The following is a 72,089-nucleotide window of genomic DNA, read 5'->3' as shown; positions in this document are numbered from 1 at the left end:
TTGAAATCTTTTCTCTCTCTGACTCAAGTACAGGAATGGATCCTAACAGTTCAAAAGAACCAAAACAAAACAGAAAGAACAGTATCCCAAAATATATCTCTTTTTCAGTGCTCAGATTCTTCTCCCAATGACATAAGGAATCTGCCCAGCTCTGTTAATCCCACTTTGAGTTAGTGATCTGACCTGCCTAGCCTGCAGGATCACACAAGAGAGATATCTGGACAACACCTGCTTTATTGCCAGCACAGGTGAAAACTTAAGTAAACATTTAACATACAAATGTTGGAAAACCAAAAAGAGCTTTTCCCTCACTTTTTCTTTTCTTCTTATGAACTCTCATATTTACATCTTATTGATAATGCCTCTTTCTAATTATAGTGCGTTCTTTGTTTTCAGTTACAGAAACCTATTTCTTTTGTAATGTTTCCTATCTGTGTAATTTGACCTGTTAGCTCCTGATAGCATGAAATAAAAAGTTATGATTTTCTTGCTATTTCCCTGTTGAACTTTGCTCTTCTAGAAGTCTTACACTCCTGATCTTTTAGAGAAGCTATTACTCTACTACTATTGCACTGAGCACACTATTACTTCTTGTATATAGTAGTCTTATTGGGAGGAATACAAAGGTGCTAGAATCCGAAACCGATAATGATCCTGTAAGAAAGCAAAAAATCCCTGCTAACCTCACTAAAGAGAAGGGAAATGCAAAACTTGTGGGTTTGCTTATGCTGGTTTGGATTTTTTTACTTAATGCATCTGTGTCTTCTCATGATCAGTTCTATTTTGATTTTTTTTGAGGGTGAAATGTCAGTCGTATCTTGCTGATTTGAGCATGTTTCTCAATGTAATTGCAATCATAGTTTACTTCCACCACAATTATGTATTGTATTGAAGCAGACCTCAAAAACTTTGGGAATGATTTTTGGATAATAGTAGTGAAATTACGCAAATGGCTGGCATATTCACAAGACCTCATTCAAATATTTTTGCTTTAAAACAGCCAGTCCCCTTCTTAACCAGAGAGTATGCAATGACTGCTTCTATAGCATCTTTGCTATACCATGCTAGGGACTGAGCCTTTTCCATGAGTTACTTGGTTCAGACTTGCTGGTATTCAGGCTGGCTCTAGCAAATGGGCACTGGAACAAACTATCATCTCAATCTCAATGGTACCCAGGTTTTCTTGCCAAGATGAGTTCCACACTGGAGCCTGGATGCAACCGTGCATCTATGTGGAGCACATGATCAAGGACTGAGCCCTAGAAAAACCAGAGCAACCTGATGCATCTAGTGAGCTGTTTCAGAATTCTGTTCTTCATATTAGGTCACCTGCTCGTCTTTCCAAAACAACTGTTGCAGAGATAATGGTCAGAGGATGCATAAAAAAAGGGAAGGAACAGTTTTGTTGAGTGTAATTATTGACCTGGACTTTGTGGCAGTATTTCCACTGGCTTTGGTGCATCTGGACTTGTGCTTACTGTATTTAATAGAGCTCCAAAACGTGCCACAAGGCACCAACAATTCTCACAATATATTAGGGATCAGCTGAAATTTTATAATTATTCAAATTGTCTGAGTGAAAGCAAAACATGCCAAGTGGGACAAATATGAACTGTACAGGCAAACTAGGCTAATTTAAGCTCATTTAATTCACCGCATTAGCAGTAATGCCACATAGAAACCAGGATCCAATACAGGCAACCTCTCTCTCCACATAGAGAAATAGAACACGTAAGAACACATACATGCAAGTTACAAACATATTCTGTCTGACTCTCCTGAGAGAGGAGGTGTTCTGGAGGCATGAGCAATTTAGAGAAAACTGTATTCAGACATGACCAGTATGGGACAAGAATGAACCATTAACATTAATACCATTGCAAGGCTCTAAATGTTTTAGGTATCAGTACCTAGCAAAACAATTTCCTGCAGAATTTGGAGCCACTAGGGGGTAATCAAATCACTCTTGCAGGTGGTAAATCTGTGGAAGTATCACCTTGACTGAGGTCCAGGGGATAATACACCATAGTCACTTCTGGTTAACAAGCCTCGAAAAGCAGAGAGGCTACAAAGTATGCTGAGAGACAGCCCTAGTCAGGAGACACGGACACACTTTGGAAAAAAAGATGTGCAAAGCTGGTGGACTGGATCTATTGAGCAGATATAGTTATAAACTATAGCTTATAATTTACATGCTGACCTCTGTTTTTTCTTCATATATTTTAATACTAACATTTTTTTACTTCAGAAAAGCTGGCGGATCATGTGCTAACTATGGCACCGTCCCTAAGCAAATGAAAAGCTGTTCTAGTCAGTGAATTTAAACTCAGATACACCATGCAGTACATTTCAAAGGGTCTTTGGAGGCTGAATGCAGGTTGTTCCACAGACACTCCAGGACAGAGTATTTGTTAAAAGTGAATTTTACTGAGATTTTTCCCATAGGTTGATGCTCATCTCTCAAACAAGATAGTTGGTTGCAGAAGAAAGGTGGAAGGAAGGAGATTTGAACTATTTTCTACTAGAAAAGTTTTGCTAGAAAATTTTCAACTGATTCTGGTAAAACCCAGGTATACTGATCAGGGTGAGGCAGTCCGTGTATGATTCAGTATATTTTTCCAAGAACTTGGTGACAGTCCCCTGCTGGACACAGCCAAGTGAGTGAACAGCAAAGTCATTAAAAAGGGGAAGAACTGTAAATAATTAAAAAAAAAAAAAAAGGGGGGGGGGTGCAGGTGAGTTCAACAGAGCTGTACCCTTCATTGGTGTAGACTTTCACACCAGAGAACACAGAGACTTATCAGGATGAGCAGCTGAAGGGTAAAGCCTTAGTGAAGAACAAAACATCAGTGGCAGCAGCTGTCAAACTGTGTGAGCTGAGAATAGCAATGTCTGAAACCATTAAAAAATAGATGTATGCCAGGACATTTCGGCAGAAGAAATGCTATGACAAGACCGCCAGCCTTCATCGTGAGCACAAGAGCAAGGCTGCAAGCAGAGCCTCTGACAACCCACCAAGAGGCACCTGTAACATCCCACGTCGAGTCACACAGCTGCATGTCACTCTGTCTTCCCTCCTAGTAACCGTGCTGTGTGTAGAGATTTATTAGCCTGTTACTGTCTCCAGTTCAAGGGTTAACAGAAAGTACATCTTCGCTGCATGCACGAACTGGGCTGGGAAGGGAAGCTTGGCCCCAGATCTGGTGGCAGAGGCTGAGGTGGGTGCACATGGCAGAGAGCTAGTGTCTTCATCTGCTGGCACTGCTGGCAGCTGTGGCACACAGCTTCTGGCTCACTCCCCTGGGCTCCATGGAGCACCCCTGAGATATGCTGGTTACTCCTTCGGGGTGCGTTTCAGTAAGCATACTTGAAACGATGGCAAGGCTAGGCCACAGCCTGCCAGCATGGTGCATTCACATCACAATGCTGAATCTTCGTGTTCTGTACTGCTGAATGTCACTGTTACGCTGTGTGGGTGTACGAGAGGGTAAGGGGTGCTGGGTCTGGACGAAGGGCACTGCCAGCCCTAACAGTCCCTGCCTGGCCCCCCCATGGCCTCCCTCCACCCTGCCCATCGCCCAGGACCCCACGCCAGCCGCCGGCGCCATCAGCCCCTGGCCCAGCGATGCCACAGCAGAGCCATTCTCCAGCTCCACACGGCGCGGCCCTGCCTGGCCATGGGCCCCAGTTAGTCAGGCCCAGCTGCGAGCCCGTGTCCCAGCCTGGCCTCGACCTGTCCCCAGACCCTGGGAGGTGCTTGATGTCCGGGGCTGGGGCTGGCCCTGCCTGCACTTCTCTGCTTTACCCAGCTGTATCTACTAGACGCTCCAGCTCCCATAAACCTTGCTTTGCCCATGTCCTTAGAGTAACCTATCTGCACCAATTTTGCTGCTAACTTATTCTCACCTAACAATTTTGTCCTGTTCCAAACTGGTTCAAACACCCCACTGCTGCCCACTGCTTGTAACAGCATCCACTGATCTTGCTCTTTCTGAGGACTGGACCAAAACAGCTGAATCCAAAAACCTGAATTAAGGAAAAATACAATCATAATCCTCCATTAGCAGTCTAGACACAGAAGAAAAAAACAGGACGATGTTTAGTACAAGAGGAATGAAAGGTATCTATATATACTGCTAAAAGTCAGAGTGAAGTACATGCTCCCACCCGCCCACTCACACCCACAATCATGTTCATCAAATGAGGCCATGAGGCAAAACAAACACAGCTGGCAAATCCGGCTCAGTCCTTGAACTGGAACTTAAATGCTCCAGAGAAAAGTATTGATGATAGAGTCTTTGATGTTCAGAGACATCTGAAGAGATGAAACTTCCCACCAAGAATCAAAATAATCTCCTCAGCTATCAAGATGTTCAAGAAATGTTCCCATCCTGCCTTCAGCTAATCAACATATCTATTTGTATGCATAACAAGCACACTGGGCATAAAAATACTGGCTTATTAATTTTCGAAGAAACAATGGGTACTGATGTTTACCAAGTAGGCATATTATTGCTATGTTTCATCTTTACTATACATAGAATTACAGGAAACTATAGAGTGGAAGGGACCTCCGGGTGTTCTGTAGTTCAACCTCCTACTCAAAGCAGGGTTAGGTCAAAATTAGATCCGTCTGCTCTGGGCCTTGCCTAGTTGAGTTTTGAAAGTCTCTAAGGTCGGAGATTTCACAATATCTTTACTGAACTTATTTCAGTGTTTAACCCTTTCATTATAAGATTTCTTTTTTAAAGTCTGGCAGTAGGTCTATCAACAGTTTCAAAAAGTAATGAAAAAGATAACTGAATAATAAACAAACAAAATGCTCAAATTAAATGTTCTGAATCACTCTAGCAGGTGTTTTATTTGACTGCAAAAAAAGGTTTGTATATTTTTCCTATAAGAAAAAAAGTATTTTAATTAGCCAATATTAAAAATCAGTTATTCGTGCAATCATCTAGACTATTTTCACACTACTTATATTACTCAAAGAAAAATTGTGTTGCCTTCTGTGTCCAGGTATGCATTCTGAGTTGATTAATCCTATTAATAATATATAACTATTTTATGAGTGTTTTTTTGTGAATACTTCAACTTTGTAGTTCAGATTTAGTGAATTGCTTATGGATCAGCAGAAGCAGGATCATTTTGTCATATTCATTTTGCAGTTGTAAGAAACAGTATTAGTAAATTAAAGAATTTGAACACTTGCAAATAAGTGATGAGAAAACAGCAGGTGATGTTCAGTAAGGGAAGGACTGCACACGTGCTGAAAGACCATTAGAATTTAAAATTATCTTGATAAACTGAAAAAAAGATATTAAAACACTATGATATTTAATGAAGTAAAATGGAAGATTCACTTAGACAATCTACTTCAGTAATACAGAACGGTGAGCAACTGACAAGCTGTCAGTTTTAGAAAGGAAATATTTAGAGATGATAACAACCAATACAATTAAACCCAGTGCTATCATGCTCTAGAGCTGCAGGTGAACAGCTTGTAGCATATGAAGAGAGCCATAGCCTACATGACATGTAAAATAATCTTTCCTCCTCTTCAAAACCGTTTCCTCAGCTGAAGTGTTATGCAAGTCTGGATCTCTGCTCTTCATGAACTACATGGGTGAGCTGCTGAGTGGAAGAAAGAGAAATCTGAGGCAAGACACGAAAACTCTCTTCAGATCTGTGAAAGGCTGCTGAAGAGAGGAAGTGAACAAGATGTTCTCCCCTTCGGAGTCAACAGACTTACAATATAGGTTAGGTTAGGCTTAGCAAAAAAATATTGCCTAAAATCTTGCCTTCCTAGAAAGTGATGCTATTATGGCAAGTTCTACCAGATGGCTTATTAGAACCTGCTATATCATTTATATATATATATATGTAATTATAGAAGACAGTTCAATATTTTGATTTCTGAAATAAAACCAATTTGTTTCCAGAGTCTGTTAATTTGCGTGAATATGCCATTTCACTTCTAAGGAGGCTGGGAGTACTCTGGTTGCTGTATTTTTATTAGCAATGTGCTATGTGAGACTGTGTAAGTAAACATATACTGTTTACACAAAGCAATATAATTTTTCAGACTTCAGAATAACAATGGATGAAAATCTCCCTTTAACACTTCCAGTTTGCAATTTTATTAGTTTTCAGCTTCAAAATTCAGATTTCTCATACTTTCAGGCTTTTCTAAATCAGAAGTATATTGTAATGTATTTATATTTGATTACATACGTGCATGTGTGGATTCAAGGTTCAGAGAATTGCCTAATCCACAAGTAACTTTTGAAAAGCTTAACTCTTTCTAGCACTAACTACAAGGACTATCTTAATCTTCTGTGCCTAAGATTTTGGAAGATCTAGCAAATATTGATGTAGTGAAAAATGAGGTGTAAATGACAGTGGAAATCGCAAGAAAAGATCATCTACCTCCTACAGATTTCTGAACGTCTGTGATAAGAAGAGCTTGCAATCTATCCTTGAAGGCTGCCTCTCTCATCACTGGAGCTGTTGTGTGCTGTACCTAATCAAGTAGTGAGTCAGTGGCACGAGGTTAGAGGAATGCACCATTTGGATATTATAACTAAAATCATTCAGCTTCTTTGTTGGGGCATCAGTCATCATAGTCACAGATTGTGGCATCTTACAGATTTCTAATTGCTTATTCCTCAAGCCCATCAGTGGAGTTTCTGATATGATTGTGATTTTTTTGTTGGAGGGCCAAATATACTATAAGGACTCCAAAGAAAAAAGAAGAAAGAAAAAAAAGAAAAAAGAAGAAGAAGAAAAAAAGTTACGTAACCTCACTATATAAATTAGTAAAAAACTTTCTGAATTGCATCTGCCTCCTAAAACAAAACCTTAATCTTCACTGTTCACTGCCAATATGACAACAGCAGTGTTGGAAACACATGCTTCCAAACAAAAAAAAAAAAAGTAAAAGAAAACAACTTTCTCCATCCCTACTCAATCTCATAGGAAGACTGAAAATCAACACTTTGTCACTGAGAGTATGCAGGGTTGCTAAGAACTCTGCCAAAAAAACCTACTCAGTCAACAGTGTAAGAACACTTCCCTCTCACCAGTGAGATTTACAGCAAATCCATGAATTCAGAGGAAAACAGTTATATGAAAGTCATTTTCCATAGCATACCAAAAAACCCACCCAGTCTATGGAAGGCTAGCAGTAGAGTTGTAACTGACAGACCTTCTGACTGCTAACTGACCAATTTAAATAATCTTCTCACTCAAGGGAAAGCATTAATAAACTGTTCCAATAACATAACCTGCTATGTGGTCCATATTAATTGGCATCTCAAGTTAATTCGATGAAACCAACCCAGAGCATACAAAACTGAGTTATTATCTATGAAAACTTTTTGTTATGAAAGAAATCGCTGTTGCACCATCAAGTTCTGATTTTGACCTTACATACACTGGATAAATCCAGAATAAGTTGCAATAGTTGCTATGGAAATAATAAAACAGAGTAGATTAGGTAAATAAAATAGCATGTTAATCTTGTACTGCCTATATAAAAGATAATAGATGCAGCTTTTCCTCGCTGTTATCAACTGTAATGTGTTAGTGGAGATGCCATGAGTGTGAAATATGATCAGTTAAAAGAATTTAAATAAAAGTAACCAAAGCCTGACAGACATAAATTTTTCCCCAAGAAAAGAAAAAATTTCCTAATTTAGAGAAGAAAGTGAAAATGACAATACAAAAAGTGGTCTCAAATATTCAAAGCAAATCAACTGAAAATAGATAAGAGATTGTTTTTTGCATGGTCTTTTTTGACTTAAAGTAATTTCGCAGTTTGGGGGTTTGTTGGTTTTTTTTGGTGTGGGTTTTTTTGGTAGTGTATTTGGGGGTTTTTTGTGGGGTTTTTTTGTTTCTTTTTTTTTTTTTTTTTGTTAACAGCAGGAGATAATGTCACTGGTACTTAACTGTTCACCCATGAAAAAAAGCATGTTGCTTTTGGTAAATACATTACATGCTACACCTGGAAGAAGCTGCTGCACAAATGAGGTTGACATCCCCTTCCTTTTCTATCCTTGTTTCCATCAGGTGGAAACTGCTACCTGGATAGCACTCTGCAGTCCATCAGCTAAAGGGCTATCTACTTCCTCACAGTCTAGGTGGGATTATATACTCTCCAGAGCCCTCTGTGACAATATGGGACTTGAGGTCACTAATATTTGATATCAGTGGGACTCCTACATTGGTTAAATGGTTTGTTTACTTGGATTTTATATTGCAGCTCAAGAAGAAAATCGTTCTAGCTCTGGTTTGGCTGAAGGATTAGCATTTAATGTCGTGGTCTAAGCAAGCTCACTTATGAACAGTGAATCATTGCTTTTAGTACAGGAATAGACTTATTTTAATAGGATCATAACAATCTCCAGTTTAATAATTACTCATTCACTTCAAAATGTGATGGTTATATATAATTTGCTTTAGGTAAAAAAAGAAAAATCTTTAAGTAAATGCAATGATATAAAATCAATCTCAAGTCAAATTTACCTCTGAGCTACATCAGTGCCCATCAGCTGAAATTATTTCATCAGGGAGCTACTTCCAATAAAGAGTACCAGTAAAGAACATTTATAGACATTTTATATATCCATAAAGTGTGAAGAATGCAAATATGAATATATGTAGCAGTTTTGTTGAATCTTATACCTACCTGGACACTACACAGCAACTTCCAGAACAAAATGTCAGGTGGCAAGTTATAAAACATCATGAAAAACAAAGATTTTGGCTAAGCTACTCCATAAACATATTCACACCTTGCTTCTTTTCTTGAAGTGCCCAGTGAGGAGCACAACCTGACACAGAGATGCTGCATACTTGGTATAACTAAGCATGAACAGTTCTAAGGGTAAAACAGACGTACCTGCCAGCCATCTGCCAGCCTTGCCCTGGCTGCCTCCTGGGCACCCAGCCCAGCAACTGGGTCCACTGGGCTGCAGACCCCTATGGCTCTGCACTGCCTCCTGCTCTCACAGCTGTGCCACAGGCTGGTGTCTGGAGGACACACAAATACTTTCTTTACCTCTAAGGAATCCACAAATAAAATCTGACCCTGATGAAATGAAAGAGATATTTTTGACTTTGTCATCACTTAGCTCATGATTTATATTTTTTTTCCCACTGAGATTTAAGCCCGTACTTAAGCACAAGCCCTTACTGAGTTTTTCAGTATCACCATTTCAGTATCAGTATCAATCACCATTACTGGGAAATACTTTATAGAGGTCTGAGTACAACACAACTATGTAGCATGCTGTTTCTGTATCTTTTTATACAACCATAATGTTATTTGGTATTTTCTGCTGCTATCTTTCATTTGTGTCAAAACATCTATTTTTTTACTTTCATTGATGTGGGGCTCAGTAGTGTCTATTTTGTTTATGATAATAACTGCCACATCCTCAGCAATTAGTGAAGAAGCAAAGAATATTGTAACCAAAATTTTCTCTCCATTTTTTCTTTTTATTCCTTACCTAGTCTGTTCTCCATATTACTTCAGTTCAATCAACTTTACCAGCTTACTGTTGTTAGCAAGTGCTAAGTTTTACATTTGGCAAATGCTGGGACTTTGGAAGAAGAGCACAGCTGGAGTGGATATAATGAAACAGCATTCTTCCGTACCAAACTGATCTTGATGCTGATGAGGAAAAAAAACCAACCACACAACAATATAGTATATATTTATACCAGTTTAATGAGGCTCTATTCAAAAATCCAGCTGTGAATATGTGATTAATCTATATACATAGTCTTCCAGTACTAGAAAGTAAGTTCTCCATAGTAAAGACTGATTTCCACACATTACAGATTGTATCTTGTCACTTAATCGTTTCCTGTAAACCATTCACAAGCACGTAAGCACACTTTGGAGTTTGAATATGTTACATGGAAAGCACAGCAGCTACTAATAAGCAGCACTTCATCAGTGGGGGGCTGAGCATCCATGTAATTCTAGATCCTGAAGCTCCTCATTTATTTATTTATTTTATTATTATTCCTTTTCATTTTTTGGTCTTTATTCCTTCTCTTTTAACAGAAAACCTTTAAAGCTAATACTGAATTACTTCTGTAGGTGGTGCCAGAGACATTTTGATGGTTTTGCTTGCTTAGATTTAACTGTGGTTTTATTATGTAGAAGGTTTGGCTTGATGTCATACATTACGGTTACAAATCTCTCCTTGAATTCTATGTGTTTTTCTATCAGAAGATAAAACAACTGTTGTCCAATCTGGAAAGCAGTGGATTGTCATTCATGTCCTCTGCACTGTGATTGGTATAGTATATTTAGAGAAGGAACCTTCTAAATCTTTAAGCAACAGTATGCGATCTTCTAAATCAGCTTCAAACATTCTAGGCCATCAAAATTTTGGGTTTGTGTCAAAGTTAAATAGAGAATTCATTATGAATATATTAGTTTCACTTGTTTCATAGATACTGTTAGAGGAAAAACATGCTTTTCCTTGAATTCACATAGTAAGAGACTGAAGGGCCCAGGGGCAATGCCCTGAGAACAAAAGCAGATACAGGGAGTAGATTCTATTACTATTCATTTGTATTCAGCAGAGTTGCTTGGGGCTCCAGACACTGAGGCAGAAGGTGGACAAAGAACAGGCTAGTGCCATCACATTACTGATGGGCAGCAGGAGCCAGAGGAAGCTGAAAAGAGATGGGAGAAGGGAGCCACAGGCTTCTGCAAAGGGAGGGAAAACTAGTGGAGCTGTCCCATCTCTTAAGAGGAATCAACACTGAAGTGAGGCACCTGAGCTCCCTACACACCCTTTGAGCATTACAAGCTTAAGCACAGAGGACTCAGTTGTGCTTTTCGCAATCCATTTACATTATTTTCTAAACAGCTGCACAGCTTCCAGAGGACATGTAGATTGTACCTCCTTTTTCACTAAGATCTCTGTGGAATAAACTGTTACTTCATGACTAAGGTCTTCTCTGGAAGCAAAGATGTTTTTATCCCCTCGCTGACTTATCTATCCAGCTCCCACGTCAGGCACATTTGTTATTTTGTGGGATCCCTGCCTAGGTTTCCTATTAGTAATAAAGAATTGTAGTAATTTCTCACTTGACAAAGTAATTGTGAGGCTAATATATTAAATATTAAGACATTAAAAAACCTAAACTTATTAAAGGAAGTTCATGTAAGTCACCTAGATAAACAAGAACTGATTTAGGAAATGTATAATATACCTAGGAAAGTGAAGTATGCAAGGAATGAGAAAAAAAGAAAAGAAGAACACAGGAGTCCTTTTCATCAAAGAAGGGGAAAAAAAGGGGGGAGTGCAGATAATTCAAGAGATTAAGGTAGTACATATACTTCACTTTCTGTCCATAGGAAAGCAGGCTTTTAATTTGAGTTTTCTGGTTTTCCTTTTGACGTAGGAAAAGTGACATGTTTAGATTATGGTTTCCTCTGCACATTTGAATTGAAACATCCTCATTCCCCCAAAACTTGTGAATAGTGACAAAGCTAGATACCAAAAATCTTTTTCATGAGGGAATGCCTTCTTTTTCTGAATACAGGAATGAAGATTGAGGTAATGTTTACTACAGATGCTTGTTGCATATTTATATTCGTATTTCATCATTTAACTGGTTATCTATTAGAGTGGGTCTTCTTTGGGGACAGTCAAGGAACACATCAGCCTCTGCAGTTTTATACATTCATTGCCTATAATAGGATGATGAGATGGGAATAAATAAAAAATAACCACAGCAATGCTAAACATAGACTAGCAAACTCTGTTTCACAATGGAGGTTTGCAACCCAGAGCATGTAAGCACACTCAACAGTTTGTTCTAAAACACATCCGTGGATTAAGATATAAATCTTAATTTATATTAATGAAATGAAAGAATTACAGCAACAGCAGTCAAACAAGAGTAAGAAAATAGTAATCTGTACATTTTGCCACTGTGCCAGTGGCATCAAAGTCTCTGAATCCAATTGTTTCAAAATAAGTGTGTTGGAATCTTCAGAGAAGAGAAAGAAGCTAGTTATGGTATATTTTGTCCCTTCTATGTCACAGTTTAGGAGAAAATGGAAGCAATTATATTCATGAAACGGATCTCTAAGACAATAGGTCAGATTCATTATTTTGAAATAATTTTGCAATAAATTTAAATCCAAAGGTAAAACTTGCATTGCACAACTTCAGCAGACAACAGCTCTGCCTGTCCTTCCATCGTCCAGCAAAAAGCCATCACCTCAGCCTCCTGTTACTCCGTTTGTCTGACCCAGTGGAAGAGACATGGACAATACTGGGTTATTTATTTTCATCTATCCTTGGTGCCAAGCATAAAGGTTAGGGTTACAGGTAGCCTGTGTGACCCCAAAAGATCACAGAATCACTGATCCATTTAGGTTGGAGAGGAACTCACAAGATCATCTAGGCTGATGTCCTTAGAACAAGGTCAACATTAAAGTGTAGTTGCTCAGGACTTTGTCCAGCTAGTTACTGAAAATCTCCAAGGATGGAGACTACATAACCTCTCTCAGCAGACTGTTCCAATGCTTTATTAGGTTCTCAATGGCACTAGGTGGAGACAGAACAATTTTTAAAAGAAGGGAATTTTATGACCTTCATCTAGTTAAACCATGGCTCTAGAAGTCAACATTTTTTCCTACTTTCTATTCACAGTGCACAGGTTTTAACATATAACAACTTGAGATTGTGTGAAGGCTGGTGATAGGGACATATTTGTTTCATGAATTCTGTGTGTTCATGCTCGGTGCTGATAGCTGTGTTCAGATGCAGGCAACCCTTAGGGGTGTTTGCAACTGTCGAAAGAAGTTCAGCTTTCTGCTAGTACAGAGATCAGGGTCATAGCTGCCACTGTGTACCCTGGTAAATGTTATTGACTTGGTTTACTATGCCGTGGCACAGGCATAGCCACTCTGTTGCACCATTACATCCTAGAAGGTCACAGATTAATCCATGACTTGCCTTCTCCTATTACTGCACATCAAGAAGCTGTTCCGTCTTCAGGGGTGCAGATGATGATGACTACCTCTTGTTCCACCCAGCTCAGAGTGGTTAGAACAGTTCTAGAAAATATGCCTGAATCTTCCTTGACTTTGGAGGGACTATTAGCCTTTATAATACAAGGAAGATTAGCTCTAGTGCTATTAAATCATATATATTATTTTTCACTTCAAATACTTATTTTTGTTCTGTTAGTGATACATAGTACTGTACAGGTGTCTTTTAAGCACATGTGCAAAAATTCCACAGGAATGGTGTCTGTCTAATTTTTCCTGCATGTTATGCCAATGGTGTCACTAGGATTGCACATCCTTAAGTTGTAACACCCGTCACACAAGTCACACCTGCAATGCTGTAGAGTTAGCTACTTTTGCATAAATTTGTATTCAGTGTTAAAACATGCAGCATCATTAACAATACCATTACTGTGGCTGACCTAAATAATAGATATTAAATATTTAAAATATTAAAAGATACTGGGTAAGAATGAAATGTCACAGTCTTAGTTTATCCTCAGCAGGATATAAGTGATAATCAGCCTAGTAGGTTAGCTTTATTTATGACAGTAAACAGAGTGTGCACATACTATATAAACCACAACTGTATGCTGCTACTTTATGTTTTTGCTATCCCATTTGGACTGCTGTAACGAGACAAGCCATTGTAGTGAGAGAGGTTTGGAGAAAACAGGAAAATGTCTATTTATGACTTGTATTGTATAATGTACATTTTATATTCTGGGTGCCTGTAAGACTTGTGAAGCAATGCTGTTCACACAGTTCCCTAAATAATTCTCTGTTGTGATGAGCTGACAGACTAAGAAGAATGCATTACTTGAAAGAGTAAACATCAAGAAGCCTCCAGGGGTTCTTTCACTTCATTCATTTTGCATTATCCCATTTAGCAATTGTAGTTAGATCTCTGCAGCTCTAATAACTGTTCAAGTGAAGTAATGTTATAGTTCTGAAAGACATAAACCTACTGGGCCAAACATAATCACATTCAAGTTCCAGTGGTGGACATGCAGACTAAAATGTACATAATAGCAAGGGGATATGCGCTTGCCAAATAATCAAAGCAGAGCAAAACTGACTCACTTCCTGAAACAAGCAGCTAAGGGTGGATTTTTTTAAAAAACTGCATTCTGCACAAAATTATAAATAATTGCAATTCACATTAACATACCCAAAAAAAGAAGCTCTTCTGGTACTACTTGGGAAAGTTTTCTTTTAAGACAACATATCTGTCACTTTTTAGCTTCCTTATTGTCCAACCACAGTCTGAAAGTGTAATTTTTTTATTTGCTACTAGGAAAAGAAGCATTACACTGCATTCACGTTTGGCACCTGCACTGAGGCAGAAGCTCTAGAGAGGCTTGTTCAGGACCACCAGCCTGTGTGGCTCACGAGAATTGGAAACAGCGTTGTTTCATCACTTTTAGCCCTGTAACTCTTGAGTCTACACCAAACATTTCCATTGTGCTAAAACAGATTCAGAAATTCTGCAGCAAGAGCAGGCTTGTGGAGCTAAGCTCAAAACAGGGCCAACACAGGACTAACTAATAAATAAGATCACTGGATATGTTAAAGGGACGTTTACAAGTATATAACTTGGTTTTATTTCTGTCTTTTAGTTAATTCGGTTAAATAAGTTTTCCCTGTGGGTTAAAAATAAATAATAACATTTCACAAGATACCTAGTAGTGGAATCTTTCCTTTTCTTCATTGGAGTTTAATCATGCTCAGCTGTTGGGTAAGTAAGGAAAGATTAATCAGAGGAGTATGCGAAAGAAAATCAGTAAATTTGGTGTGAAAACCTGGCTAGAAAAACTCCCTACAGTGGAGAAAGCACATAAATGCCATCTGAGGCAATGCAGAAAAAGGAATCACCGAGTCTATGGTGCTGGATAAATAAGCCTCTGTAAATGTTAGGTTCATCTATCTAGACCAGGCATCCTTAACTCTTTATTTGAAGGAAATATCACAGTAAGTATTTAAGTGTAGTTTGAACAACTTAGCTTGCTCCAGCCACTCATCATCTCATATTTTAAAATCTGCAAGTCAGATCCTGAAGCTCTATCAGGCTGCATTAACCAAAGGATCTGGTCCCACCTACCCTACTGATTAGCACACATAGTCACTCTTGTGAGCTGTATGGTTGCAGTTCTTGGCTGAAGCACTGCGGGATGAATTTTATACTCTTTTATTTGTACCTTGCCTTCCTCTGAGAAAGAACAGAACATGACTGAAATTAATGGAGTGAAACTGTGCAAGTCATGACAGTAATTCTAATGGATTGAAAGTAGTATGTTCATTTAAATTAAATTTCTTATGGCAGGATTTAGTGAGACCAGATATCTGTTGACGTAATGATAGTACTTTATGGTTGAAAAAAATATTTTTATCCTTCTGAGCCTTTGCTGGTAACATTAAGAAACAGTGTGCGTAAAGAAGTGCTGCTAAGAATAAAACCAAATCAAAAGGTAGACTTTGGAAAGTTATATTCAGAATAAAAGCTAAAATGCTTCTCTGGGTCATCCAGCCTAGCTATCATATATTATGATTAATCTGTAAGCACAAAACTGAAGTATTGCGACACAGAAGAAGAACGCTTTGCAATGTTAAATAAAAGCTAGGACAAATGTATGTATGGTTTGCAGTGAAATGATCAAACCCCAGAAACGTCAGCTTTGTTTCAAGGTAGTGAGGTATGTATTCATGCAGATAAACTCAAGCTTTTTGACAAAGCCTCTAGGCACACTGCTTCAGTATGAATAAATAAAAGTAAGCCAAACGCATATTTAGAAACTATGGAGGTGGTATCTTTGAAAAAAATGCTTAAATGACAGAGAAATATCCTAATTTTTTGAATACAATCTATTAAACTGTTTTTACTCACTGATATAATCTTTACCATTCCTGTTTGTATGAAACTAGCTAACTGCAGATTTTCTTTCCTTTTAACTGATGTATCCACTCTGAGAGCATGTAACATTTAATTAGTAACTACATATTTATCTAATTTCATATGCTATAGCTCAAAGGGAAATGACTAAATATGCATGAAAATGAAAATACCTTCTAATTTTTTCTAGTCTGTTATGGCTGTTCATATTTAATAATATAGCAAAGTGAGGCTACAAAACATGCTTTCCTGGCACCTTCCTTCCTTTTGGGGGTACTGTAATAGAGGAAAATTTTAAAAATACCCTCTAGTGAGCTTAAATAATGACTGTTTTCTTTGAATGCAGCTTTTTGACAGAGACAGTTTAGAGCCAGTCTTCAACCTGTGCGAGGTTTATGACCATAGTAATTGATACTCCAGACTCAGAAGGATACAGAAATGTTTATCAAGTGGTTAAAAGATGTTAAGCACTCATGATTAATTCAGTTTTAAATATTATGATGAAATACAATGATAAATTGATTGTACGGTAGTATAAATCAGGGATCACTTCTTATTCTGGAGAAGATTGCTGAATTATTATATTATTCACAATATTTCTTGGCAGGATGCCCACAAGGCAGGGTACCAAATGGTGGATGATCTGGGAAACACTTTATCCTTTACTAAACTGATAAAATAATACAATGAATAGAAGGAGAAGACTGCAAAGTGCTGAGTTACTATGGTGATAAAGGTGATATAAGGACTTCTATAGAATAGAAGACGATATAAAAGCACAGGGAATTCTTCTTATTAAATATGCACCAGTCAGGCTCTCTGCCTTGTGTTAGCTTGCTCACATGCAGTCTCATATATTCCATTTTTTAATGTCCTTTGGGTAATTACTTATTTATCTCATACAAATCATCTAAGTAAACACAGGTTTAATATAACTAGTTACTGAAGTTTATATACCTCTTGGGCTTTTAGTGTTGTCTGATTAGATTAAGGAGAAGAAAAACATACCAAAAAATCCTAGTTTTCTCAAGTTTCCCCTTAACTCCTATGATTAAGTCAGTAGTATGCATATTTAACAACACTTTGCTTTTCTGTGCACTTATATATGGTTGATCCATATTTACTAGATGTAAATTTTAATTAGATTATTTAATAACACTTTGCTTTTCTATGCACTTATATATGGTTGATTCATATTTACTAGATGCAAATTTTGATTAGATTAAAAACAGGGAAAGTGTAGACTCACACTGCATGTATTGAGTTCTTTTTGTAAAGACTGACCTAAGAACAACCCTGATGCCATAAGTGTAAACAAATCTGGGTTTTAATACTGATTCAGGTTTGAACATTTATCCTCTATACACAATTTAATTTAATTTCTTCTCATTGCCAGCACATTTCAAATTATAGCTGAGTTTATTCTCTGAGGTTGTATGTATCAGGAGTGGTGTCAGCGCATATAGAATAAACTGGTTGTCAGAAAACTGGGTCATGAAAAACATATATAATCCATTATTTTCACTCACAGTCTACTGAAGCCTACAGTCTTAGTCAGCAGACTAATGTGTCTGATCCGATTTCTCACCCTTCTTGCTCCCTCCTGTAAACAAATCAAATGGAGCAATTATTAAGTTACCATGATTCACAGATTGTACTCTTAGACTGATTCTCATTTCTCCTTTCTGTCAATACTTTTCAATCCCAGTTCTTCAGTTTCCTCTTAACTTTGGTGTAAATTAAGCTTTAATTTGCTTTTTCTAGCTCTCAGAAATTATTATCTTGTGTTATCATGTTTTCTAAATAAAAAATTGTCAAGCTTTTATTTATGTCTTTAAGAGTATTGCAACACTTCCATGTTCCTTGAAAAATATAGTCATATTGCAACAAACTTTCTAATCCTCCATATATACCTAAATAACAGCCTTTTCTTCATTTAATAATGAGAACTATGGCAATTTCAGAACTATCAATCAAATGACTGCTTAGAAGATCAATAAACGGTTATTCTACTAGTAACAAAAATAATATGGCAAGGTTTATTTTATCACTTTTGGACACACTTCAATGTGAAAATTAGCATTATGTAATAAAACACTAATATATAAATAAATGTACACTCATATTAAACTTTCATTTGTGATACATTTAGCAGTAGTTCCATCATGGTGAAGTAAAGAGAACAGATACATGGGCTTCTGTTTGACTTGGTTGAAGGCGTTGAAGGCATTGAAGGCAAGCATAGGGACAAAATATTATGTCCTGTGCTTTTTGACATATTAGCATTATCATAACTTTTCAGGTCTCTGTTTCAGCCTTCACTCTTCAGCTTCTAAACATTACACAGAAAAATAGCAAGAGAGATGACTGGAAATTAAATCCTTTTATTTCCATATGTATAACAACCTAATTATAGAGAAGAAAACTTTATAGAATTCATCAAATCCTGTTTCATTAAATTCTCAGCTCAAACTTAGAGCGGCAAACACCTAATCTATGAAGCTGTGGGTGGGTACATGATTCACAGGATCAAGTGCTAATAAATCAAACTTTCTTTCCACTCAGTTTGGGAACTAACGCATTGCATCTCCTGTTCTTACTTTGCATGAAGTTCAATACATCAGGCTTTCTGAAGATGTACTACAAATGCTTAAAACCCAAAACTATTTCTTTTCAAGGCTAAATCACTGCAGTATAGCTCTCAAAACAGTTTTCAAAACTGATGAAGCTTCTGATAAATCAGAACAATTTCAAGTTTTTATGCTAAATTTTTATCAGTTTATGGCAATGGTGTTATTGAAATGTGTTCTGTTATTATGTGGAAGGAAAATAAATAGATGGATTAAATGTCTAAGTGAAGGAAAAGCATACATTTTTGCATACAATACTAAACTTCTAACAAACAGTTACACCACTGAGCATTTGTTCTGATAAACAATCCTTTTAGCCAGCCTAGCTTCAGGCTTCTAGACACTTATTACCTCTTTCTTTGATTGGATTCTAGTTTGTTTACTAGGTTAAACTTTCTAATATGGATTAGCAGTGAAAGTGAAAAAAGTAAACAAATCATTATGCTCATGAGATTGCGAGGGACAAACACATTCATCATTTAAAGGACATACAATAGGTAATGTAGCACAGTGTGTGTCACAGGTACGGTAGGAAACAATTACTGTTAAATTTCACAAGCATACAGGCTCCCAACTGGAAACCCAACTTCTCGTTAGGATTTTGGAATTGTAGCATATTAATTTGTTGTTGTGTATTTATTAAAGCATGCTTTGCTATCATCTTGCCATCAGCTAGAATTATCTTTCAAATATTCACTTCCGCTGCATTCCTTGGGGACTGACACTGATGTTCATACAGACATTCAGTCCTACAGTTCTTATTTTAATGTACCTCCATCTGATTCTGGTGGTGGAACTGATGGAAAGAGTCGAATCAATAACATTATGAAATCATAGCTTCATAGAAAACATAGGCTGGAAATTACTCCAAGAGATCATCCACATTCCTGCTGTTAGGCAGCACCAACTCTGTTTGAGCTTCTATTCCTGCACCCCAAAAAATCTTCTGTCTTTTCACATAGGTAATGTGGGCTTTCTTAGTTTTTTTGCAGAGGCATCACAAACAATTCACAGCCCCAGAGAACCTCAATTGTGTTGCAAGCCTGTGACATTAAACCATTCCTGATAAATATTTGCCCAAATTGTTCTAAAAATGTAAGTCCAGCCTGTCAGTTTTCTCAAATACTTGAAGGCTTTATCATCTAGAAAGATTTCCCTTATGTCTGAAAGTTCTCATCTTTGCAGCAGACCAATAAAGGCAATCACGGCACAGCACTGTAAGTCAGCGGTATTTCAGAGAAAAGGTCTTGAGAAGCAATGAAGTGTTTAGCTTCCAGAACTACTAAATCCATGACCTCCTGCAGAGGTCATGGATTTAGTAGCACAGACATGGAGGACAGCTACACAATTCTGTTGGCTTTCAGACATGATCGTACACCTGCCAAAATAAAACAGAGGACATCGGTTCCTTCCAGACAGGTCACTGAACAACCATGAAATAATAACAATTTTCATTAATCACTGACCTGGTGTGTATTCCAACCAATAATCTAAAGGGGATGGATCCTATAATATATTCCTAATAAATGTAAAGGCCCCAGTTCCTGAAGTATTTGATCATCTTCAGTAAAAAAATAAGATAATCTTATAAGAGCATATGGGGAGGTTATCCAATTAATACTTTTATTAATAATTTGTTCCTTTTAAAAGATGAAAGATAGGTGTTTGTCCAATCATTATTGCTTCTTCTTGAAAGTAGAGGTAGGTCCTGTATTTTGAGAGTATGTATTTTTACATTACTTACAGATCAGATCAACAAGGTCTGGATGTGGTAAGCTGTACTTCTTGCCCTGACATCATCTAGAAGAAAGAAAATTAACCAGTGGTACAACAAAATTCAGTAATTTCAACTCAGGGCAATCTCACTAACTGAAGATTCACTGGAACATGTCTGGAAATTCCTTGGTTTACAGCTTTGATGTTGGGCTTATCTCTCTCATGGCCACAACACACTTTTTGGTTCTTAAATTCATTAATGTGGCACTTTGGCTTAAAAAATTCGCAGGCTGAGACTGAGGGGTGCTCAAAGGTTTCAGTGAAGGAAATTACTCTTTCTATTTTGCTGTGTTATTAGCCTTCTTCCTTAAGTATCCTTGACCATCCACTTTCAGAGACAGGAGTTTTGGTCTTACCCAATGCACCTCTTTATACATATCTGTGGTCAACATGTTTGAAAGTCAGGTCATGGTTTAGCTACAAAATATGGATGGAGAAGCCTTGGTTAAGTCTTTGAATCTTTTTAATACCTGCCCCTGGTCTTTAGGTCAACTGACCCCTGTTTACAGGTTAGTTTCCCCTGTGCATCAGGAATATTATCACAGTGGAGATTGCCTTTTAATCAGCCCCCCAAACCATTCTTTTCTGCTAGCTGCTCCTATGGCATCATCTTTTTTAGAGAGATTTGATTCCCTATGTCTCAAGCAATCGGTTAGTGCTAAATAAGAGGATGCAATGATCTTCTAAGTGTCTTCCATCAACCTACCGAGAAACTGTAAGAGGTTTTATAACAGTTTTTCCCTGTCTTCAGGGGAGGAGTTATTTGAACTTTAATCTTCCTTCTTTGTACCAACTCAGTTTTCCAGAAACAAATATACAAAAACTGAAAAATAGTCTGTCTTTGAAAATGTTTTTAAAACAGAATCACAAAACAAAAAGCAGTTGGGGCTGGAAGGGTCCTCTGCAGTTGCCTAATCCACCCTCCCTGCTCAAAGCAGGGTCATCCAGAGAAGGATGCCCAGTTTATATAAAGTGCGTTTGGAATTTCCCCAAGAATAAAGGCAACGCATCCTCTCTGGGCACCCTGTGCCAGTGTCTGACCACCATCAGTGTAACAAGGCTCTTCAATGGCAATAAAGCTAATCCCCAAGACTAACTATGGCCAAATTTCTCTTGAATGCAACAGGTGTTTTGCCTGAATTAGTTTTGTAGAATTTACCTTTATGTTCCCAAAACTTTACATTAAATACACAGGTAAATAAAAAATATCCTGAAAAATATGTAGACTCCTATTAACTCCTAATCTCTGAAATAAATTAATGGATTTTCTAAAAGCAAATTAGTAATAGGCAAAAAAATAAAATAAAATGTTGCTGGACCTTTTTCTGAATACCACCATGCTGCACCATATGCCAAATACGTACAAGTGTGCTCTATTTTGTTTGGCATGTATCAGAAGTTTTAAGCAGCAAAACCTGAAAAATTCCCCAGTCCATTCAAAACTATACCTTTCAAATCTTTGTACAGCATGTTATTTTTCACCAGGAAGGTAGTATCTGTATTTCAGATACTTGTGGAAAAAAATTTCCCTGTAATTTTTAATTTGTCTGAGACTTCGTGTTGGCCAGCAAAGCTCTATAAATGCAAATTTGTTTACATCACAAGAGTTTAAAAGAACGTGAAACTATTGAGAAAGAAAAATTTCGTCTACAGGTAGACTATCTTCTGTCTGCCTTTTTTTTTTCAGTGACTCACAAATTTTTGTATGTTGTGGAATTTATTTTTTTTTAACTGTTTAATGGGTATTAAACAAGACATCTTATCCATCTTGCTACTCGACAAAAACTCCATGATGTATATATAATCTTTCATTGCCATACAATAAACTCCACTGATCTTAGTATAATACTTTACTTATCTGTTTTTTTACAATAATATTTTTTCTTGCAGTGAAAGCAGAATTATAATGAATAACAATTTCTTAATAATAATTTTAATAAACTCCCTACAGTTATATCTGTTGAGCTGGTGAAAAATTTCAATTAATACTGATTTTTTAAATAAAAATAATCTCTTAGCAATGTGGATATCTCTCCTGTGGCTGTTTTCTTCCTAAATTCCATATTCTAGACAAAGTATGAAAATCAGAAGATGAAACAGAAAGTTAGAGCCCTGCGTATATGCCATGGACCTAATTCACCAAAAATTTTATTGACATTAATAATTCCCATAGAGATAATTGAAAAATTAACTGTTACAGAAGTCCAGTTGATTTCAATGGGAATTTTGCCATGGCAAAATGGGGTTTAGGGGAACAGTTCAATCCAGTAATTTAACATAACTAGAGACATAACTGAATTCATTTTCTTTTCTGAATCCTGAAAGTTTACAGATACCACCAGAAATAAGTAATTAGCTTTCAAACAGTTATACATGTCATTTTCAAATCTGAATAAATATATTTCATGATAGGAATGCTTATTTTAAATATTTTAAGAAGTTATACCTTACTTTTAAAGTACAGGACAGTATAAGATTTTCAAGCACAGGAATTGTCACTTCAAGGTTACTGGGAGAAAAAGAATATTTGACATCCCTTTTCTCACCACACTGTGGATATTGTCAGCCAGGCTACAATCCCAGGCTTACCTGGAATTCTGTATGGGCTACTTCATAGATATAAAAGCCTTTCCTTAAAGTTTAAAGGATTTAAGGCCAGCTAACACAGCCAGCAGAAATCAAGATTGTGACTCCACTCAAATTGCAGTTGAGCTTGGTGAGGATATTGGCATCAGCCTTACTGGGAAAAGCATCTGAGAGGCACTGGGAGCACCTCTGTCCGCACTTACAACAGGGATGTTTTAGAGACTTCCAAAGGTATTTCTTTGACTAATAGTGAATAACTATGCTTAGGAAAATACACGTTTTGCAACTTCTTGTGCACAGTGTTTTTAAAGTCATGCCCATGGTGCCATACTCTTTGGCAGGCATATGTACTGACACCATTGAAATCCAAATGCCCTTTAAAATTAAATAAATACCAGTATCAATATAGTCCTGGCAAGGACTCTTACGTAGGAAGAGTACAGTTCAAGACTGCACAGCATTTATTGGTTTAAGAAAGGTGAAATGAGAGGATTTCTTTGCAGAATATTTGCTCTTTTAGGTAAGTGAACTACTGAAGTGAACAGTTGCCTTCAGCCATTCTTTCTTGCCCCTGCCAAGCATCCAAGATAGATGAGAGGCCTGGAGTAGTGGCAGCAGGTAGGACTTGCATTCCTAAAGCAGGATTACCAAGATTGATCTTTGTTGGCTGAAAAACCAAGAATTTTGGCACACACAACAGCACACACAAAACCCAAAGGTTCGATATCATTTTTCATTATATGCCAGAATGAAAGTTCTTCAAAAGGAAAAAAAAAAAAGAGAGGGAGCTACAGGCCCACGTGGTAATGGAACCTCCTATACTTCCAAGTACCACCACCAGGCTCTGGGATAAAGGGCTTTCTCGACAGGGGCTTTCTTGACCCAGTCTTGTGCTGAATTAAAAAAATCTCTAAGATGTAAGCTTTATAGAAATAAATGCATATTTGCAAAGCATGAATGAGCATGGAATGAGCACTCTCCAATTTAAAAATCCCACAGTAATTTTCCTAAAGTCCCAACTAGCTCGAATTAATATGCCTATCACATAAAAAGTGATACCAGATGCTTATAATTAGGAGGCTTAGGTAGCTGGGTCTGCTCTCACCTAGTGAATTTAAAATCTAAGATGATGTTTTCCCAATATTATATTTTCAAACAGGTACAGAAACAAAACAAGTTTTTTTCACAAGTGGTCTTACAGGTTCAGTTTCATTATCCAGTTTTAAGCTTTCCAGCCAAGAAAGTTTTCAACAGACTGATTAAACTGCTTCCCAGTAAAACTATTCATCCCTTTTACAAAGCATACATGCCATGATTATGAACTCCTGGGACTAAGCTCCGACCATATGTTCAGGAAAGGCACAAGTTCCTGGGGCTGGATGCAGCCACAGTGGTGACAGCAAATCTGTGTGTGACACTGAGCATATGTGCTGCCTATAATGTATATGCTATGACTGTTCTCCCTTCCATGCCCTGGTAAATCCATCATTACATTCAAGCCTGTGTATTTCCAAAGGAGTGGTCCACATGGCCCCTCAGTATTCACACCAAGCACAGTGGTTTGCTTCAGGAAAAGCAAGTGGATGGTCAATCGTTTGTGAGGACACTCCATTCCCTGAGTTTTAAGCTTTACATTTTCAATGGCAACAGAGCTAATTAACAAACCTCATCTTGGCAAAATTTCTCTTGAATTCAATAGGAGTCTTGCATGAACTGTTTTTGTAGAAATTGGCCTTATGTCCCCAATGCTTTGCATTAAACTTTACAGTGTTTCTTAAACCAAGTTTAGAGCTACCAGCTGCACTGTGGCATCCATCAGCAGAGGTCCGTGGAGCTCCCCTCCAGTCCACGGCATGCCACAGGGACGTAGCCACCCTTGCAAATGGAGCTGGCATTCAATCAGCAGCTCTTAAAGTAGCTATGGGGTATGTCTGCATCTCTGCTAGTGAATAAAATGGGTCAGACACCATTCTCTGACCCTGAGGACAAGTGACATGGTATGGCTTGCATCTGTATGGCTAAAAACTTATCTTCCCCAAAGCAAGGCAGCACTGTCCGTACAGCCCACCAGGACAGCCCTAGGCTATGCACAGGCTGAGCCCAAGCACTTTCTGGGAAAACGATGCCTGCCATGGACCAAAATGATATCAAGTAGTGCACTAGCATTAAATGATGTAGATACCCACAAGACCAGAGACTGAGCTTCAGCCCTGTCCCTGTTTAGTTCACTAGCACCAACAAAGCCCAGAAAAGTCCAAACAGTGGAGAAAAACACTGCCTGTGAAATGCAGTCTGGAGAAACTGCTGATATCAATTTACTTGTACGCAACCGTGCAGATTTGTTAGTAAGCTCCAGATTCTTTCAGTTGAAGCTAAAAGCTAATTACGTGTGTGTTTATATAAAAGTTATATGTGACATTGAAGAAATTAAATATTCATAATGACAGCATGAAAGAATTTCATTTATGCTTAAATGAAATGTTTAAAAATAAATGAACAATGTATTCTAAAAATTAAATACCTGTTTTCTCCAACCATGCCCCATAGCTTAGTTAAACAATTGGGAATGCTTCATTTTAATTTTGTGCATTGATTTCAGATGGCATTAATAAAATATTTCCTTTTACTGTAAATTATTAATAGAATTTGTCAACACTAACACGCATCTGAAACCTCACAACCATTCAATGTACCACCTCACCAAGGAATCAACAAGAATATTTCCCAAATGGGCTAATGACAGGCACTTTTGATAAAAATCTGCATTTTTCATCATACAAGAAATTCTAAATTCTTCCAGAGCACTCCCCTCTGCCCAGAACGAGCCCAGTCACATGCATTTCTTTGACAGATGAGTTCTCTGTTTTTCATTGGATTCAATAGTGTTTGTGGGAAAGAGCACCAACCAAAGACAATAGCTGTGGCTGTTCTTTTATATCACTTAGCCTGCAATACTTACATTCATAAGCGTTAAATTGGAATTGCCAATATTAACTTACCAAAGAGCTGGCGGAAAAGGTTTATGCGCTATTTATCCTCAAGGGTGCAATTCAATCACAGCCCTGTAAAATGTCACTGACCCACTTCATCAATTATTGAAGGCAGGCGTGGGAGCTTTACATTCCTCCTGATTGTACCAGCCAAATATATCTTCTTTTTTATGTGATAACCAGACTGCTCCAAAAAAAAATAAAATTGTAAGCTTCTTTGCATTATAATAATTAAAACTCTACTTCTATTGCACTCAACTTAGATTTAAGGAAAAGGTGGCCATGAAATAATTACATTCTGATAGACCTGTTAATAGCAAACCATATAAATTGTTGGGGCAGTATCAGCTACAACTATGAAATACAGCTGACAAACTTTAGAAGAACCATAAATGGCTTAATTTCAGAGTTTGTTATTTGAAAGAGATATTGCAAGGTTTTATAACTTGTAAGATAACAACAGTATTTTCTGGTCAGGTAGGCAGGTATTTTGTGAAGCATACATGCCTCTAAGAGGAAATTCTGTTGATTGCTTGCTTTCCAGTGTAATACTGTTTTACAGAGGTTCATCATTTATTATTTCATAACATATTTTCATGTTCTGATTTTTTGCTTCCAGTTTTCAAAATGCTTTTAAAATTCAAATTCAATAACATTAAAATTCAATGAATTCTTTTCAAATGCTGATTACATTGAGTGAAAAATTACAAAATGTGAGATACACTTCATGTAACTGAAATATAGTCAGTCTGCCTGGGGAATACATTTCTTGAGGAAGTTACAGCAAAAAATAAAAATAAAAATCTCTTGCAGTTAAATAATCTGCTTCTGCCAGCTGGACAGTAAAGATATTTTGTTTCAATATGTCCCAATGCTTTTTGTTCACCATACCTACTGGAAAGATCACACATTTAGGTAGCATTCATTTTCTGTAATTTTGGCATCTCAAAAGTAAGATTTGTAGTTCAAGTTAATCATTGACACTTCAGAGAAAGACAAAAAGCATCTCTAGAGGGCAATTAATTTCCTTCTATGACAGATGTCATTCTGTCACTCTGGTTATTCTCTCATGTTGGTTATCTGCTGCATAAAACTGATCTCAGACATGATGGATATCATCTTCTTCCATGCCCAATTTTTCTTTTCACATGTGACTTTCCTTCAGCTGCACATGACTCTGAACATGCACCTTGTGAAGTGTCTAAAAAGTCATGGCAATCAGCAATATAGCTAGTCTGGCCCCCTTTAACTGGCCCTGGAAGGCTGTCCATAAGGAATAGAAAAGTGCTTTCCTTGATGCAGCTCTGGGGTCACTTATGTGATCCTGAGGAGGCAAGGAGTTATATTGCTGATGGAGCTGCTTCAGACAGGTGCAGGACACTGCATTGCTTTCATGAGTCTGAGATACAAAGTTGTCTTAGCCCCATGGTATGCAAAGTGATGATTACATAAGTTTCTTCAGTTAAAATATCTGTTTCTGAAAGAAAATTAATACTGGGGCGGGGGGTGGGGGGGGGGGAGAAAGGAAAGAATGAATAAAAGAAAGGAAAGAATGAATAAGCAGTGATGTGTAGTGGGAGGTTATATTAAAGAAAAAAAAAAGGGCATTAAATCCTCTGGGTAAAGGATAGTAAGCGAAAAAAAGAATTAATTTAATGCACATATTGTGAAAAGTAGTGGCACTGTTCTACATCAAAGTTGGACTGACTGATCATAATGGTAACTTCTGATGTTACAGTCATGTGTAACTATATGACTGCCTATAATATGTCCAAAATATTTTACATATTTTACTGGGATAAATATTTCTGTCTACTTGAATTCCAATAATTTTTATATTTTTAATAAAAACATTTAGAACATGCTTTGCTTTATTAAAAGCTTTATGAACTTTTCAAAAAGAGGTGACAGTAGAAAAGCAGGGTTTTTTCTCTAGAACTAAGGTTTAACATTTCTAATTGCATTGTAGATACTAATATATTTATGTGAAGCAAAGTAACTAATGCAGCTTGGCTGTTTCAGATCTTGGTATATAATTAGAAGGAATCATTTCTAAAGGACAGTGAAAGCAAAGCTTCTCATACTATCAAAACATCCGCCTTGAGAAACTATGGAAAGAAACCCTCCCTTGGAAGTTAGAGGGACACTAATAACAGTATTGAAAGCTACAGCATGCCATTGAAGTGTAGGACCTCTTTCAAAATTATTTTGAGGCCAAAAAGTAGCTAAAGGAGTTAAAATAGGCCATCAGTAGCTGAAATGAAAATTCAGGGGCAAAATACAGGTCTTACTTGTCTTATTTCCTTCTAGAAAGGAAAATCGATGATAAGCAGGGATAACAATTTTGGGAATTTCATGTTAGTCATTTCAGTGGGCAGAAAGGAGGGTAATGAAAATCCATCTCTGATTACCCTTCCTTTGATGTCTCTTTCATCTGTCATTAACAATGGGCACTGTTCTCAAAGTTGTCACCATCTCTGCTCTTGAAGATCTTTTTCTGAAAAGGGATCATTTTGGCAAAACCTCCATCCCATGATAGAGACAAGCTTAGCCTCACTACACTTGCAGAGCCACCATTCCTCTGTTATGAATGCAGTGGTTTCACAGGTGTTAGCACCTGCTCAGGACCACCGAGACACCACATCTCCCGAGTTCCTGTGCCTGGAATGGAGCTGCGGACAGCAATTCCCAGTCAGTTCCCTATAGCTGTGAGGTGCAGGCAACAGCTTAAGCTGTCAAAAAATGTGAGCTGCCCACAGAGGACCCTGGATGTGGAAACAGTGAGTTATAGCTGCTCAGCTGACAGGTGTTAACTTGTTAAAGCAAGCTGTTATGTATCAAAGTTGTATTACATCATCTAGTTCACCATTCAGTTGAGTGGGCTTGTTAAAGATGCACAGAAATGTAAAATATGATTAAAAATGGTGTGCTGAACACTGTCTTATACCTAAATAAAAATCAGTACCAGGAAGCAATTATCTTTAAAATTCTGTCAGTGTCGCATTTTCCTTCACTGTTAAGATCCAAGTATAAACTCTGGCCTTTCTTTAATTGGATGCACCACAGAGGCAGATAAGAAAAGCCAGCACAGAAAACTGAAGAGGGGGCCTGTCGCCAAGGAGAAAATGTAACTGACCAAACTACTTTTAAACTGCTTTTAACTGCTCATTTATGCAAATGGTAAATATTTAATATCTATAAAACAGGGATAGTAGAAGTGCAGGTAGTCTAATAAAAAGTTTGGGGTTAGAATGAGGTAAAAGATTTGGGCAAAGCATATGAAATGGCGAAGCAGACGCAAGAGGCAGTTGTTTAGAGCCTTTAAATGCTGTGGGAAATTGGAGGTACCTGAGACAGCAGCAAGCAATGCTATCTTTCTACCTAGTCACTGTGTTGTGGTAGTTCAGACTTTTGAAGTGATGCAGGTGCACTAGTGCAGGTCTGCTTTGAGGCTATTTAGACCTGCCTTTGAGCTAATGAGTTTGGAGTGAACGTTGCCCTGACACACTTCCACAACTTCTAGTATAAGTGCTGGTTTATTTAGAGCTATGAGAAGGATATCTGCCTGATACACCACCAGACCTCAGGCTTCGTAGGGCAAGTATCACCATCAGCTGAGGAGAGCTGTTCTGGACGTCATAGTAATATGATATGGCAAACTCCCTCCAATGCCGTACGACTTGCAAATCCCATTACTTTTATACTTTTAATGCTGGGAACATGCATCCATGAAATCTGAAGGACTTATTTAATGCTTTTATACAGCCTAGTGTATGGGGTGACATATAGAGAAGTGAGTAAAATGTATCATCAGTGAGTGATGTAAATGAAACTGCATATTGTATTGAGGGCTTAGAAGATCCATTTTAACTGATGACAGTGCCTTTAGTGCATCAAAGTTCCTCACTGAAGTTTTCCATCAACTAGAATAAGAAAAAAATTATTGAATTTTTTTTACATTCTTAGCTCTGACTAAGCATTTGCTTTTATTGATCCCAAAGATCTAGCAGCATGCAGTCACCAAACAAATAAAAGGAAGAATCACTTCTGAGTGTGTTTCCAGACACTCGATGAATAAACATTATTATTTGTAGCGTGTCCTAAGAGTATGCAGTGCTTTACAATGTTAACAGCAAATGATTTGACTTTGCCCATAGCATCCAGCTGAAAGTGAGAAGCCTGATGTTGAACTCTATTGGCATCAGATAAACCATGAAAAGAGAAGGCATTCTGTGTGTAACAAATGAACGTAGTCTTGTTAGCTAGTGGAAAAAAACCCACAGCTTCTGCTTGAATGCTTTTTCAAATTATTTCAAAGCATTACATCAAGCATTTGAAATTGCATAGGATGCAAAGAAATGTAACAAAGGATTTTTAAAGTGAAAAAACAACTCTTATGACTTAAGATACATGATCATACAAGATTGTAAATTTATTTGGGTGGTTTGATTAAATGCAAGAAACTGAGCTCCATAAGATTTCAGTGGGAAGATGTTTTAGCATATAAAAAGTGAAGCCCTTTCAGGCATAAGGATTTTGTCATACACATTTTATTAACCTTTGAAGTCTTTTATAAAACATGGCTAAGAACTTTAAGGATTCCCTGAATCTAGATATTAATTTAATTAATTTGCTCAATTGATACTTTGAATAATCTATTGACTATGTTTCTGACATAACTGTTGGAAAAAAAAAAAAGTCGTTGCTACCTTTATTCTACCTTCTGCTATCCTTTTCTTAGAGGCTAAAGCTTACTTTGATTTTCTGTCTACTTTAATTTTTTCTATTATTATAGAACTTCGATAGCTGAGTAAAACAACTCTTACTGGGAAAAACAGATCAGAAGAGGAGGTCTACTTAACATTCCTAATCTGTGCTTGTCCATAACTGACAAGATTCCACCTGGACTTCATTAAAGCAACAGAAAGCACCATGTCTCCTTGCAGGTCCCATTCTGTGCTCTGCACCATTGGAAGCAAGGAAAGCAGAGCTACGGTCCACTGCTGTAAGGTACCTTTGCCACTCCACTAGTTTCTGAGGTGCCCTATTCAATCCTTTTGAGTCCCACAGAAACTACACGCTGGGATCTCCATACCTTCCTGGTTTAGAACAACTGGTTCTTGCACGCAGGAAAGTCTGCAAACAAGTTTTCCTGAAAGTGCATGTAGACAATACATATTACTCAGGAAGCCTTTACATCTTCATTTGGATTAACTTCACCTTAGGAAGAGATTTATATTGTAAACTGTTAACTACATATTTTTCTCTGCTATTGGCCTAGACTGAAGGTGTCAACCCCAAACCAGTTCATCCTGCTTACAAAGCTGCAAGCAATTTTTATAATACATTTTTTACATTAATCTGACTCTGTATCAGGCATGAATCATGGATGGATTAAACTAATCTGCCACAAGTTCTTAATGGTGACAGAGAAGAGAGAGTGAGGAGGGGGTCATGGGGGAGGGTGAGAAGTTCAGTTGGTTATCCAGAAATATGAGGCTGAGACAGAAGTTGGATAGATTAAACAACTTGCATCAGAAATGACAAAACAGTCTTAAAACTAATAAAAAATTAATATTAGAAAATAAAAGAGAAAGGAACTTAAAACAGAAACTCAAGGAAGGCAACGTTAAAGAGACACAAAAAAATAGAGGGCACTGAGTAAGATAATAAAGGAACAGTCAGAGTGTCGGGACAAGATGAAAAGAATGAAAGCTCAAAAAATATGAGCAGGGAAGAGAAAGTAAGGAACATTGCCAAAGGAAGAAACAAAGATTAAAAAGAAAATTTCCGACTTCTCTGTGTCATCATTTAAAACTACAGTAAAAATGATGAAATTGGAGTTTAGGGGACCTCTAGCAATGCAGTGGAGAGGATGAAGAAGGGAACAAAGGAAGCAGCAGGAAAGAGCAAAAGTTAAAGAAATTTGAAAAAGAGTAACATGGACTAGTGCCTAGTATATATGTGTCATTGTGGAAATTTGTATGCGATATTTGCATCCACCCCATAAAAGCAAGGTGGGAAAAGCCTCTCAAACCTACAAAGTTGTCATGAATCTCACCATAGGAAAGTCTCTACATTAATTTCAGAATTTGTGTCTGCCACCTCAGGCCCTCTGTTTTCTTATTAACACCACTTACCTTGCCTTTCTGTTGGCCCTAAAAGCCATTTTCTCTACACTTTCTTATGGTAAGAACGTAGGAACTGATATCATTGAGAACATTTCTATCTTTACACTGGAAGTTACACTACAGCTTACAAAAAGTTTCCTAAAATGTGTTTTTAACAATGGAAAATAGTTGAGTTTTGGCTGGCTTCTTAAAGTGGTTGGTTGTGTTTCTATGCAAATCAATATAACATAACCTATTTTTTTCCATCTGTGAAGTCATTTGTTATTCACAAAAACAAAACTTGATTAAAGGTATGATACAATGTGATTAGCAAAGCTGATTAATGTGTCATATATGGGCCCTTCCTCATGGGATAACATTGCAAACTAATACATTTTAAGAGCTATTAGCTACTTTTTAAAAATATACAGATAATATTCAAAGTTGATAGCTAGGATCAGTAAGTATTTGAATACCCATATTCTTAAAAAAGAGGTAATTATATCATAATATCTGCAATCCCTTTGTGATATTTTACATAGTTTATATGCCACCTGGTGGTCAAATATCTGATGGATTCCTAATGGGTGAAACAACCTTGTAGCAGCTGCAGATTGTCTCAGGTGTAAGATGGATACTACAGTTGTGCAATCTCTGTTTGGTGCCTGGAGTACCTCCTCCCCCTCTTCTGCACTAACCTTGGTGTCTGCAGAGTTGTTTCACTCCTTATTCTCACTCCTTTCTCCAGCTGCAATTTGTTGTGCAGGGTTTTTCCCCCGCTTCTTAACTACGTTATCCCAGAAGCGCCACCACCATTGTTGATGGACTCAGCTCTGGCCAGCAGTGGGCCCATCTTGGAGCCAGCTGGTGTTGGCTCTGCCAGACACAGGGGAAGCTTCTGGCAGATTCTTACAGAAGCCATCCCTGTAGAGCTCCCCACCGCCTCACAGGAAGAAGAAAAAAAAAAAAAACTTGCCACACAAACCCAATACAGATTCCATCAGAGAGAAGGAAGTTTTATTATACCTAATGCAACTTTGTGTATCATTTGCCTACCTCTGGTGTTTTCCTCCTGGAGACTTAAGTGTGAATTACACTGTACAGCTACATATAGTTTACTATAACCTGTGAGTTAGGTTATAGGTGGGCTAGGAAAAGGTTGGAGACTACACTAACACATATCAGAGTGATGCAGATGAAGTTGGGATCACACAATTATATCTGTGGTGGCCGTAGGTTTTCTTTTTATACACAACTTGCTTGACTGGATGATGTCTAGGACAATTTTTTTCTCTTGTCCTGTTTTCTTTGTTGATGTTTGCTTGGATGCTGATAGCCTCAGGGAATAGAATTTGGGATAATGGGAGACCCTCAGATTAATCTGGGAATGTGAGACATACTAGGTCCTAAATTTGAGCAGTGCCAGGGATTTTAATTCTTTCCAGCCCAGTGTTGACCTTGTCACATATTTAGGGAAAGCTATGTTGGTTATTGTAAAGCAATGAAGAACTAAAGTTCAGTGATGAACTTCATATGTTTGAAGGTTTTCAGAATAGCTTGCTTTAGCTGGGGAATATTGTAGTGTTGAATTTACTTTAACATATTCATTTGTTAAAGTTTAGGTATGGCAGTGGCAAATAAATCAGTTGTAGTACAGCCTCTTCCACTGTAGACAATTAACCTTTCCTGCAATATTTAGAGACACGATAATATGTCTGGATAGCTAATTCCCTGTCTTCCCACACAAAATCAGTTCTGCATTAAACGGAGATACATAAAATATTTTTAATTTTCAGTGAGAACCTTGGGAAAGTATGCTAAATATAAGGTCATTGTGTTATTCTCCTGTTCTTTCCAGAGCAGAATAGAACCAGTATCCTGACTTTGAGTTAGAACTGTTAGAAAGTGTCCCTGGAGCGATCTGTTTTTTTGCTGTGAAAAGCACGTTGAATTAGGATGGTCACATTTAGCCAAAAGAGGAATGCATATGGAACGAAGAGATAACTACATGGCTGCTGTGGGAAGTTATATTAAGTTTGTGACTATTTCATGGTAGCAGCTTCTATTAGCAGACTCACTATGATCTCATGATCTTCAGCTAAACTACAAAGGATTGAGAACTTGGAGGAAGCTATAACTGCAGGCTGGAAGTGGCTGGCCTAAAATCAGTCATCTCTTTCATATTGGTCAATCTTCTGATATCAGCTCTCTCTCAAGCCTTTCTGCTCCCTTCAGTTCACTCTAACTTTATAATGTGGCACTTAGCCTTTTTTTTTTTTGAGTTTTACTAATGTTGGAAAATTTATACCTATTTTTAAGCTGAAGATGAAAACAATTGATCCAAATATTTCCACCAATTTCCTTATGTTTCTCTTACAAGATGCTTTCAAGTAAGTTGAATCTGCTGACTCTCATACACATATGGCACTACTACTCCAGATGCCAACGGCACAAGTCACCACTGTGGTCTTAATCTGATAAAAATGGTCTGTAACAGACAGCTAAAGTCTAAGATACAATCAAATCTGTCACTAGAGAACAGTGACCCTCATCAGGGGCTTGGCATGCACATCAGACATACAGTTTTAACACTGAGTTCCCTGTTCTCTCCAATAACTCCTGTAAATGTATGTTGCAGGTGATACTGCAGGCAGAGTTGATGTTTAGCCTTCCAAAGGAGGCTCAAGATTAACTTGGAAGTGTAGAATTTGGAGACTGAAATCAAAGGCTTCATGCAGATCATGGTATCCACATTTCATTTGGACTGAGAAGCAGCTCATAGTAAATGTCTGCAGCAAAAGAACAGTGCATGACTGCTCATGCAGGTGTCTCATTACTGCATAGAACTTCATGGCACTTGAGGTAAATGAAAAAAACCTGAAACTTTATACTAGTTTTACCTGAACTAGCCACTGCAACATACATTCTCAAGGTTTCTGATTAAGCTCTTGTTCTGCCTGTCACAGTGTATTGCTCAGTTGTTTGGTGTAAGCAGCATTATACCAAAACGAGGACACCATAATCACTCTCACCAAAGCTATGAGTAGTGCATTAAGCTTCAGTTCTTTAACCGCCATGTTAAACTGTTTCCTTGTGAATGTTATACAGCAAACATTTTGGGATATCCAGAAAATTATGGACAAAATCAAATTGCTACTCTGTGATGGCACAAAGAATACCAACTTTTTGCCTCAGATATTTCTCATGGTACAAGCGATGGAATGAAACACAAAATAAGGAGTTTACTTGTGATTGCAGAGGAGTACTGCCAGGATTTACCTTACCTCACTGATACTGGATTACACTTAACTGTGTCCAAGCAAAACACAGCCTGCATGGTTAATGTCCACATAAATGAAAAGGCTTTACCTGCTTTACCATGAATATTTGAAATTTCAGTTTGTTACAATAACAACAAAAAATACACTGTGCAGGAGGCATCAAAGGCATTAATAAGGCATCTCTGTACTCCATTGAATTGTTCAGTAATTTCTATGTAGATACATAAATTTCTTTTGATGTCATAAAGTTTAATATTGATATAGCATCCCTGGTTTCTCAGTATATTGGCCTTGTTGTCAGACCTGTAGTATGTTAGTAGAGCTCAGAACAAAGCAGAAAATTTGCCTGATGTGCACTGAATAGCACAAACATGAGGCACATGTTCTGATGAAAGATAAAAAAAACAGGAAAAATGAAATCAGTTCAAATAAACAAGAGTGAACATGGGGTTCACTATTAACCTGTACCTTCATAGATTTGTAATATTCTTGTTGAGACAATCGCAGAAAAATTTAATTCAGTTCTACTTATTTTAATACTATTATTATTAATTTTAATATTACCTAATAATATTATTAATACTGGATATAACTAGTCTTGAAAATGAGAAGTGAAAATATTCTTCTAAACCATTCATCCCCATTTTTTATTACTTCTTGTTTTATCCATCCCTACACTCCCAAAGCCTGTACATAAAAGGAAAAAATGTCTATAGGGATAGTTGTTTCCACATCCTACTCACCCCCCACTTTTCTCCTAGGTGTAGCAACAGGGTAGGTAATCTACTGGGATCTCAGCACTATATACATACTAAAAGGAGCAGAGGCATCTGGTGATGCTCATTGTTCAAGGGCCTCTTTGAAGTCCAGGCCAGAAATCATGCAAAATTTACTCCTATAACACATAATTCTTGGTATAGCTAAGCTTTGCTATAATATTTTAACTTTTATGAGTTTATGAAGAAACACCTGTCTGCAATTCTATGAACAGTTGGCAGAATAAGCCATTTTCAGCTGTTGTGGATGACAAAATAAAGTTCCACTGCAACAATAAGGCTAACAAATGGTTGAGCAAACTGACATTTTGACATCCAAATTCTCTACAGGCTTAGTGCAGGGTCAAAGATAGATCTGGTAACAACAGTTCAGAATTAAAATTAAGTTATATTAAAATAAGTCTGTGTTCTTGATGGAGGTAACTTATCTAAAGAAACTGTTGCTCTATCGTTTGCCATATACCACTATGCCAAGAATTTGCCTGTGACAGAACCAAAAAATTAGAGAAGGGGATGCTTAACTGAGACAGCTCTGGCAGAAAGCTGCCTCCAAAAAGGCAAGGTCCACCATCAGTGACCTAAGCAAAAAGACAGTGGAAAAGGCAAGTAAACTGCTTTATTAGGTCTTAGCAACTAAGATTATTTTTAAAGTGCATAATCTTCCTCATGTGGCATAAACTTGGATGTATTCTTCAAACAGAGTAAGAGAGCTGTTCCTCCAGATTGGGCAGAAGGCAGTTATCTTACTGTCCCTTTTGGCCAATGCTGCAGCTTTTCTTAAGGCCAAATGACAGAGTATTTATTGAAAAGATGTTGATATTGAGGACCTAACCAGCTTTGCAAACAGAAGATGAAGATGGTGTTTATGAGCTATTAGCTGAAACCAACAAAACAAAGAATGTAGTATGTAACTATCATATGACAAGTATTACATTAATTTGCCATCACCAGACAATGACCTGTGTAGTTGACACCACTGTTTCCGTTACTAACATTTACAAGTTTTAATAAATTTCACACATAGCATGTGTCAGATAAAAACCACAGCAAAATGGGAATTGTGTGTTATCCTTGGCTGGAACATTGTGTGTAAGGCACAGAACTGGGACTGAGGCACTGGATTAACTTTCATTCTCTCTTATGTTCACCAAAATAGTTAAAGGCAGATTATTTACTCTCTTTGGACTTGTTTCCTCATTTATGACATAAGAAAAAATATACTAATACTATCAGGAGTGACAGGAGGTTAAACTAATATTGCTAAAGAAGATTGAATTGCAGTATGTAAATACAAAGTATTACTATCATTCCACAAACAGAAAATCTTGTGGTTTATGAAATATTTTTGCATGCTCCTCTCTCTCACATCCTGTCAAGTAGTACTTTGGGACATTGTGAGATTTCTAAGGTCAAGCTATACTCGTTTACTCCCTAGTGAGGAGGAGCTCTATTAAGCATGGGCTGGAAGTTGTGTCATGATCTTGTAAGAGCATTTATAGAAAAAGCCATTCCTAGAACTCCAAAGAATTACATAAAAAATCCTGGTAGCCTAGAAACAATCTACTGATATAAAATAAATTAACAGTCTGATTTTGTAAAACTATTTTTTAATATAGTCATTCAGAGGTAACCCCCCTGCTCAGAAAATCTCTAGAGCTGGGAGACATATTAAGGAAAAACCCGTCTACGCTTGCTCTGTTTCCTTATAATGCTCATTCCTTGAGTATTTCCCGTGTTGATCTGTATTGAAAAGTGGGATTTTTGAAGCTAAAAGACCAACCAGAGTCCGGAGAGGGATAGCACTGAAATCATATGACAAATTAATTTGGGAAATAACCCATTTAAAAAAAATAATTAGGAAATCATAGGTTTAAAATGAGGAATCTGGAATAGTCAGTAGAAGTATTCAGGTAGTTGGTGTATGCTCACAGCATGCCCCCTGTCCAGCTGAGGAGAGGAGTGATAAAGCAGCTTTGGTGGGCACCTGGCATCCAGCCAGGGTCAGCCCTCCACTGAATCCGACATTCAGTCAGGTATTCCCTCTCAGCCAGGAAAAGCCTCTCTGAGTTTTCACCTGACCACAGCAGCAGGTTCACCTCAGGTGGTATGGTCAGAACAGCAGGTTTGCTTTAATGCCCTTGTTTATACTGTGGTGATCAATCACAACACTGCCTGGCAGGTAACTCTAAGCAGCAATGATCACATGATTTATATACCACTTCTCCCATTTCTTGATCCTCCTTTTTGCCATCCCACCCTTGTACATCCCTTTCTCCATCCCAGCCTCCTTCCAAACAAACATTTACCTGCTTTCCACACACTGGTGCCAGTTTAGCCACATTCCTCATATAAAACGCTTTACGTAGCATAAGTGATATAGTGTCCCAGGTACTGCTGGTCTTGCAGGAGTCCGCCCCTGTGAAGGACCCCAATGCTCCCCTTCAATTGCCTCTGAAGTATTGACATTTTTCACGAACACTTTGAACACCTGTGAAATCCATCAAAGGTCACAGCACTCTGTAACTTTGGTCAGTTTCCCACAGTGCTATCTGTCATGGCCAGCAAGGTCTCATTTCATGGCCACTAGTTCTCCACATACTGTTCAGTTAACCTCAACTGAAGACCTTGTCAGAGGCCTTATCTGCTGGCAGCTCTAACACGCACTAGGGATAAATGTTGTGGTTTTAATATGAAATATGTATTGAGGTTTGTAACAGGGAGCAATGATCTTCCTGCGTATCCTATAAACCAGGGGTCCACAAACTCCAGCCCGCGGGCTGGATACAGCCCCCCAGGGTCCTCAATCCGGCCCCCGGTATTTACAGACCCCCCCGCCGGGGTTGGGGGGGGGGAACCAAACAGCCGCAGATGACTGCCTGCCACTTCATCCGCGCGTCGGCCCCTGGTTAAAAAGTTTGAGGATCCCTGCTATAAATGAATGTCCAGTTTATACTCAACTCCTAAGAACTGTGCAAATCCAGCTCCTTAATTTAATTCAACTAATTTCTACTTTCCCATGCTTAAGGCAGAATTATGAAGAATTAAGAGGTACTTTGTTTCAAAAAGATTAGCTCAAAAGTTTCAGAGGTTCTGCCCTATTCTCCTTTTAATGTCAAAATGGAATGACACGGGGCTATAAGGATTTCTCTGCTTCAGAGCTGTGGGGGTGAGGGTTTTTTTGGTGTAATTTAATGTGCTTGTATGCAATTGCAAAGGGCACATCTTGCCCCATCCTCTTCTGCCACAGTGTTTCTGTGGTTATTCTTCTAATTTGATGATCTCTATCGGTTTTTATTAAATACAAGCACTCTTCTTTGCTAGATCACAGATAAAAACATTAAAATATTTCCAATAAAAAGATATGATGAGCAGGGTTTTATTTACCACTATTTACCGAAGAAGAGGGATGGGAAGAAGACTGAAAGGCACAGAAAACATGGTCACATATATGTTACTTTCTTAGAAAACTCAGCTAAAAATAACATATTGCCATTGCAGGTGCCTTTCCCTCTTGTTTCTATATCACTATTTTTTAAATCAAGTGTCCTGTTATCCAAACTACTGCTGACATGCTATCCACATTTTCTTGTAGCCAGAACTGGGACTGAATGAATCATTCCTATGACTCATCATAACTCTTTTTGCACACCATTTTATAATGTGCTGAATGTTTTAACATAAAAAGTGGAGTAGTCTCACTGTTCTGATAGAATCTTTTGCTAAAGATTCAAGTTACTTTTTCAAATTAACTTACTTTCCTGGATTTAGCTTTATTGGCAGTGCAAACAACAGCAATTAAATGTAAAAGCCCATCTTTCAATCTTCACAGTTAGCCCCTATCAAAAAGACAGTCCCCATACACAGAGTGATCTCCTACTAAAAAACGTCAAGAGTTCATCAGTTTTGGTTTTTGTTGGTTTGGGTTTTTTTTACACAGTTCTAAATTAATGCCTGGATTAAGCACACTGTTCTATACCCACACAGAGCAGCACCTCTCAGCACAGTTATCCAAGACACATGAGTTACTAGAACCACTGCAATGCCTCCAGCCCAATACATGGAAGTCATACACCACCTACCCTTTCCTGATAAAAGACTATACAGTGCACCTGGGAGCCTTACTAATAGTGGGATTTTTATTCTGGTATCTTGCAGATATTCAGGAAAGCAAAAGATAAAATAAAGCACCTTGAATCACCTGGATAACTATAGAAGATCTACTCAGATCAGGAATCCAGGCCCCAGATCTCATATTTTCCCATGGTTTCATGTAGAGCATTATTATCACACTCAGCTACTTACTCAGAAGGACATTTAACAGGAATTCCCCTCCAGAGAGATTGCTCATGACAACGTGTGAGATACAAGATATTTGATGACTGGGGAAGAGGATTAATCTGTGTGGGGTGTACAGTATGAGAAAACGGAAGTGTTTGGGAGGAAACCTGAGGAAATCATGAGATGGTAGGAGGTGGTAGAATGAGCCAGTTTTTTTGCTCAGTGCACAAATTACTAGAGCCAGTCACAAGAAAAGGGTTTGCTTAGGTAAGCAAACACTCCAAAGTATTCAATGACTGTTTGCAGTAGCTTCTTACTACAAAGAAGCCAGAACTGTCCAAGAGCAGTGGGTGGTAACAGACCATGAAGCATGTGCTGGGAGGAAAGGTAATGTGGCATGTGCAGTAGGTCCTGTTACAGGCAAGCCACAGTGATTTAAAACACATTAACTTCTGAACAGTGTACTATGGAGACTGCTATTATGATTTTAAACCTTGACAACAACAGTCTTTGTTGTTGTCAGTGTGCAGAGTTAGCCTGCTAACAGCCGAAAGTGTTTTGAGAAATAAAAAGTTGTTCAGTGTATGCTATCCCATGAATACAGTCTTTCTGTGAGATGCCTTACTGAAGACAAAAACCAAAAGTTCATATAAATAAATCTAAACCACAGCAGTAGTATTTCAGAGAGTAATGTTCTTTCTGTGCCTCGTTAACATACGAGACAAGAGCATATCGGTGTCAGAGTTTAAGCTAGAAGATGGCAATTAAACTAAAGGTTTGGCAAAAAGTCTTAAACAATCTTGCCAGTCCCATAGAGCCCTGTCTATTGGTAGATCTGCTAAGGGACATTACCAGCTTTGTCCTTTTGACTGCTTTTTCTAAGAGCATGTCTATAGTGCTAGGTCACCCTTCCAGTGCTCCAAGCCAAACAGCACCTGCATAGGTGTAGCTAGCAATGCGCAGGGTCTAAGCTCCCCAGTTCTGCAGAGAGGCAGAAGAAATTGGAGCTTTCAGCCACAGTAAGAGGGCTAAAGAAATTGCTCAAACTTGATCAGAACTGCCTTAAAGTCATAATGGCATCTCCATTGTTTGCCAGCACCACATACTACAGCTCTTACTAGTTGCAATTTGAGTTAAGATAGATAACAAATATTGCAATACATCCACATCAATTAGTTGTCAATGGCTCATGTCTCACAATGCCTGTTATATGTCACAGGTTCTCCCAATTGTCTCAGCTACATCAGGCACCAGTTGTTGTAGTCACCTCATACACTCAAACTCAACCTCATACAGGGCACAAATTGTTGCAGCACAATCAAACCAGTAAGTTGTAACAAGGCTTTTACCCTCAGTCAGATTCTACTGTCTATGCTGTTTCTCCTTCCTCCAGATACCAGACCACACTGCTCCTCCTCCATCCAGCCACCTCTCCCACCATCCTCAGGGCTATTTAACTATTTAGCAGGAACGAGCTACACCTGCATATCATCCATGTTAATCAACCCACTGCCTTCGAGGCAAGGCCACAGCTGCATGTTATCAATGCTAATCAACCCACTGCCTTCATTCCTCTACACTCACTCACTATTTGTACTGCATGATGGAATTCAGAACTTCATGAAAGAGCTAACAATTACTGTCATGCCAGCCATAAATGTTACTCTGATGTGATTCATTGTATTCTCACAATAAAATGCTCCAAATGATAATACGTTTGCTGTTTAAATGTTCGCCAAAACGTCCATAGCATCTTAAACAAGCATTTAGATATTATTTTCATTCATTATAAAGTAAAGGAAGTTTTCTTCATAATGATTTTGAGGTTAGAACCTGATCCAGCTAATATAATTGTAGATGTTATTTGTCGGTTTTATAAAAAAGTAAGGTGGATTTTGGCTCTGGAATTGTTGAAGATTTTTTTGGCAATCTCTATTATGTAATGTCCAGAAAGACAGTTCAAGCTTCCTGGATATTGTTGATGTTAAGCCAAAGATTCACTACACAGCTTAATACCTCTGTTCTATGCAGGTAAATAAATCAGTCTGCTTGAAAAACCAGGCTTTTCATAGCTGGATAGAAGTTGTTTCCCAGGAGCAATGTAGTCATGGATAATATTAATCCAGCTACCTCCTGCTTGGGGGACAGAATAGTTAATTTGGAATTAAGCTTTTTTTCTTCCCTCTATAAGGTGTTATATTGTAACACTGCCCCAGTGCAGGAAATACACTATGAGTTTCCAAAGACCAAATAGCTAGGTAATTACCTTTAATTCCCATAACTTTCAGAAAAGGTCATGGTTACTTGACACTACAGCTAAATTGAAAGGAACAGTTCAAATGGGTCATTTAGGTAAGCATGTTAAAGGAAGAAAGTGCCCTGATCATTTATTTGAAACTTGCCAATACTATTTCTGCATATTCCTGTCTAGTATTCCAATACATGGGCAGAATTAGTCATAACAATAACACAGCACCACCTCTCTTAGGTTATAGCCAAACAATCTGAAAATGTGCAGTTGATCTGAGTGACATGGATCGCCTTCCAATTAAAGAAATGAAAACATGCAGACTTCAGAGTAATTAAGATCATGTAATTTTTAAACCTCCAGTGCTTTCCAGAGACCTCTTGTTCTCTGGCACCCATCTTGCTTTAGTTGTTTCTCAGGCTTGGTAATGTGCTCAGAGGTTTCTTACACAAACATCTAAGAGCACATAAAAAGTTTCTGTGATGGAATTACAGAGGCCCAAAATGCTTTCTTCTGTGACTAAGTACAGACATGAAGAAAACTCCAGAGAGAGAACACCAGGTGATGCAGAAGTCAGAGAAATTCTGAAGGCAAAGAATCTCTCTCCTATGACTTCGTGGACTGTGCATCCCTGAGGGTAAGGTTTGCTAGATGCTTTTACCTGCCACGTGTCTAATTGTCAGAAATTACTGCCACAATTCACAAGATTAGCTATCTTGACTGCAGGTCCCATGGACTGAAGGAGCAATGTGCCAGCAGTGTGGGGTAAAACTATCAGATTTGATACTGAGCCAACGCATTAGAGATGGGATTGTGGGTAGACATCCCTTTAATTCTGTAAAACCCGCCAGCTGCCAAGAATACCATGACCTGAATGTTTGATATTCCCAACTCCTTATCTGATGTTCCATAGAGAGGATCATGTTGTGTGCTGTACATTTGAATTTCAGCTTTCCCCACCTAGATATTCAGTTATAAATTTAATATTTCTGTCAAATAGAAATGAGGAGAAAAATTAAATTAGACAAGAGAAAGATAAATGACATCTGAAGGGTAAATGCTTGAGACAACTGAGTTAGCTTGTTTCTTTGATTTATTAAATAAATCAGCTGGTGTTCCTAACCTAAACACTAATTTTACTATGCTTACTCTGTCTTATATTGAGGGATACAGTGATTATTCTGAAATGCCTCCCCTAAACCTCCCTAAAGGTTTAACAAAACTACAGGGAAATAAAACAATGGCAACATGCCAAAGTCCATCACAGTGGGTGCTGTTCTAATTCATTTGATACAGGTCAGCTCAGATCATGCAGTTGGAAAGTTGACATCGTTTTAATTAACTGCAGTACACTCTGTTGTTTTAAAAGGAGATACTCTTTCATGTTTTACATATACATTTTATGGCATACCCAAAGCAAAAAATTACAACCGCAACATTAGAAAAAAATACAGCAAAACTGACTCACTGAGTAAAAAGCTGCTTCCAGTTTAGTTTGATTCAGGAGAGGTAGAGATGATCTCACTGAAAGCTGACAGAGTCAGACAGTAGCAGTGGTGAAATGACTGATTTTTGTCTCAAAAAAAAAAAAAAATAGAACAAAGCAGAATAAGAGAGCTCTGAATCTAAACCCACAAAAATCAGGAGGTGAAAAAAATTAACTCATTAAATCAAAATCTAGGCAGAGAAGTAGTAACATTAATTGTGATGCCCAGCTGGACTCAAAACTTGTGTTCTTCACATTTTAACACTGTTCAGCTGATGCGCAGGTGTGAGCCCAGGGCATCTGTTGCCACCTAAATTAGTGATCCTAGCACTGGAAGAAGTCCCTGAGAGGAGTATACATAAAAGTGCAACCAGACCTCAGCTGTACAACCAAAAAAGTCATCTCAGCCAGGGAAGAGCCCTGTGACCCTCTGACTGGATGGTCTCCTTCAGGATGTGTCCGCCATTTCTGTGCTGTAAGTAGGTACTAAGAGAATCACAGAATCATAGAATCATTTAGATTGGAAAAGACCTTTAAGATTATCAAGTCCAACCGCACCATGTCCCTAAAGTTCCACATCTGCATGTCTTAATACCTCCATGGATGGTGACTCAACCACCTCCCTAGGAGCCTGTTCCAATGCTTGACCACCCTCTTGGGGAAGAAATTTTTCCTGATATGCAATATAAACCTCCTCTGGTGTAACTTGAGGCCATTTCCTCTTGTCTTATCACTTGTTATTTAGGAGAAGATGCCTACAACCTCCTTTCAAGTAGTTGTAGAGAGCAATGATGTCTCCCCTCAGCCTCCTCCTCTCCAGGCTAAACAACCCCAGTTCCCTCAGCTGCTGCTCATCAGACCTGTGCTCCAGACCCTTCCCCAGCCCTGTTGCCCTCCTCTGGACACACTCCAGCACCTCTACTTCCTCTTGAAGTGAGAGGCCCAAAGCCAAACACAATACTATACTTGAGGTCCAGCCTTACCAGTGTGGAGTACAGGAGGACAACCACTGCCCTAGTCCTGCTGGCCACACTATCTCTGGCACAAGCCAGGATGCTGTTGGCCATCTTGGCCACCTGGGCACACTGCTGGCTCATGTTCAGCTAGCTGTTGACCAGCACCCCCAGGTCTTTTTCTGCTGGGCAGCTTTCCAGCCGCTCTTCCCCCAGCCTGCAGCATTGCATGTGGGGGTTACTCAGAAAAATGTACTTCTAGAGGATTGCGTGGGGCACAGCAGGGCTCATTAGCTGCCTGCTGATAAACAGGGAAAGCTGCAGGAGTTCTGTGAAGTGCCTTTTTCCTCCCCCTCCTCATCTAATTCCTTTCTACCCTCCCCCAGGAGTAAAAGGAGAGAGAGCAGAAACAAAACCAGAGTTTGCACGTGTTCAATGCTTTTTAGGCTGGGCGCTTACGCTACAGGACACAAGCCATCCATAACCAGGCTCCCCCTGGCTACAGCTGCCACTGTGGAAGCGCGCGCTTGGCTGGAAAACAGTGCATCCTCCATGCTCCTGCAAGCTTGGCTTCACGCCTCAGTGCCACGGCCAGCTCCTGCACGCTCTGGCATGCTCTGCATATAGTGTGGCAACCTCTTCCCTCCATGTGGAAGCCTTTGGATGTAACCTAACAATTCTGCAGTCAGCATATGACAGCGGCACTGCTGTATGGCACTGGGACAGACTGACTGCCAGCCGCAGTGTATGCAGACCATGACTCACACCCACAGAGCAAAGACAAGGGGTTTGGCACGTACCTGTAGGGGCAGAAATAAACTTGTGCTTTAATACAGAAGTATAAAAAAGGACAATAAAATTTATGCAACAGAATCCACATGCAGGTCAAAATAAAATGAATGGATTCAAACCACAATTCAAACAAAAACTGTGGCTGGTTCAAACCAACAATTTATGTTAAAAATGAGATTCTTCCCCAAACTTTCACTGGTTCTAGTTCTATATTCTTCAGTTCTGTGAGAATCTGGGGGATATTTTGCTGTGGGATCCCCTTTTTGTCTGAAAATGTAAGTGAGCTAGCCTCAGGCTCAGACTTTTTCAACACCTGCAAAATGATGTGTCCTTTTTCTGTTCCCGCTATAAAATAAAAATCAGGAATTGTTATTCCCAGTGTCCCTGGGGCTCACTCATTCATAATTAGGGAGAACAAAGAGATATAAGATGCATACTTAGAGTATTTAGTGTTTTCTACCAAGAAAGTCCTGAAATCAAATAATTTGAAACCAAAAAGAAAATCGTGGCATGGCTTAAAGTACCTTTCTCTCATCTATTTTCCTGAATATCTTTGTTTTTGTTAGAACTTGCTTGATCTCCTGGTATAAGGTTTCATAATTTTAAAATATAGGAAGTATCCAAACAAACATGTATAGCAGAAGAAAAAGAAATTCATACTAAAACTAACACCACACCTTCAAAAAACAACTGTTTTTCTAATGAAAAAAATCCCAAAAATCTAAACACACAAAGATCTGTTGGAAATATTTATCAGGACCCATTGGATTTTTTAAGTCAACATTAACACTGTTCAATACTAATGAGATGGGAAACAAAGCATCAGAAATGGATAAAATCATGAACTTGATTTTGGTCTCAAACATAAAACTTCAAGCCCAGTCTTTTTTAAATTGACAGGTCTTGAAGTTTTATGTTTGAGGTCAAAATCAAGTTCATGATTTTATCCATTTCTCATGCTTTGTTTTGACAAAAACAAATTGACAGAGATTTACCCTAGATTTATACCATTTTAATGGATCTTTAAGGACTGATGATTACTGCAGCTAATTACTCAGACTGGAACAATCAGGATGCACTACATTCGGCAGCATGAAGCAGTCCAGCCTTGGCTTGGCTAGAGATTGGGCTCAAGAGTGGAGGAAACATAAACAGAGACCATTCAGACTTAAATTATTTTGCAGTCTAACTTTCTACTTGTTCTCATTGAAGAGAAGCCATTTTAAGCAAATGAGGAGGAACAAGTATCAGAATGAATTTTTGGGAGGCATAACAGATACATGCAACAAAATAGCGTTTTGTCCAAATAATGACTTTGTTGTCAGATTGGAAATGTTTTTATTGTCTCCATGAAAAACCCCAGAGTTGTTTTATACCTTGTAAAAGTTTAGAGACTGCCAGAATGACAGATTTCACAGCAGTCAAATTTCAAAAGCTATAGAAATAATGTTTAAGAAATAAGTTTAAGCCTACCTATCAGTTTTGAGATAAACAAATAACCGAACATGTACAGTCCATGCTGCCTACATGTATAACATTTAAGAAAGCATTTTTATCAGATGGTGATGCTTTGGAAGAAAAGGAACTGATAAGACAAAATGGATGAGATTTATTTGTTCAAGAGGTGCTAAGACTTCAGAGAGCGAAATAGCCTGACAAGCCAAACTGTAATTCTCTATTGCTTTGCAGACATGAAATAAAACAGATGACTCTTGCCACCACATGGGATGCAGACAAATCATCATGGAGCATCAGCTGCTCCATTCCCTGACTCTGGGCACAGGATCCTGTTCAAGACTTCACTTTGAGGTTGTTGTCCAGCTGGTAGATAGGAACTCAGAAACAGCAGTAACAAGATTCAAATTAGGGGCGTTTATTGGAGACATTTAGTGGAGATGTAGTGGACAGAGTCTATAAAGACAGGCTTGTACCTCTGACTTCAGTGTGAGATCAGACTTCTAGAGAAGCTGGGAAACAGCCCTGATCCCTCAAAACTGCAAGGAGTTGGCAGTGTTTCATTTCTGATACAGAAGGAAAATGAGATTTCAAAGAAATAACTTAAAAGTTCCATTTCCCTAAAAACATGGATTCAGGATACCCAGTTGTGTTTAGATCCTTATTCTCCATGATTTGGAGTTTTGCTCCCATAGCTAAATCAAGCCACCTGGCTGTAAGAAAGCTTGAAATTCTATTATGCATTAACTTCTCATTTCTTTCTAACTTATTTTGAGCAAGAAAAATCCTCAACAAAACCAGTATTTTAGCTCAATTATTTCTCAAAAATATTTCAGACTTAATGAAAGATCTTTTTCAAATGTAAATAAAAGGAGCATTTGAACCCTTTTGTGCTATCCTTAGTGTTCTAGTAAAATATTACTCTCCTTACCACACAGAATTTAATATCCAAAGCTCAACTGAAGCTTTGCACAATCTCTATATATAACAGAAAACACAAAACACGAGAGCGTGGTACAAGAGGCTTAATCAGAAATTTTTTTTCCTCTACTTTTCATAAAATGAGTAATTTGTCCCATTGCTCACTTTTCTGTGAATCCAAAGGCTCATGTGAGAAATTTAAGAAATCACAGGAAACTGTTACGTGACAACCCAAGTATTAGGAAGGTGTTAGGTCTGAACAGTTTCCAAGTAATTTAGTTCTTTGCAAGAAAATAGTCTAATGCTTTTGCCAATGAAAGAGTTTGCCATGATTGCATTTTGTTTCAAAAAAAAAAAAAAAAAAGCAGGCTCCTAGTTAGTTATTACTATTCTCTTATTTGAATAACAGGATCATATATGATCACCAAACATATTGATTAGGAATTACTAATAATTAATACATTCAAAGTCATCCAAATCAGTAGCAAACTGAAAGGTTGAATTTGTATTGGCATTTCTGATTAATATTAGCAATCATAGCCAAAGACAAGGTTTTGCTAACTCTTTGAGTAGGGGGGAGAAACAGCATTGTCATCTTCTCTGGTCTCTTCTTTCTTTGGTAAAGCTGGATGTGCATGTTACAAAAGAAAGGGGATGCTCTGACTGCAAAGACAGGAGGCAGCAGCAGGGTAGCAGCGGGAGAGCTGTCCTTACCCAGGGGCAGAGGCAGGGGCAGGGGCAGGCACTGCCCTGCTGTGGGGATTCACACCCCGGCTGCTCAGAGGGCTGATTAATCAAAAGGCAGACAAAGAACAAAGGAGTCCTGAGCCATGACTACCTTGCATTAAGGTATTTGCTGGTCAAAGAGCACTTGCACCCCAGCACTAACACGTCACACAATTCGTCTATCCCACCCCAGTCGTCGGCACCCTTTCCCTAGAAAAGTACTCTGACAAACCGCTGCTTTTGCTGGTACAACTTAACCTATAGAAAGGGAAATCTATCTTTTAACGTGTGATACAGCATTCAGTAATTCTGAATCTTCCCACACTGTGGGAAAGTTCAAAGAGCAGCTCTGATCACTACAGTGTTGAATTTCTAAGAAACCTATAACAGAATTAAGGGAAATAAATATGAATTACAGTATTTAAAGAAAAAGAATGAGAAGAAAATATCTACAGGGCTTTTTTTGGAGCATTTGGATAGAGGTGATCTGAGAAGAGGATGATAAAGGAAGCAGCAAAATCTGTAACTAGGCACAGAGTTTAACAGTTTCCTTTTAAAATACTTTCAGATTTCAGCTACAGCTTACAAGAGATTTAAGGATTGGAGTGAAATCACTGAGCTCCAGCTGACTTCATTAGAGCTGTTCATGTGAGGAAAGTGAGCAGGATTTGGCCATAAAACAAAAAGGCCTTTGGCCTTGTTTTCATTGCCAAATATTTCCTAATTGATACTGCATGTAAACTTTGCCCTCTGCTAATACACTAAATAATCAATGCTATCCAAGCCCACGGTTCGTTTTCTGCCTAAGACATGATTTTGTTTGCTACAGGGATGATGAGGGAGCAGGAAGGGGTTGTGCTGTTGGACTGCTGCTTCCTCACGCAGTGCCACGTTTGTGTTATTCCACGCTTGCTAATGGAGAGGTCGTAGCCCTCTTAGCTGTAGGCCCCTGGTAAATCCCCACCCAGATATAATCCCCTGCACCTTGAAGAAGATGAGATTCCTCTGCTTTCTCTAAACACTGCATTATATCCCTGCAACTACCAGCCAGCTTTGAAGACAGACTGATTATCCAAATCCTTATAAATTATATGTGACTTTTGGAAAGCTACCTAATTAGGGAGAATGCACTCCAGGGCTTGGAAACTTATGATGTCCTGAAGAAAAAGGGGGAACACTTTGGGCATCTCAGCTAATTTTGGTAAATTGTAATATAAACTCCAAGACAGGATTGTGATTTACTGGGTATCTTACTCAACTTTTTTGATGAATACTGTTGCTTTGCAGCATTAAAAGCTTACTAAAAAAACATGTTCAACTCCACTGCATAATGGAAGAGTTTTTTCAATATGCAAAACCAATGACTTAAGGTTAGTCTCTAAAGTCAGATTCTGTTTTCCAACAGTTGCCTATTCTCTGATGGTATTCCTATATGTTATGATACCAGATGTATGAATAAAAGGTACCTTAATCTTACATTCACACCTCAGGCACTATCTATACCATCTCTCAGTTGCACAGTCTTTGGTGGTCATCCTTGAAGCTGACTCTATCAAACTTTTTGTGTCTAGGAAGCAGTGAAATTACTGAAGAAACTTACCGTAGCAGGTACTGATGATATCTAATGACTCATGAAAACAGAAGTTCTTTCTGTTAAGATTTTCCTCACTTGTCTTCCACTATTATTGACTAATTGTGTAATATTTACATTGGTTTCATAGATTGATTCAAAATTTAAGGAATTATAATATCAGAAAGAGTTACCTTTAAATTCAACACAATCTCTTATCAAAAAGAAGCAATGGCACTCTTAAAACATCTTTAAATTAATTTTTGTTTGAAGTGAGGAAGATCTTCAAATACCCCAAATCATGCAATGTCATTGAAAGATGCCCAGATACCAACAATGTTTGTGCATTTTTCTTTTAATAAGCCATCCTTGTAGTCAAAACCACCCACATCTTATTTCTTAATTGTGACTTTCAGCATTAGTTTAATTATATTTTTTCTTGCTACATTTAAAACATTATTTGCCCCCACTTTGTGTTTCTTTTTTATAAGTAAAACAGATTGAGTGCTTTCGGTGTTACAAAATAACATCAGCTTATTTGTTTTCTAATCATTCTTCCATGAACGCTCTTCAGGGATAAACAGCCTGTACAGACCACACACCCCAAAACACGACAGAGGGGGTGAGATTTTGCTCTCTTAAATTACAATCCAGATGGCTTTCTGCAAGGTAGTTACACTAAGCTGTTGTTATAGTCAGTGGGAAAAAGAGACTTTTCATTTGTGATTCACTGGGTACTTTGTACATTTGAGATGAGATGAATAATACCCTAGAAGTGCCTATTTGTAGATAACCACACCATTTCAATAAATTCCTCTATTCCAGAAGTGGCAGCATTAGTAAAAACTACTTACAGATATTTTTTTTATCCTACTCAATTTCCTCAATTTACGTACTCAGCGGCTGCATTTGCCTGTTTGTCCAGAGTGTTCCCAGAAGACTTCATTCTGCTGTTCATCCTACATAAACCAAAGTCAGGATGCAATTCACCATCTATGTATATGTCTCACTATATTACATGCATCTTTTTTATACATACGGATAAAATGTATAGCATATTTAATATGGTTTGCAAGATTTAATATAGTTGGCATATTTTTTGCTTGTCTCAGAGGACTGAGTGAGTCAAGTAGTACCATCCCAGTGACTTTCAGTTCACTGTTACTGCTCCCCAGGCTTTTGCGTTATCTATACTATTCCTCTGGTAATTTTAGGTTTTGTTGCGAGAGTGATAAAAATGGTTTGGGAACATATTCCCATCAGAAACTGAACAGGGATTCCACATCTAGTGTGAAACTGGAATCTATCTGATAGATTTCAAAACATAATGCTTTACAATATGTTACATGTATGTTATTCTTAGTTTGTTAATAGCAAATCCACTAGGTACACTTTTAAATAGTTGAATTGAAAGATACTGTTGCAACAATACTTCCATTATCAGTGAATCTATCAAGTTAATAAAATAAAGAAAAAGACAATATAAATATTAAATGATCTGTACTGTCTTTTTTCCACAGGTAGCATCAGGGTAGTTCTGTGATTTCATAAGTCATTAAAGGAGTTAGGGGGTTTGGCGGTAAATAGAATCGAAATGAGTGTAGGACAAGTCCACTGACTTTACAGAACCAGTGTCAGACATAATTACTTGCCATTTTAAGACTAGATTATATTCTTTCACGTATTCAAATATATAATGCATACACACGCATGTGCAGACAAGTACACAGATGTTTCCTATATGTGAGTATATGTGTTGAGTTTGAAATGTCTTAGTACGAGTTTGTTCTCAAACTTTTGCTAAGGGCAGAGAACCTATCATTAGTCAAGTCTGATGTAGAAGATGCTGATTTCCTCACCCTGTTTATGGAGTTTCTCTAATTTACTTTATGGAGATAGAAGGGATGTGCTTTATTAATCATTGTATGGGTCCTGTACATTCCCTTCTCCAAATAAGGAAATATCCAGCATGTTCATAGGTCTGATTTCTTACGTGGGTAATCTAACAGCACTGGTGCATGACATGGCTCATGTTAATATACAAAATGCCCTGAAGACAAGGTACTCTGCCAATGTCTATTATTAGTTTCAGAATACTTTCATTATAGCAAGATGTTTTTTTAATTCAAATTAATTGCTAAAAGATTAACAATTTATCCAGAATCTAAACAAAGAAATGGTTTAGAATAACCTTGTTAGTATTTCTTTCCTTAGAAACACCAATTCACCCAAATTGATACAGTTTATCAGAGAGGGAAACTTCTGACAAATTTCCATTACCAGCCTTTGAGTTGGTTTTTGAAATTCTGAAATTCTCTGTTACAGTATTTTCTCAAAAAAAGACTATTTTTCCCCGATTAAGAGAACCTTACTTACAGCAACTAAGAAAAATATTTCAAAGACTCCCCCAATTTTATTTTTTTTTTTTTTTCAAAATTAGCAGAAGGAAACAATTCAATTTGATTTCATTTCAATGTTCATCTGTGCCTGTGCATTTTACATATGATAAATGTAAAAATACAAAAGTATATGCCTGTGTTAAGTCAGATTAAAGGTATAGAACAGCAAATCCTTAGGAGAGAGTATAGGAACACGCAAACAGTTCTGCTTCTTCAGACTACATTCTGAAATGCAAGAATTTATTGCTCAGCGACCACCAAATATTTAATAAGCATGGATGACTTTTCTTCTAGGACATAATCTCTGTTTTTGAACATAGGCAAACTTTCAGCTTCTACAGTATCTTATAATGGAGCATTTCAAGAATAGCTATGCACTTTATGCCACTTGCAAGCTTTATTTCATGCTCCCAACACTTTTTTCATTTGAAACAATGAAAAATTGCCTATCTGCCTCCTCAGCAGCTCTCATCATATCCAGCCATACATTTGTTTCCTAGGCTGAAAAAACCTTGAAAACTCTATTTATTGTTTCTTAAATAAAATCTGTTCTTTATCTTTTAATTTCAGTTCTTAAACACATTTGACAGTCCAATTTTTCATCCTGGTTTAGTCTGGGAAAAATGTTTGAAAATAAAAAAAAAAATAATTCTTTGGGGATGTGAAAATCATTTTCTGTCCAGCTCCAACTTTCAATTCCATTTTACTATCAAGAACAAAGCATAAAAAATCCACAAACATGTATAATACATCTGGAAACTGGTACTTCAACATGCAGAGACTTAGACAATGAAATAAATTTACTATCCCTAACTTCCTCAGGTATTTGTTGCCACACAACCTTCTTTATTTTATTTTCATTAAATGTATTTACCATTAATAATTATTACCATCTGTTCCAGTTGGTCTCCAGTTTGTAGTGCTATAAATTTGAAGTAGCTTTGCAGAAATCAGTATGATTTTTGCTTTAGATGATAAACTTGGCTATATTCTACTGTTTTCATTCATGCCTGCTGGAACTTTATAAACAGCAAAGTCTGTACAAAAGAATTGGTATAGCCTCAGAAGTCAAGTCACTATCATGAGTCACAGAGTTTCCAAAGGGCATTAACATTTATGGACACCCAAATTAAAAAAATGCAATTTTAGGAAATATTTAGCACATCTTCAGAAGATGCTGTCATTTTCAAATGGTTTATATGCACATGTTGAAGAAAACCGATAATAATTTTTGAAAATCAAATAGTCTTATGCATTGATTCTGCAAGCTTACCATTCTGGCCATACCAAAGACTTTAATGTTAGCAACCAATAGGATTCTAGATGAGTTATGTACCATCTGCATAAAAAGTAAAAGTTTTTATTGTTCTTTACTTTAGGATGAAGCAAAAAAAGTGAGATATCAAAGCCAATTGGTTGAAAGGGAATACCTACCAAAGGAAAATAAACTGGAAAAAGGGATCGTACATGCTTTCTCCTGATATCTTCAAACCAAGGATATGTGCTTCTCCAGAAGCTATGTTTCACTGATAGTAGCGCTTATATATATATATATATATATATTTATATCAATAACTATGTTAATGTAATGATCATTGCTTTATAAAACATTACACAGGAAGAGACATTGACCCCTTTTGCCTTACCTTTTTTTTGTTTTTGAGGGCTTATCCATGGGATAAGCTGTCATGGGTATCTTCACAGAGTACAATGGATGCGCCTCAAATAAGGAGCCACAGACTGAATGACAAAAGCAAGAAAATAACATTTGAATTAAATGCACAAGAAAACTGGGGAAGAAACAAAAACGTTCTGCATAGGAGTGGCACTGGATAAACCAAAGACATTATTCAGCTACTATTTTTTAGTTAAGCTTAATTCATCCACAGTTTATTTAAAAATATCTATTTTTTGTTGTTAATTTAGGACTACAATAGTTGCTGTCTAATGCATAAGATCTAAAATATCTAGTAATAAATTGCATTATGAGAGGTGTTAGTGATGGATGCAACTTTCCTGCCTTGCTAGATTTTAGTATTCAAGAGAAAGACCCACTCTGGAATTGTTAGTAAGACCGGCCAGCATACCAGAAAACAAACTGTGCCTGATATGTTTATATACTGGTTTCCCTCTACAAGATAAAGAATGTAATTTCCAGTAGTCCTACTAATCACCTGTCAAAAATTTTACTATTACTCTATAGCAAAAATTGAACCTATATTGCAGAAAAAAATAAAAAAAAAATAATAGGCAGTTTAATGCGGAGATTGCGATAGTGATTTTACTGAATGAACTGTCAAGGAAGCCAATTAACTTTTTCACTGTGAAGTTTCAGAGAGAGCAGAAGACGTAGCTTAGCAAAATACTGGGGGAAAGTGTGTATTGTTAGAATGAGTATGCAAGGAATGCTTTCATTCTGTCTAGCATTTCAAACACAATTGCAATGTTCCAGTTACCCTCAACCATAACACTTGCTCTTTCTCAGAAGGACTCATCCTTTCCATTTGAAAAGCCTGTAATTTGAAAGTCAGCTTTTATAACTTTCTTCCAGATCGCACATCCAGGTTGGGACCTATTTGCTCTTCATCAAAACTCTAGAATGCAGATTTTCTTTTCTCTTTTATACACTTAATTCTTGCTCAAGTTCTGAAGCGGTCATACCTCAGTTCCTGAAAGTTTCTTTCTGATATTGAGAAATTGTCCCGGTTTCAGATGTGATAGTTAATTTTCTTCCTAGTGGCTGGTACAGTGCTGCATTTTGGATTTAGAATGAGAATAATGTTGGTAACACGGATGTTTTAGTTGTTGCTAAGTAGTGCTTAGTCTAAGTCAAGGACTTTTCAGGTTTCCCATGCTCTGCCAGCGAGCAGATGCAAAAGAAGCCAGGAAGGAGCGTAGCCAGGACAGCTGACCTGAACTAGCCAAAGGGATACTCCGTATCACATAACGTCATGCTGAGTATATAAACTGTGGGGAGTTGGCTGGGCCCCGCTGATCGCTGCCTGGGGAGTGGCTCGGCATCAGTCAGCAGGTGGTGAGCAACTGTATTGTCCATCATTTGTTTCTCTTGGGTTTTATTCCTCTTTTTCATTATAACTGTTACTATTATTATTACTATTGTTGTTGTTGTTATTATATTTTACTGTATCTCAATTATTAAACTGTTCTTGTCTCAACCCTCAAGTTTTACCTTTTTTCCAATTCTCCTCCCCATCCCACCTGGGAGCAGGGAGTGAGTGAGCAGCTTAGTTGCTGGCTGGGGTTAAACCATGACACAACTGAATTAGTTTTGTATTTATTTTTAAGGATTTAATCCTGACTATGGAAGTATTACAAAATAAAGCACAGTGGTATGTGTTTGGTAGTTTTAAAAGCTAAGGAGAGAGACTGGTGTCGTGGGGTTGAAGTGGGGGAAAGTGGCAGATAGATCAGTTAAGAGAGAACAGGACTGCAAAATGCTATGACCACAAAGACAAAACCTTATGCTTGATTCAGTGTACAGGAGGCGTGCAAACAAACGGACTGACAAAATTATCTTTGCTCTAGTCTTGCTGGTTGACATAGGGAGGAAAAAAGTTCCTTCTAATGTTACCTTGTCTGAGGAACCATCTTTGATTCCCGCTGATTTTTCACATCTGCAAGACAACAAAAAATCCAGTTGAGTTCCTGATGTGCAAAGCAGCAGGGTTTGTGATCAGCTTTCCTTTCACTCCCATCTTTGCCTGTATCCACCTACCTCTGTCTTACACTGAGTTTGCAAGCCCCTTTTGTATTTTATGTGTGCTCCACCAGGAAAAAACAAAACAAAACAAGAGTCTAGTTCAGACAAGGTTCTTTGGTACTACAGTTCAGCATGTCATAGCACTGACAACCATTATCAAGTTAAAATCCCAATGACCTGTTGGAATGAGCCATGTACCCACCTCTCAAGACATAATGTACTGCATACGTTCAAATATCCATTTGATAAAATATGCAATATCACAATAAAACATGCCAATATGGATAACAATTAGAAATACTAGAGAACCTAAGAATTAAAGGTACTACTAGAAGCATGCCTTAGATTTAACTATTTTTTGGGGCGTTTTAGAATTCAGTGATACTCTATACATTTAGATTATATTTAATTTGATATTCACATGCATTAGTTTATCCATTAGTTCTTGTCTATATTAGCATATGCACACATATTTGTTTCAAAATCATAATATGCTGGGTGCTAGCATATGATCATAAATTTGCTTTTTCATATAAAATATGGCTAAACTGTTTGATAGTAGCCTGAAATAATTAAAAGGCCAAATGAAATGGATGCCTGCAACCTCACTGTAAGACAGAGGTAGGTGGATACAGGCGAAGATGAGAGTGAAAGGAAAGCTGATCACAAAAACTAGAAGCAGTAAAGGCAGGTTAATGTGTCACTGTCTCTTCTCACAGCATCTCACTGGGGACAGCAACACAGCTACACCTTTCCTGTTTCCTGTCATGTTCAGAGAACTCTACAAAAGACTGGTATGCAGGCTGGAGTCAAGGCTTCAAGGCAGTGAATTTCATTTTACAGATACATCTTTTCTCAGTTCTTTTACAACTAAAAAAAAAGTGGGTGAGAGTGACATAATTTGGTTTGATCAAGTAGTTAAATGCTTTAAAAGGCTTCTTGCACATTTGTAACTTACTTATCAAAAATCATTGGAGGGGTGAGATGAGGACATGGTGGAAAGGTAAGCTGAGAGACAGATTACCTAATTCAATTTCACATCAAAGTGATTTCCAAACAGCAGCAATGGTTTATAAAAGCCCTTGCACAGACTGTGCAGCTGCCTGTACTGTTTCTTTTCCCACTTTCTTCTATCTCCTCTCATAAGGCTCCTTTCAAGTTTGTGTCTACTTTCAACTGGTCAAGAAATATTAGAACATCATAGAATTTCATCAGGATAATGTGCTGCATTCCTCATCTGCAAAGTAACCTCACTTTTAAGTGCTGTATAATTATTATTATTGATAGTTTTGGCTCTAAATACTGCCTTATACTGATGACAAAAAAAATGAAAAAAAGAGAAATTATTTAACACAAGGAAAGAAGTTAAAATCTAAGTAGTTGTAGAGCACAGGTAGCGTGCAAAAGTGTGAAAGACAAGGATGTATTTGCCACCTTCAATATTTAGTTAGTTAGTTATATTCTGGCAATTACAGCCAGGGGGTGATTAGATCAACTTTGTTAAATAAATATATTTTTAAGTCAGAAACTTAGGCTGAGGAAAGAAGAAATAACTTGCATGTCAGGCTTTGAATTGCTCTCAATGATTAACATTTATAAGAGTTCATACTTTTGCCAGAGCTGTATCCATGGCTGCCATCCCAGACTGTATCACTGAAGCCTGAAACTTGTGTAATATCCCAGATTTTGCTGAACTCAGAGTGCTCAGCCCTCTGTGCTACTGATCATGAAAACATACACTGGAAGCAAAATGACTAGAAACACTCTAGATTGGGGTCCATATTCTGTGATTTGGGACAGTTTCTGTGTGCTCTGTGTATGTGACAAAACCTCACAATATTCTAAAATTATACTAGATACCCAAATAACTGACAATCTATTCTCAAAATTATGAAATCTGGACTTCGCCTTAGGGCAAAAGACACGCTATTCAGCCTAATGAAAATGAAAGCAGCATGTCATAATGTGGACAAGTAAAGCATCGTTCAAATTTCATAAAGCCACCACTCTCTAAGCAGTCCCTTTTAGCCCTGTATAGCACTAAAGAGAGCAGGCTATTTTCAAGGCCCCACTGGAATATTTTCTTCCACAGTACCTTCACAGAACACTCTGTAAATGCAGTAGATACGTTCTTTTGGAGTCTGCACCTATCCAAGTCATGGGTCATAACAGACTGTGAAAACCAGAACACTCCTGATAGAGATACTTTCATGCAAACGAACTTTGGGCTATTTACCAGCATTCTAGCAGCATGGCCATTACAGCCACAGATCAGAGGAGCAAGAGTTTGTAGGGAAACACAGCTGGCACAGGTGACCACAACTGATCAAAGGGATATTCTACAACAAGTGATGTCACACTCAGCAATAAAAATCTCAGGGAAAGGAGGAAAAAGGGTGTTTCTCATGGTTATGACATTTGTATTCCCAAGTAAATGCTACAGGTCAAAAGACCCTGCTTTCCAGGATGGGGCTGGACACCTGCCAAAAGGAAGCAGTGAACAAATTCCTCTTTTTGTTTTGCTTGCCCACACACATTTTGCTTTTTCTATCAAAACATCACTATCTTCATCTATGACTCTTCTTGTCTTCCTTCTATTTTCATCCTATCTCCTGTAGAGAGGAGTGAGCAAGGGGTGGGGGTTTGGCTGGTAGCTGTGATCAACCCACCACAAAAGCTTAAAGATTATCCATACTAATCATGCTCACTGTGCTTTTGCTACATCTGTATTTTTTCTGTATATATATATATATATATATATATAAATTGACATGCTCTTCCAAAAGCTAGCAGTTCTCAGTAGCATGGCTATCAAACTTAATAGCTCAGTAGTTGCCTATTTTTTACCCTGTGCATGTGACAATGGAATCTGGTATATGCAAACACAGTTTCTGATGGTTTTTTTTTTAATTGGCTCAGCAGTTCTAAAGTAACTATATAAAAAATGCAGCAATCATAATATTTTGCTAAAGTTATACTTCATCCTATGGGTTTTGATAATGACAATGAGAACTGTAAAAATTTTATCTTTGTTTTAGACTGAAGCAATTTAACTATGTTAAAATGGAGCGCTGTTATATACAGACTTTTTAGGGAATTATTTGTTCCTTTAGAATTAATTTTACACCACACTTTTTCCCCTACGCCAGCTTTCTGTCTGTTTGCATGGGAAATGAAAAAGATAGCTGTACTGCTCTAAGACATAAGTCTGCCTTCAATCCCGGTGCTATACATAAGCATGTCATATGTCTAAGAGAAATATAACTTGCTATCATATTGCTATAAAAAATAAAATCTTCTCCAACTTTTTGCACAGCATTTTTATGCTGTGTGAGAGAGTGCCATCAGGTTATAGCTTTGGCAGGCCTAAACAGTCCTGCCACACTGGCTGACGGCCACTGCATGAAATTCAGAAGCCTTCTGGCTAATGAGAGGAGAGTTCAATTGCTCATGTATAACCATGCTGGTCTTGATCAGAATTCTAAATGTATATACATTTATTATCTATTTATCTTATATCTACTGAATGACTTCAGCAGTACAGAAGACCTAAAACTGAAACATGAATCTGTGTAAAGTTAGTAGAGAGTTTTATGTTTGTTCTTAGATTTTTTGTATCCTTTTCATTCTTTGAGTAACTTTTTTTTTTCTCATTTTTCCCAGCTTTTGCTTCTTCCACTTCATATTTTTGCAAGTATTCTAAAATAAAGAAGGAGATATGCTCCTAGAGGTGATTTATAGACAGTTAAAATAATGAAGAAATTCTCAGTTATTTTAATATCTATCTGTATTCCCCCAAAATAATTATACCTATGCAGCTTTTACATATTTTCCCCTAATAAGCTTTAAAATACCTTTACTTTAAGTTGATAAATCCATTATTTTATAAGACTTGCTAGAGTAAAACCACATACACTTCATTTGTAAGCATATCCCAAACAAAATCCATTTTAGAAATAAATAGCTTGGAGATGAGTTTACAATCTCTCTCATCAGAAACCATGTCATCTACAATGAGTAAATCTCAAAAAGAACAAGGTGGAAGCTCCTGAATATCTAATTTTTATTTTTTTATGTATGTGGTTTTATTTGAATAGTAACGCCAAGTGAACAGAATTTGGGCACCCTGAGATGCCAAGGCTTCATGAAAATCCCATGCAGATAGTATTACAAATCTTTAAGAGTCAACATGTAGTCATCAAACTGAAGTGCACAGGACTGCCTTCTGGAGATCCCCAAAGCCCTCCACCTGCGACTGGCGGGGAATCCCAACTAGCTTCCTAGGTACTTAAAAACAGGCACAAATAAAGTTCCTAAATTAGGTAGGTTAGATCCCACCAACAAATAATATCTTCACACATGTTAATTTTCTTGATTGTTCACACAGCACAAATACCCAATGGCAAACAGAAATCTGAGAAGTGTTTGTTGAAAACATTCAAACAGTACTTGACAACAAAGAGTACCTGTCTGGCTCATCACAGGTTGATCTGCCACAGGAAAGCTAACCTTGGAACAAATATTAAGAATGAGCCATTTGATCAAGTGTAGCTTGGAGGTGGATTTCATTTCAGGTAACTGCCTGTGACCATAATCATCTGTGCCTTATTTACCTCTAACCTTCTTTGGTCTGCAGACAATAAACAACCTAGAAAAGAGCCATTGACTCATTTATCCAGGGTGATTCATGTTTTAAGCACACCTGTATGTTGGGTCTAGTTTTGCTGAATCTATTCAGTCATTCAAATTCACCTTTGTCTCTCAGACAAAAATACATATAACATGGGCTCCTGAAATATGTTGCTTCACTGTCCTCTACATTTCCCCTTAAACTTTTCTTTTTGCCCTTCCTACTTATTGGCTCTTTCCCTCTTGTCCTCTAATATTCCTTACAGGACTCGATACTTAGATTAATTTTTTGCTTCGTTATTTGCCTGTGGACACTTCCCTTCCTTATCTTCTTTCCCATTTCTCAGTAACCTAGCTCCATTTTTTTCTTTTTAAACTTTCCTTTTGTTTTGCCACAACAGAGATGCCTGACCAGCTCCCTTCACTTCGGATTCCCTCTTCACCTTTTCACTAACCTTCCTCTTCCTTCTGCCTCTGCTTGCACCCTATCCTGCTCAACTAAACATTTTGGGGAGGTTGGGGGTTTTGGGGGTTTTGGTTGGTTGGTTGGTTAATTTGGGAGGGTGGTGGTGGTGGTGGTGGTGTGCTTGATGTTCTTTTTTCATTTGAGAAGAAATGAGGTATCTGCCTGTGATGTTTGGTCAATGAAGAAATTCTTCTTTTTCCTGTCCATTTCTCAATGGATTATTAAAAATAAAACCTTGTGTGTTGGGAAATGGAACAAACCTGGAAATAATTTGCACAATATATTAGCAGACTTTTTATTATCACACTGTCTCTGCTTACTAGGAGGAACATAACTGTTTATCTGGTGGGACCTATGTTGGGTCTTTCACACCATGGAACTTTTCAGAAATATGATAGGATATGTAGCCAGGTGGAAGAAAACCCTAACATGGGATGTCCTGCTGAATGTATGTTATAGGAATTAGACTGAACTGAGCAGTTCCTTGGTGTGACTGGAAGAGTATGGGCAATGATTAAGACTGGTTGCCAAATGGGTCCCAGTCGCACAATTAAACAGATGAGTTGCTGGAATTCCCTTATGTCATTCTTGCTGCTCCAGTCCATGGTATGAACAACTGGATGTCCTGGCAGTAATTTCATTTCCTGCTCAGCTTAGCTTCCAAACTGAAAAAAATATATCTGAATTTTGGACTGAGACTGAGAAACCAAAATGCAATGCAATGCACTCAGGTGGATTCTTTGCCACCTCCCTTATCTACAGATAGAGAAGGCCAATTGGAAACTACAAGCTATCAATCTTCATTGCATCAGGGTGCATTTGAGCCAAATATTCATTTTTCTGCCCATCCGTTCCACTACTGAGGTTCAGGCAAAGTACAGTACTATGACGAACTGACTATAACAGCTGTGAAGCACAAAATCTTCTAAATAAACAAAGTATATATAAATACATGGCATATGCTGCCTTCTGTGCGGACTTCAGCTGGATACAGAAGGAAAAAATCAACTTGGCCCTAAAACTATTCTCCTTGTTTAAAATCAATTAATTCTAGATTTTCAATCAATCAGATTTTAATAGTCACAACAGGGACCAGAGCTTGGTAGGTAATGAAAGTTACTTGATGTATTCTGGGAAAGCTGCTGTTGAAAACTTGCTGTTATGAAGGGCAAGGCCAGAAATTTAAAACCAAAGAAAAACTCCACCTGAAGAACCAAACAAAAAAGAAAGAGGTAGAAATAACATAGTTATTCTTTCCATTTGACAAACTAGTCCTTCAGAGAAGAAAAAAAATCAAGGAGGTGGTCTCATTCTATGTGTCAAGAAAAAGAAGGTTTGACTATTACCAGAGAAAAGAAATCGGGATAATTCTTATTCAGACTGTAAGTTTGATTGGCTGTTTCCACTATAGGCTGTCACACCTGAGGTCCTGGAATGGAAGAGAAGGTATTGCTGAAAACACACAGACAACAAGGCAAAATAAAAAAGCTGGTGCTGAGCCATTTCCTTAAAGAAAAGATGATAGCCACGTGTCATGACTGATTAACCAGAGGGTTGTCTAATCATTGTCACAGTTACTCAGATAATCATTAAGCTTGATGCTCACATCAAACTGTGTTGGGGTGAGTGCTTGGAATTCCTTCACTAGACCATAAAAGGATTTAAGGTACCTTGTAAGTTAAAGTTTTGCTACCCTTCTTATCCCACAGAGTTTAGATGTATGTTGTGTGCCTTTCAGGAGGTTGTGACCTGTCATACAGTTGCCAAAGAGCTTTGTCTGAACAAAAACACTGTCTATGTAGCAGTAAGGACAAATACCAGAGAGAAAACAAAAGCAAACAAGCTGCCCACATACCTATCGTAGCCCAAAATGATCATCATTTTGTCATGGCCTTGAGAAGCCTTTCACAGTTCAGAGCTCCAACTTAATTTTTCTCCTTTGCTCTTCTCCCCACAGGAGTGTATCTCTTAAATCCACACAGAGGGGTAGTTTCCTTCCACTTTGTTCTTTGACTTTGGCTTTCTTTCACCAAAACATTTTATGGTCAGGCTGGAGAAGCTGGGACAATAATCAGAATTTTTAATGTGAGCATTTGCCCTTTATCATTCCTTTATGTTTGCTGGTGGGTGCCTATTTTGTACTTATTTTTTAGAAAAAGATCCACTCTTGATAGGAAACATTTTCAGCATATGTAGTAAGGTACTTTAATGGGTAGTTGCATTTCTGAAAAGACAGCATCTTTAGTTCTAATCTGAAACCTTGTAATTTTGTGAGCCACCTCTGGTCCTTGTTATCTCCATGTTATACTTGAATGCCCTCCACAACCACATTTCTGCTGCTTGTATAGTTATTTAGAAATGCCTGAGGGCAAGTTATGCTGTATCATCGCCTTTAGTAATTTAACTGAGACAAAATTTTAAATTCTTTTTCTAGGAGACACATATTTTAATTCAATGGTCATTCTCGTAACTTCTCTTGGAAGCCTCTACCTTTTAAAATTTTATCCAAACAGGTTCTATGTGTTCTGAAGCCTGCATGTTAGAAAGATATTACCTTTATTCAGACACAAGTGGGGTTATTGGATAATGGGATACATGTTTTTCAGTATACCTCTGCAAAACTGTATGGGAAATGAAGCAGATTAAACGTTTTACTCTAAATACCAGAGTCACTATGGAAGGGAAGAACATGGGTGGATTCTTCAGAAGCTTCTTGGAAACTGTGTACAAAAAGCAACTAAGCCAAACATGCTTATGTGGGAAAGATCCAAGAAGTTATAGCATGATTTTAAGAGAGCCATTAATCTGAAACAGCAAAACAATGTATTTGTATAATTTTCTATATATGGAGACATTTCCGACTGACAGTTCCTGGTTAACTCCATGCATTGGTATTCACATTGCACAAAAAACAGTGCCCACATATGGAGATAACCAGAAACAGTTACAGAAACAACCCTAGCTTAGATGTGGGGCTGCGACCAAAGCTTTCACACTGCACTTGGTAGTGCTAATCAGGAAGATTCAACTTTTCCAGCAGCTTTCTCCACCGTGGAGAATGACACTTATCTTATTTTGCATCAACTATATTTTGAAAATCTTGAGGAGCTCACACATCTCTAAAAAAAAAAAAATTAAAAATAAAAAACCAAACAAAGGCAAAGAAGAAACATATGGAAAGATTCTAATGCAGTATAAGTATCAGACCATGGGAGTCCTTAAAGAAAATAAGTTTATGCCTACCATGACTGAGTTGTTAGGAAAGATTTTAATGGCTTACAACTTCAAGGGGTTTAGCATAACAAATCAGAAAGATGGAACTTATTTACTGATTGAATTCTGTGGGAAAAAACTGCAGAAATGTTATCCTTGGATGTGAAAGGTTAGCGTTTGTACAAAGTACCCAGAAAACCCGGAGGGAATTCCAGCACAGGGAATACAAGCCATCTTATTTATGGTTTGGACTGAAAGAAACTTTGGAAAAGCACCCAGTAAATGTTCAGCATTCTTGCCTGTGCTCCTAAACAGCAAAACCAACCAAAGTCCTCAACATTAGTGACATTAAATAAATTCATAGTAACACCTGTTGTCTTTCATCTAACCACACTTCCCAGCAAGACATTATACTCAAAGCCACAATTTTCCTAGTCTCAAAGTCTCATCTCATTACAATTTTTTCATATGCATTGGATTTTGAACAAGCCCAGTTCATGAATAGGGAGCGTGAGATACTGAATAAGACACTGAACTGAATTTGGGAATAATTCAGACTGTGGCTCATTGCTATATGCCCAGTGGGGCTCAGACCAGTATCTGAGCATCTACGTGTTTAGATCATCAGATGGTAGCTTAACATTTCTTGACTCCCAAGACATTATTCACTGATTTGCACTGAAGCCTATAGTTGGGCTTCAGAAATATTTTGATTGCCTGGTGCAGAGCATGATCAGGTCCGAGGTGCTGTCAAGGTTAGTCTTCCAATGATAGAAAAGTAATGATGTGAGTCAGTTACATTCCTAGGATTTTTTTCTCCACGGTGTTTTACTGAAGTTATCTATGCACAGGTTAACCTTTCTTGAGATAGCTTAGGCTAAACAAGAGTGATCACACATCAAAACAATGTTCAAGCCACACAAAATCATGTGTGTTTCAAGTGTAATGTACCACTTCAAGCAAAAGGTTCCTACGTGTGTCCAGATGTCAGATAACAGGCAACACAAACAACGCCTCAAAGTAACATAGCACTGAAAACAAGCCCCAGATGTTGGGTAAAATTCATTCTATGCAACTTTGCATAGAATATTACTGTATAATAATAAGAACTTCCCCTGGAAGTGGCAGATTTTTTTTTCTATTGAATATAAAAGGAGTTTAAAGTGACTAGTTTAGACTTAGACAATTAATTTTAAGTGTCTAAACTAATGAAGGTAATTCTCATCCCCACATCATAGTCTTCAAAGAAAAATGGTCATAGATTGTGTTGCTATACATAGTTAGAATGATACCAGCAGAACACAAAAACTTAATTCCAAAAGGTGATTTTAGGAATTGGATCAAAACCCAAATTTTACATATCTACAGAGTTGCTAATATCAAAACCTTCTCATCACTATGGAAACAAATCCAGTGGGAAATGACTGCATAATTCTTTCACGTACCAGTGATTTCTAACAACATAACTTTAACAAGTCCTCAGCAAAAACACTCTGCAATATTTTTAATCTGATGTCACATTCAGAACGTCTGGTCAGTTTGTTCAAGGAAATATCTGTCTGCATACAAATAAATATGCTAAATATAGCATAGATTAACTTCATATAGATGTGACTAAGGATAAACTATAAAGATACAAACGCAGAGAAAGAACTAAACAAGCTTACTAATATACCAATATAGTTGTTTAGAAAAAAAGTGCTATCGTACTCTCCCTAAAACAAAAGACACAAACCCAGTCTCATATATGGCTAAAAAAGGTGCATGAAAACATATGACCTATAGTAACCTGGAAAAGTAGCTGTGAATAAGTCCAGCCAAGAAGTGCTGTAATACAATTTGCCACTACAACACAAATCATAGGAAAACCAGAACTAAAGCAGCTCTGTGTAAATTTTAGTGGTTGTGGCTATGTGACTGTGATAATCTGATTCTCATTTCTCATGAATTTCTTTACTGTAAACAAGGATCTAAGCAATTTACAAAACGTGCACACAGAAGCACAAGCCATCTGCTCACTAATAGACTTACTTCAGCACCTTATCTGGTAACTTTCTATTACCCATTTTCTAGTTAACTCCAGACTGTATGTGAAATAATCTAATAATGTTTGACTATGTCTTCTCTTCAAGGTATATCTAATCTCGTATTTACCTATACTGACACTTGTTGCTACATCCAAAAGACACACAATTCCTGAAAATTATCAAATCCCAGTAGCAAATCCGGTTGCCTATTTTACCATCTTCTGCATTGCAATGGTCCTCCTAGTTATTTCACTTGTTGATCCTTTTAAACATTATGTCATTATGTCTTCTTTAAAAGTTGACTGAATTATGGCAAATGTAACACCACTATAAGACCATTGAACAATATTCCCATTCTGAGTTTCTGAGAGGTCACTTTCACTCTCCACCTAACAGAAGATAGATTCAGCATAAACTTTAGTTTTCTTTCATGGATCTGTGCTGGAAATATTGATATAAAAAATCAGTGTGATGATACTGAAATACACAGTTCAGATGGCTCATGCTTTTTCCTTTTGTTTCATATTTGTGAATAATGATATGGCCAATGTTAAATTTACAGCAGGAACTTTTCTAATGCCTACGCTGTACTCAGTCAGCCAGATTTTGGTATATAATATTGGATAATATTCTTGCTGACCTGAAAGGAAGCAGATATTCCTCCCTTGCAGTTCATGTTTATTAACTTATTGTTACCATAAGATATGGAGGGAGGAGGGTTAGAAAATTATGGATATTCAAAGAATGAGGTCCTAGTAAACTGATCTCTCACTATCGATTCTATAATTAAAATTTTCACATCAATACTTTCCTTAAAATAGCACAGAATTCAGCTAGCAACAACAGTATAGCCACAATCAGCATTTCCCTGCCTGTCAATAAACTTAATCCCTCACCATTTAACTGGCAGTATGGGAGATACTTATTTCTTGTTATGCTTCCAGCAGAAGAGTGTTACTCTGTAAAGAATTATTCATATATTTTTCTGGCTGAGTATTGGATTATTTTTAAATATATAACAAAGTTGTGATAAATCAGTAATTTAATGTTGAAGTTAGTAAATAAGAAAAACTCAAACTTTCCCCAATAAATTAATGAGAGAGAGAAGGAAATAACAATACTAACAAAGATGAAAACTTGGAACAGAGAAAGCTTGTGTAGTGATGAGAAAAGCAAAAATAAAATAAAATAAAATAAAATAAAATAAAAATAAAAAAGACCAACTGAATAAATTAACCACAACACATGGTTTGATGCCAAAGATTCACCATGTATTTTCAGAGCGAATTCAGATGAAGCTTCTGCTGTCAGGGGATAAACCACTTTTTTTTCAGCAGAAGACTAAACAACATAATATGTTACTACAAATCCACAGCATTAATCACAAAAGAAAGATATCAAATATACAGAAGTTATAAAAACTTAATAAAAACAGGTAAAGAAAAAGCAATTTGGACAGTTTTCCAAAAGAAAATAGAAATGTAAGAAAACATTGTCTTATATCAAAAATGCACCTGGTAATTCATTTAGAAAAATATTGCGGAACAGTCTATTCTTAACTATATTCGGAAGTAGCTGCTGAGCATCTGTACCAATGACGTCCATTTCAATACGTACTTTCCTTGGGGACAGCAGAGCACAGAAAAACAATGCTGTGAGAGCTACAATATCTTCCCATTGCAATGCTAAGGTTTGATTGTTTGCTTGTTTTTAATAAAACTGCAGTAATTTCTTCCATTTTCTATGGGATCTCAGACTCTTGGCAGCAGATACAATATTAGCTCATAAGTAATCTGTCTTGTCTAGGTTTTGAGGAAGAATTTCTTAGAAGCATAACATAAAAAACCAGATTCCTTTTAAGAAAGGTCTATTTAGAAGCTGGTATTTGATTGAATGTAATTAATTTCATTTATTTGCATAGAGTTATGCGTACCTTCACTGTATAAGACTTTGGAGTGTTTATTCACAGATGAAACATGTCAATATTCACCTGAAGCTACTTTGACAAGTCTGCCACTATCATTTTAATCACCTGATGCCATGTTCTCTAAAATGAAGCTACCTGGCCAGGCCCTTTGGATCTGGCTTTGAAAATCGATGGAGAAATAGATGGAACAGGAAGGTACTCAGAGAATTTTCACTCTCCATACTTACCAGAAAGCATCTTAAGAAGAAACTAGTGTATAAAACAACCCATCTTCTAATTAAAGTTAAAGTGCATTCATAATATATGCTTAGAAGTATAAAAAGTCTGTTGGGTTTTACAAAATAACTATACAGTCCTGACAGACCTCCTTACAAAAGGAGAAGACAAACTTACGTAAATTCTAATTAAAGTCTTGTCGGCATTAGAACTGAGTTATCCTGTTCATCAGAAAATGATTGGCCTCAAACAGGCAACACAATTTCTTGCACATAGTCTGTGAAAAAGGATGGCAGATACTGGTTTGCAAGTGCACTTACATGACATGCAAAGTTGCTAGACTAGAAAAATCTAACAGTCTTCCGGCAATAACTTTTGCTCTCCATTAGCAAGCAATGAGCTCCTAGAATGCGAGTTTCTATCACACATTGCCTTTTATTTTCAGAATTGAGAAATGCATCAAATGAAAAAAAAAAAGTAATTTATTTCTTTAAAAAAGAAATTAGTTAATTTAGTGTTCATGAGAGATGTCGGTGGTGGGTTGAAGTTGGCTGCCTGCCTGGCCACTGCCCAGCCACTCTCTCACTCCCTTTCCTCAACAGGACTGGTGGGAAAATAAGGTGGAAAAGCTTGTGGGTTGAGATAAAGTTGAGAAGATGACTTACCTTTAACCATCATGGGCAAAACAGACTCAACTTGAAGAAAAATTAGTTTAATTTCTTGGCAATTAAAATAGATTTAGGTAGTGGGAGAAAAAAAAAAAAAAAAAGGAAAAGAAAAACGAAAAAATACTGTCTCTCCATCTACCCCTTCTTCCCCAGCTCAGCTTCACTCCTTCATTCCCAACTCCTCTGCCTCCTCCCCAGTCTCAATGGTACAACGTAGGTCTTTCCATGGGCTGCAGTCTTTTAGGATAAACCCGCTCCACCATAGCCTGTGGTTCCTTTGGGAAATATCTACCTGCCCCAGTGTAGGGTCTTCCATGGGCTGCAATGTGGATGTCTGTTCCACCGTGGTCGTCCACAGGTGCTGGGAAATACCTGCTCCACTGTGGTGTCTCCCACCGGCTGCAGGGGAATCTCTGCTCCAGTGCCTGGAGCACCTCCTGCCCCTCCTTCTGCTCTCACCTCGGTGCTCACAGGGCTCTTTCTCTCATGTTTTTTTCTCACATCCTGCAAGGCAGGATTTTGACCTTTTATAAACAGGTTTACCCGGAGGCCCCACCACCTCACAAGGCCGTGGGGCCTGGCTGTGGTGGCTGGAGCCTGCAGGAACTGGCTGTGCCCGGCCCAGGGCAGCCCCGGTCACTCCTCACAGGGGCCCTGCACTTGGCCAGTGTTACTGAACAGAGAAAACTGTGACTAGTCCGCACAGTGCGTGTGCTGCCGGAGGTTGCAGTGGAAACATTTCACTCTTAACCATCGTTGTTCTTCAAGTTGATCCCAATGCTCACAAAATTTGAGAGACAATATTTTCCACCAACATTTACTTAGCTTTTAGCCTTTCAATTGATAAGACCAACAGGGATGTCAAATATTAACTGTGGCTATTTCAGCAATGCGATGGGGGGACAGGACCAGCGGCTCCCGCAGAAGCCCACAGACACCCAGCGGGAAGGAGCGACGTTCACGTGCTGCCATGCAGCCCTGCTCCCGGCGGGCAGCGGCTGCGTTTGCCCTGCTCCACATGCTGATCCACTGAGTCAGCCCGTGAGCCCGGCCTTGCTATTTTAAGACTCCATTGAGCGTGCAATGTGTCCATAAATAGAAACATGTCTGAAGATAAATAAATACAAAATAAATTGCTCATTTTAGCTCATTGCAAAAACTGCAGAAAATAAATGTCCTTCCAACATGAAAGTCAAGGCAGTTTTTTTGCCATTTTTAGATAGCAGTTCATCTGTTTCCTTTGAATTAAGGAGTATTTCTGTACTTCGAAAGCTCTGTAATCTGCATAAATTAGACTCTATTTTGTAGCTTTCCAGTATCTTAATAATTTTCCTCTTCTTTATTGATTTCAAATAATTTCCATTTTAATTCAAAATGGAAATTTCTGTCCAACTGATAAAATTCAAGTTTTCAATTTCTGTAAAAATTAGCAATTCTGTTTGCTTTCTGATGGCAGCAACAGATGAAGTATGCAGTCAGGGATTACACCTGATGTTGGCTTGCTTGAGGTTTCAGTCTCTACTTTACCCCGTATCAAACAGCTGTTTCTAACACAGCGTGAGCATGGCTGTAGCTGGAGATGTCTGGGGCACAATGGTGATCGGGACAAATATCTGATCTGCTGAGACCTCTGTGAGTGTTTTGGGAATGTATCCATTGGTGCAGTTTAAAGATATCTCTGGTTACAAAGTGTAAGAACACTTTCAGGCCTTTAAAAACATAGAAAAATCGGTGCTTTATGGCAAAAAAATGTCAGCTTTGGAAGGGTTAAAGTGTTTGAATATTCAGTTATAAAGCTCTCACAGCTCCATTCTGTAGGTGTGGTAATTTATGAAAGCTGAAGCTCTTTTCCACAAAGAGCAGCAGCAGGATGGTACTCAAATTTAAAAGAAAGCAGTGTAAATTCTGACAGGCAAAATACAAGATACAACATTACAGGGAATTTGAAAGGCAGTACTAGACGTCAAGCAAACAAATATTGATAGAATAGCAGCAGTGCAAGCTCTAAAGTAATTCTAGCTTTCCTTTGCCCAAAGGAGCAAGTTAAACAATTCAGCTAGAAATCCATCAGAAATACCCTTGCTTTGGTATCTCCAGGTATTTGTTCATTTAGCAACCCAAACTTGTCCAATTATTTTCATGTGTCATCTTGAAGACTCGCTAGGGAAACATGCACATTCTTCTTGTGTGCATGCATGAGGTCTGATGAGCACTCTGTTTACATGAATCACAGTTTTTAACATATAGATTAGGTGTCCAGGCTTGGGTATCCTCCTTCCAGTCAGAAGAGCTCTTTTCCTTCTAAATAGG

The 72,089-nt window shown here is 37.8% G+C and overlaps 2 long non-coding RNA genes across 3 annotated transcripts; both read right to left on the bottom strand.

Annotated features, from left to right (window-relative positions):
- Nucleotides 1-15,318: 15,318 nt before the first annotated feature.
- LOC130151868 (uncharacterized) lies at nt 15,319-51,468 on the bottom strand. Of its 2 annotated transcripts, none has more exons than XR_008822765.1 (3): nt 51,368-51,468; nt 25,927-26,101; nt 15,319-17,538 (listed from the first exon to the last, which is right to left on the bottom strand). It is a non-coding gene; the product is annotated as an uncharacterized LOC130151868 (long non-coding RNA). The 2 variants fall into 2 exon arrangements; XR_008822766.1 differs by lacking the exon at nt 15,319-17,538 and adding an exon at nt 20,096-20,365.
- Nucleotides 51,469-54,559: 3,091 nt separating this feature from the next.
- LOC130151829 (uncharacterized) lies at nt 54,560-70,247 on the bottom strand. Its single transcript, XR_008822737.1, has 3 exons — nt 70,072-70,247; nt 56,505-56,547; nt 54,560-54,652 (listed from the first exon to the last, which is right to left on the bottom strand). It is a non-coding gene; the product is annotated as an uncharacterized LOC130151829 (long non-coding RNA).
- Between the last annotated feature and the right edge of the window lie 1,842 nt (nt 70,248-72,089).

The sequence above is a fragment of the Falco biarmicus genome, chromosome 6, assembly GCF_023638135.1.
Source record: "Falco biarmicus isolate bFalBia1 chromosome 6, bFalBia1.pri, whole genome shotgun sequence".
Taxonomy (NCBI): Eukaryota; Metazoa; Chordata; class Aves; order Falconiformes; family Falconidae; genus Falco; species Falco biarmicus.
Note: the sequence above shows the minus strand (reverse complement) of the source record. Positions and strands in the feature narration are given on the sequence as shown.